The following is a 62,528-nucleotide window of genomic DNA, read 5'->3' on the forward strand; positions in this document are numbered from 1 at the left end:
GTCCATTTCCTTTAAATTTTCGAATTTTGTGGAGTACAGGTTTTCAAAGTATGACCTAATGATTCTCTGGATTTCCTCTGTGTCCATTTTTATGTGCCTCTTTTCATTTCTTATTTTGTTAAATTGCATGTTCACATCCTGCCATTTGGCAAGTTTGGATAAAGGTTTGTCTATCTTGTTGATTTTCTCAATGAACCAACTCTTTGTTACATTGATTCTTTGTATTGTTTTCGCAGTTTATACTTTAATGATTTCAGCCCTCAGTTTGATTATTTCCTGGCATCTACTCCTCCTGGGTGAGTTTGCTTCTTCATGCTCTAGAGCTTTCAGCTGTGTTGTTAAGTGTCGAGTTTAACTATTCTCCGGTTTCATCATGTGGGCACTTAGTGCTATGAACTTCCCTCTTAGCACTGATTTCAAAGTGTCCCATAAGTTTGGGTGTGTTGTGTCTTCATTCTAATTAAATTCTAGGAAGGCTTTACTTTTTTATTTCTTCTTTGACCCATAAGTGGTGCAATTGTGCATTATCCAATTTCTATGATTTTATTGGTTTTCTGCAATTTGTGTTGTTATTGAATTCTAATTTTAATGCATGGTGGTCTGATGAAGTGCATGGAGTCATTCCAACTTTTTTGTACCTGTTGATGATTGATATGTTGCCAAGTATGTGGTCGATTTTTGAGAAGGTTCCATGTGGCGCTGAGAAGAAGGTATATTCTTTTTTATTTGAATGGAATGTTCTATGGATGTCTGTTAATCCTAACTGTGTCAGAACTTCTAATAGTTCCTTTGCTTCTTTTTTAGGTTTCTATCTGGTAGTTGTGTCTAGTGGTGAGAGTGGGGTGTTGAAGTCTCCCACTATAATTGCGTGGGGCTTTATATGTGATTTGAGTTTTATTATTGTTTCTTTTATGAATGTGGATGCTTTATATTTTGGGCATAGATGTTCAGAAATGAAACTTCATCTTGGTGGATTTCTCCTTTGATGAGTATGAAATGACCTCATTCATCTCTTCTGATTGATTTTATTTCAAAGTCCAATTTGTTAGATACAAGGATTGCTACCCCAGTTGTTTCTTGGGTCCATTTGATTGGAAAATCTTTTCCCAACCTTTAACTCTGAGGTAACGTGTGTCTTTGTGGCTGAGATGTGTTTCTTGTATGCAGCAGAAGGATGGGTTCTGTCTTTGAATACATTCTGTTAGCCTGTGTCTTTTTTGGGGCGAGTTAAGACCATTAATATTGAGAGATATTAATGACCATTGATTGCTCATTTTTGTTTGTTTTGGAATGGTTGGTGGTGGTGGAATTATATGTGGATTTCCACCCCCTTTTTATGGCTTTCTTTTTTCTATTGCCCGTATTTTTCTGGTTGTAGTTAACTTCCTTGGGTTGGAGTTTTCCTTCCAGAACTTTCTGTACTCTGGGTTAGGGATATATATTGTTTGAATCTGGTTTTGTCATGGAATATCTTGCTTTATCCATGTGTAGTGATTGAAAGCTTTGCTGGGTATAATAGTCTGGGCAGGCATCCATGGTCTCTTAGTGTTGGTACAATATCTATACAGGACCTTATGGCTTTCAGAGTTTCCAAGGAGAAGTCAGGTGTGATTTTGATACGTTTGCTTTATATGTTACTTGACTTTTTCCTTAGCTGCTCTTAATATTCTTTCTTTATTCTTTATGTTTGTGGTCTTGATTATTATGTGGTGAGGGAACTTTATTTTTGCACACCACTCTATTTCATTTTCTGTAAGCTTCTTTTACCTTCATTGACAGGTCTTTCTTTAGGTTGGGAAAGTTTTCTTCTATGATTTTATTGAATATATTTTCTGCCCCTTTTAGCTGGTTTTCTTCACCTTCTTCTATACCTATTATTCTTAGGTTTGATCTTTTCATGGTGTCCCATATTTCCTGGATATTTTGTGTTAGGGATATGTTGGACATAAGCTTTTCTTTGGTTGATGAATCTATATCACCTAATGTATCTTCAACACCTGAGATTCTCTCTTCAATCTCTTGTATTCTGTTGGTTATGCTTGCATCTGTAGTACCTGACTGTTTTCCCAGCTTTTTTATTTCCAGCCTTCCTTCAGGCTGTTTTTTAATTGGCTCTATTTCAGTTTTCAATCCTTCCACTCTTTGAATTGTTTCTTGCAATTTTTGCTTTGTCTTTTCCTCCATTTGTTGCATTTTTTGTTTGTTTTTTCTTCTATTTCTTGCATTTTTGGTTTTTTTCTTCTATTTCTTGCATTTTTTGGTTTGTTTTTCTTCCATTTCTTGCGTTTATTCATTTGTTTCTTTCTTCCATTTCTTTAAGGGACTTTTCTATATCCTCTTTGAGGGCCTCTATCATTTTCATGAAGTTGTTTTTAAGGTCATTCTCTTCTGCTTCATTTGTATTTGAATGTTAGAATCTTGCTGGTATAGAGTCTCTAAAAAGTATGAGCCATGTAAAGATGTAAAGTATATAGAGTGTCTAGATCCTATATGGTGTCTTTATTAATTTTAATTTTTTGATTGATGATTAGCAAAACATGGATGCTGAGAGACATGGATGAGAAGAGGGACTGCTGAATTAAACCAGCCAATATAGTTTAGGAATACCTTAAGTTTAAAATGGGATTCAAAATATGTGTTGCATTGGGCAAAAGGTTATGACTTTGTTTCCACTGGAAATGTAAAGGTATAGATTCCTTCAATGTTAATTGAGATCAGTTTTGATTGGAGAGTTACCACAAAAAAATCCTAGCTACAAACATAAGAAATATAAATGTAGCTGGGCGGTGGTGGCGCACCCCTTTAATCCCAGCACTCGGGAGTCAGAGGCAGGTGGATCTCTGTGAGTTCGAGGCCAGGCTGGACCGACAGCCTCCAAAACAATACAGAGAAACCCTGTCTCCTAAAACCAAATATATATATATATAAATGTAAGAAATACAAAACTATAAAGCAAGTGACTTATATTTTACTTATTCAAGCATACTACAAATAATTATCTTTGGCTTGCTTATTTACAATGCACAATTCATACTTGTGTTAATGCAGATATGTTTATTACCTTTGAAAGCTTGTGTGTTTTCAGAGCAAGGGGATCAGATGCCAATTAAAGTGGGTGGCCCAGACTCTCAGAGTGTCTCTGTTACAGTTTCCCAGAACAGCTTCAAGTCTGCTGGCTGAGATAGTCCAGGCTTGTACACTACTCAACAGGACTTCAGATAAGCCCAACACTCTCCCATTACACTGACACTGCACAATAGCTAGACTCCCAGAACTTGATCTTTATCTCAATTTTCAGGCTCCCCTAAAGTTACTGTAACTCCCAGACAACAGGGACTAATTTTAAGAACATGACACCTGCATTCTCAAGAAGTGAGTTACATGATTATTAGCCATTCAATGGATGTTTCTCATCATTTAGGGAGTTGGTCACAAGTTTTTATTGGCCATGGTCAGGGAGGATATTAAACAATTAGGAAATTCGATTCAGGCATATCATATGACAATATACAATGAAGAATCACACAGGAAACTAAGTCGCTGCTTTCACATTGCATAGAATTTCTCACTTCAGTGTCATTCTTGTAAAGTATGAAGTTACTAATTTAAATAGGATTATTTATACATATATTGTGCTTCTGTTGATTGTTGTTCTTTTTACCTGATAAACAGACAAAACAATGTTATGTGTATAAAAGTGCACTCATCATGTACACTACTGTGTGTACTTCCAAAAGACACTGACTATACACTATTTATTTTATAGTGTTTATTTCTTTCCTTGACTCTGATATTAAAATTTAATCATAACATTTCTCACTTCCCTCTTCCCACCAAAATCATCTCAAATACCCCTCACAACTCTCCTTCAAATTTTGGTCTCACTTTTCATTAACTGTTACTGCACACACATAAGGATTTATACATATGCTCTGCTGTGCCAAACCTAAGTACAAATGGACTTTTGTGATCACCAACATTTCTTGCAAAGAGAGTTACACATGCCAGGGACAGAGATCACTTTACAATTGGAGAGAGTCCCAAAGAACCATAGACTTGTAAGACAGAAGCACAGATACTCCAATGTCATTTCATGAAGCTTAGTCTTACATTCCCAAGCATATTAATATATATATAAAAATCAGATATGAAGCAGGAAACAGAGGCAAGACAGCCAAGAGATCATGGATATAACACAATACCACTGGAAAAAATCAATGAAATGATTCCTTATAATATTCTGCTATACTCAGATCAGTGACTAGCCCCCATTGTCATCAGAAAGGCATTGTCCAGCAACAAATAGGAGCAAGTATAGAGACCCACAGCCAAACAATAGTGGAGTCAGGGGGACTCTGCAAAAGGGAGAGGGAGGGATGATCCAGGGAGGTCAAGATAACCAGCAGAACATGACTAAGCAACTAACAAGGCTTAGAGAGGCTCAAAGAGATTCAAATGACATCACAAACCCTGTATGGGACTGAGAGAGGTCCTCTGCATTGACATTATGGTTGCCTAGCTGGGTGTTCTTGTGGGACTTACAAGAATGGTATATATCTATGACTCCTTTTCCTGCACTTGAGACTGATTTCTTCTCTTGGATCTCTTCAGCAAAACTTGACATGAGGGTTTGAGCCCAGTGCTATTGCAATTAGTTATGCCATATTGAATTGATTGAAGGCATGCTTTAAATTTTTTATTTAAATTAGAAAAAAGATTGCTTCATATGTCAATCCCAGCTCCCTCACACTCCCCTCCTCCTCTGCCTGCCATCACCTCCCTCAACCCCCACCCAATCCCCACTCCACTCCCCATGGAGGTGAGGCTCTCCAAGATGTATCTCCAAAGTCTGTCATATCATCCTGGGCAGGGCCTAGCCCTTCACCCATGTGTCCAGGCTGAGAGAGCATCCCTCTATGTGGAATGGGCTCCCAAATTCCATTCGTATGCCAGGGATAAATACTGATTTGGTACCCATCGCCCCATAGATTGCCAAGGTCTCCTCTCTGACTCCCAAATTTAGGTGGTCTGGTTAAGTCCCATGCTGGCCTCTCAGCCATCAGTCTTGGGTCCATCAGCTCCCCCTTGACCAGATCAGCTGTTTCTGTGGGTTTCACCAGCCTGTTCTTGACCCTGAGCTCTAGTCTTACTTTACTCAGAAATGCTTGTTGTTTTTCCTCTTTTCGTGGCAAGTTTTGAGGACTTGGTTTAATACTTTCACACATTTCTATATTATCTGTTGTTCATTTTCACCCACATGTGCCTTCTTAGGTTGATGGTTATCTACCCTTGGACCCAGAGGTTCTTTGAACACTTTGGAGACCTGTCCTCTGCCAGTGCTGTCATGAATAATGCCCAGGTGAAGGCCCATGGCAAGAGATGATCCACTCCTTCTCTGATGGCCTGAAACACCTGGACAACCTGAAGGGCACCTTTTCCACCCTGAGTGAGCTCCACTGTGACAAGCTGCACGTGGATCCTGAGAACTTCAGGGTGAGTCTGATGGTTCTGCCCGTGGCTTCCTTCCCCTGGCTATTGTGCTCACCTCTCCTTCAGAAGGTAGGGGAAGAGATCCTAGGGAGAAGTTTAGTAAGATTGTGTCTGGTTGTGTCACGTGGAGTGCTGACAAGAGTTTGATTATTTTACCCTCCACCACTGGCAATCATTGTTTCCTCTCACTTTGTTCTTCCATGTTGTGATTTCCTCTTTCTCCAGCAAACTTTCATTTTTCAGTTGTGGTTTCAAAATGAATTTCTTCATTTCCATTTGCTCTTTTTGTTCATTTATTTTGTTTTCTTTCAAGTGTTTGTTGGTAACTTGTTTTGAGGACAAGGAAGATATGAGAGACCCCATGTTTCTTCTCACAGCTCTTAAGAGTAGCAAGGATAATTGACTTTCTGGCTAGGTCAATGGGGAAGAATATATTTTGCACATAAATTCTGCTTGAGACAGAAGAATTCTCATTAAAATTTGCCTTTAGGACCAAGCTGCCATTCAGCCTATATTTTAAGTTTATAGCCATAGCTTTCATTTGAAATGAGACTGCAGTGTCCACTGTTTTTGTTCTGTTATCATGTGATGCCTGTCCTATCTTCCAAAGCTCCTGGGCAATATGATCATGATTGAGATGGCCATCCCCTGGGCAAGGATATCATCCCCTGTGCACAGGCCACTTTTCAGAAGGTGGTAGCTGGTGTGGCCTCCGTCATGTCTCACATATACCACTAAAGCCCACTTCCTGCTCTTGTCTGTGCACAAAGGCTATTTTTCCCCTAGAGAAAACTCTCAATTGTGAGAAAAATGATCTGGGCCTTAGGGCTTTTGGCTTCTATCCAATAAAAGATAATTTGCTTGTATTACAATGCTGTCTTTTACTTGTGTCTCCTGGAAGGACTCACGTGAATCAGTTAAGGTAGGACAGAACCAGTCCCTGTGAACATGGGTGTCAGATAGGAGGCCTGGGCAGCCCATGGGGCCTCTGGCAGTGGAACAGTGTTTATCTCTAGTGCACGAATGGACTCTGGGAACCCATTACACATGAAGGTATACTCTCTCAGCCTAGATACATGGGGGAGGACCTAGGCCCTGCCCCAAATGACGAGATAGTCTTTGTTGATTCCACATGAAAGACCTCACCCTCCCTGGGGAGTGGATGGGGAATAGGGTGGGGAATTGGTGTGGAGCATGGGAGGATGGGAGGGAGAGGGAGCTGGGAATCATATGTAAAATAAGGTTGTTTCTATTTTAAATAAATGTTTATATAAAAGAAAATACAAAGTAACTGGGACATGCTGGTGCAAGGGTAAAAGTCATTGCCATTCTATTTCAAATAGAATCATTCAAAAATAAAATATAAAAAAGAAATGAGTGTTTCAAAAAGGTTATTCAGTTTGACTTTGAACTAGTAATCCGATATCTGATACTTCATGACAAGTGATGAGATGGTAAGCAGCTACTATGTGGGAAACCTTCCCTGATGCCCATTCCTTGTCATTCAGAAAACAAGTTAAGTTAGAGCTTGATTTAGAGTATAGATTTTTCACTCTGTTTTATAGTAAAAAATTTTCCTAGTTGTTCTCACAAATGTCTCCTATCTTTCCATTTAATGCCTGGCACTTCAGAGATTTCACTTTCATAATTTCTCCTGCCTGAAGTTATCACTGCTCTTACAGATTTTGTTCTTTCCATGCATTTCTATATGCATGTTTCATCCTCTCCTGACCTCTTTTATCTTAGACAACCCCACTGCGTTACAGAGATATGCTGGACATGGAGAGAGAGGCACTCTTGAGCCCTTACCTCTGCCTCTACCAGTAGCAATGATCATGAATGCCCACATCCTCACAGCTCTCACAGGTCAGGAGGTGTGAATATGGGGCAAATGCGGGACTAGGGAGAATAGGAGAAGGACCATTTTGTTCCTGGATAGTCATTGCTAACTCAAGGAGCTTTCATGAGCTCAAAGCAAACAGAATTATATTCTGTCCAAATGTGTTTGTCTTGAATATCCATGAAGGGGTTGGAGATTGGCATCTCTCAGAACTTGCTTCCAAGGAGGTTTTCTTTTTCCTGGTATGCAATTGTTCCTGTTACTACTGGTAATACCTCACATTTGTATTTCCCCCTTGATAACCTATTGGATATGATAAATACTGGAGACAAAATGTGAATTTCAAGTGTTCCTTATTCTACTACAAGTCTGGCAGTGTTGGTAGACTCATATATATGATACCTGATGAATAATTAGTGATCTATTATGAGATTACAAGATGAAGGCATCAACATGAAGTTAATTTTAACTGAGAAATTTGTTATCTACAAAAATACCTTGTCAACTTCAAAACTGCTAACTTAATATTCACACACACACACACTCACACACACATACACACACATACACACACACATACACACACACACACACACATTCACATATGCCCTAATATCTCTTTTGCCGCTTTGATAATAGCTATTCTAACATAATAAAGTGATAACTCTTGGTGATTTTTGATTTGCATTTCCCTGATGCTGAATTTCTTTTCATATTTTTCTTGGACTGTTTTTCATATACTCACAAATTTGCGTGACTTCTTTTGAAAAAATACCTGTTTTGTTCCTTTTTCAATGTCCTTTTTAGTGGATTATATGAGTTTCTTATATATTTGCATATTAATCTGTTATTGGAATTAGTTCACAGATATTTTCTCCCATTTTATAATTTGATTTTCATGTTTTTTTTCTTTTTATTATTTATTTTTAAGTTTAAATTTAGATTAGAAACAAGGTTGCTTCACAAGTCAGTTCCAGGTCCCTCTCCCATTCCCTCCCCTCTTCCCGTGCCCTCCCCCCACCCCCCCGTTATCCCCTCATTCCCCCAGGGAGGGTGAGGCCCTCCATGGGGGTGTCCATAGTCTGTCATTTCATCCAGGGCAGGGCCTAGACCCTTCCCCAAGAGTTCAGGGTGAGAATGCATCTCACATTGTTGGATGGGAGTCCAAAGTCCATGTGTATACTCGGGATGAATACTGATCTACTGCCCAAGGCTCAATAGATTACCTAGGCCTCCTCATTGACACAACCATTCAGGGGGTCCTGATCAGTCCCATGCTGGATTCCCAGGCATCAGCCTGGGATTCAAGAGTTAACCCTTATCAGGTCAGCTGTTTCTGGGGGTTAAACCAACCCAGTCTTAATCCCTTTGGTCATCAGTCATCCCTCTCTGTTACTGGCTTTCTTGAGTTCAGCTCAGTGCTTAGCCTTGGGAGTCTGCCTCTTCTTCCATCAGCCACTGAATGAAGTTTCTGTTTCCCAGACTCTCTGGCCATGGTATTGTAGGCTGGCACTCCCCAGATCTGTGTCTAAAATCCATATATGAGAGAGTACATGCCATGTTTCTCTTTTTGTGACTGCGTTACCTCACTCAGGATGGTTTCTTCTAGTGTCATCCATTTGCCTGCAAATCTCAGTATTCCTTGTTTTTTTTTCTGCTGACTAGTACTCCATTGTGTAAATGTACCACATTTTCTCTATCCACTCTTCGGTTGAGGGGCATCTAGGTTGCTTCCAAGTTCTGGCTATTACAAATAATGCTGCTATGAACATAGTGGAACAGACATCCTTGTTGTATGAATGGGCATCTTTTGGATATATGCCTAAGAGTGGAGTTGCTGGGCCTTGTGGTAGGTTTATTCCCATTTTTCTGAGGAATCTCCATACTGATTTGCAAAGTGGCTGAACAAGTTGGCACTCCCACGAGCAATGGAGGAGTGTTCCCCTTTTACCACATCCTCTCCAGCATAAATTGTCATTGGTGTTTTTGATTTTAGCCATTCTGACAGGAGTGAGATGGTATTTCAGAGTTGTTTTGATTTGCATTTCCCAGATGGCTAAGGATGTTGAGCACTTTCCAAGTGCCTCTCAGCCATTTTAGACTCTTCTATTGAAAATTCTCTATTTAGTTCTGCAGCCCACTTTTTAATTGGATCCTTTGGTGTTTTGGAGACTTGCTTCTTGAGTTCTTTGTAAATTTTTTCATTTCCATGTTTTTCTTGTCTGTGTTCATAGGCATGATGAGACATTTTAAGCTTTGATGAGTTTTACTATAAGTTAGTAGAATGCACACAGACTATCACAATCTAGTCAACTGTGTAAAAATATGACCCAGGGCTAGAAGAATGCCTTTAGTTTTGATCTAAGTGTCTTACATCTAGTCCCCAGTTAAGAAGTATCTCAAAAACAAAAACAAAAAGCCAGAACCAAACTTTTCATGTTCCTTTCCATGTGGAAGACCACTAGTTCCTCTCCTCATAGTGAACCATAATCCATATCAGGTCAATGAGGATAGGGACCAGCTGAATACTGGGTAAAAAATGCATTCCTGTTAAGAGAGTGAAGCTGCATTATAAAATGTGCATCTTCCCAGTCCCATATCTGCTAATATGAAAGCCATATTCACTTGTTCTGGAAGCAATCTCTTCTAGTTTCATATGGAACTGAAGATTTTCACAACCTACCCAGTAACTGACACAAGTGAACTTGTCACACAGACAAACAAGCCTTCCACACAGCAGTCGGGCTCACTGTCCACTTTTGTCAGGGTTTAGAATGCCACTAACCAATACAGGTTGATAAGAGGCAGTACATGTCACTTAAGTGATACACTTGTAGATTTAACCATTTATAAAAGGTATCATTTTTTGTTTAATGACAATTATTAATTCTTAGTGTTTGGGTGATTTAATCAGAAACTCCCCACACCAGGTTCTGAAACTGAACTTTTATTCAGCGTACTGAAGTAGGCACATTTCTCTTACTTCATATATTGTTAGGAAAATAAAAAGTGTACATACTGGGAGGAAAGAAAAAGACAGGATCCTTATGGTGCTTTTTTTTAGTGCACCAAGACTAATTCTGAGAACAAGTTCCTAATTCCTCTCTCTCTCTCTCTCTCTCTCTCTCTCTCTCTCTCTCTCTCTCTCTCTCTCTCTCTCTCTCAGGTATAAACACTTCAAAAAGCAAGAACCCAGGCATAATGTCCTTTGAATTGATGTGGCAACTTCACAGCTATCCTTCCTTATCAGCAAAGACAGCCCTCAATGTGGTGACGAGCTGATATGAAAGCCCTACTCACTGCTACTTCATGCTGACAGAACTTGACTCCTTACCCTAGAGGACTAGAGGTAATAACGGGAAAAAACTGAAACAGCACAGCCAACCACATAGAAACAGGAAGGGGAACCAACTGTTGATAGCTCAGGGGATCAAACAACTGGGCTACAAATGGAAATGAAGAACAAGTCTTATCATTTGATAATTTAAGGCCACAACTTTTATGCAAAAATTTATATAAAATATTTTAAATTAAGGAGAAGTTTATCACAGGATTTGGTATTTTCTCTCACATTTTACATCATGTTGTATTTATTATACACATCCTCATAACTTTCCTTCTTGTTTTTCCCACGTGTAAACATCACTAGGATTTTAATGCAATACATGAAAAGAAAAGGATCACTAAACATTGCTGAACACCAAATTAATAAACACTAATGGGGATCTATTTAGCTGGTGGTAAAAGGTTAAGGTCCTGATGTGGCAAAGATCACAGCATCCAGCTGATCTTTCACCCACATATTGACTTTATTTAAGAGAGAAAAGTGAAGATGAATAAAGAGCAGATAAATCATAGAAATATAGGAAATTCTCCTTTATTTGAAAGTCAAGTATAACTGGTTCCTTACATAGAAATAAATCCCACATTTTGGCAGCCACAAAACAGTACTAGTCATATCATTATTCAGATTAATATGGAACACAGACACTTGAATATCCACAGCACCTACATAGATTAATTAGAGCCAAAATTGCTCTAAAATTGTTTACCTTATATCTATATTTCTAGGTCTTGTTAGTATTTTCTGATGTTTTGTGTAGCATTAAAATGAATATACCTACTAAGTTCTTATAACTACATGAGAAAGAAGATTCACATGTGGATATCCTGGGGCTAGTATTGAACCTTTCATAATTACATGTGGATGTCCTGGGTCTGGTATTGAACCTTTCATAACTAATCTAGTCAAGGTGAGTTGACTGAGAACACACTGGGTTTCTGACTATTTCAAGAGAAATGTTTTTCTGGGCCTTGATGCTGTTAGTCACTAGGTTAATCAGAGTAGATCATGTGCACATTTAACTCTGATAGCATAATGGAGGGGTGAGCAATGCCTTGCAAACATGCAAACAACAAAAAGAACATACAGGATCATATAACAAGCCAAGATGTAAGTTGTACAGGTTTTGAGAGTTTTGAGCCGTCTTCCCAGTCATCTTCGGAGCTTGGAATGTATGTATGTATGCATGTATGTATGTATGTATGTATGTATGTATGTATAAAATGTTCTTGATCCTATCTTTCTTGTAATAGAGCACTTGTGGTTAAAGATAGGCCTGTATATCAAATGACCCAACTTTAAAAGTTCTGCCTGATGGGACCTGTGGGTATCCTTTTCACTTCATTTGCAGTCTCTGCTGCTTAACAGATATTTTGAAATTTTGTGAGGTCGTATTTGTCAAAGTTGGTCTTGAGGGGCCAGAGTGTTATTGGGAAAATCTTCATCTATGCCTGTCTCTTGGAGTGTTTACCTTTTCCTCTAGAGATTTCAGGGCTTCTGGGTTTTTACCAAGGTGTTTGATAAACTTGACATTGATTTTGTGTTGTGTGAAAGAGAAGGATCCAGTTTCAGTCTTGCACAGGTAGAAATCCATTTTCCTGAAACCATTTACCCAAGAGTCTGTCTTTTCTCCAGTGAGTGGTTTTGGCTTTTTTCTCCCTCAAAAATGAAATAATCTAGATTTTGGTGGAAGCTATTCAGATGGCTATAGCTAAATAGATGCATTATTCATATATTCTTTATCATGTTTCTATATAATATAAAATATTTTTAAATATATATTAACATAGAAAATAATAATTATAATATTTATCCTAGAATATAAAATACCTTTAAATTAAGATTAGCACATTCTTTATAGACATAAAATATGCAGTGAATAAAATAATAGAGAAAACATGAGTAACTTAAAAGAGCATTTACAAAATAATAGCCATAACAATGCACACTGGTATTTGCAAGTTCTTTTAGTTTGTGGTCAACTGTTCTGTGTTCTATCAGCATATTTGGAACCTCTAAGACCCCAGTTCTTTGGAACAAACTTGTAGGAGGTTCTTATCTATGTTTGCAGCCATGCCGCAACCCTAGCTGACCTGACCACATTTAAAGCAGATTTACTTCAAGTATCCTTCGAAAAACGAGGAAAAAAAGAAAACAGGAAAGTAATGGAACACTTCTGCCCCCTACCGGTATACGACGGGATCTTTAAAAGCTGGTAATGCAGTGTGTCCCAGTTAGCTTTAGTTGTTATTCTACAACAACCTAGAGTCATCTGACTCATTTGAAGGATCGCTGAGATGCGATTGGCCTGTGGTTATACTTCTGTGGTTATACTTCTGAATGATTATTAGCTGATGCAGGAGGGCCAGCCCACTGAGTGTGCATCCTTAGGCAGGTGGTCCTGGTCTTTGTAAGAAAACTGGGTAATAGGGATAGAGAATTGACTGGAGTTAGTTCCAAGCATCCACATTAGCCTCATAATAGCAGCTATCAGTAGCCTTTACTTCTAGTTCCGGGGAACCTGATGACTCTAGCCTCCATGTAACACACACCACATACACACACACAATTTACAAGAATAAAAATTAAACTCTAAATGACATTAAAATAATAAAAATATTCAAACGGCAAAAAATATTTTTATGCCATCTTGTTACAGTTTTGGAGCCTTTTAATCCTGACTAATCCTATCATGTGACCGAGGCAACAGAATGAAAAACAAAGAGCCTTAAGATTTGAGATTTGAAGGAACGTAAGATTAAAAAGTGCTTATTATAGTGGCTTCTAGAAACCATGCAGCAGTCTGCCCCACATGGTACTAAGAACCCTATTACTGTAGAGGCTAAAAAGGTTATGACTGTGCTAGTACGAGTCTCTGACATACAAGAAAAAAAAAACCCTGGACACGTGTGAGTTTTAGTGTCTGGGAATGGTAACCAGAGAAAATGCTTCTCAGACTCTGGAGGAGGAGGAGGAGGAGGAGGAGGAGGAGGAGGAGGAGGAGGAGGAGGAGGAGGAGGAGGAGGAGGAGGAGGAGGAGGAGGAGGAGGAGGAGGAGGAGGAGGAGGAGGAGGAGGAGGAGGAGGAGGAGGAGGAGGAGGAGGAGGAGGGAGACAGGAAAGCTCTCAGGGGAAGAGCCATTGATGGGCTATTCTCCTGTGGTAGGATACAACTTACTGCTCCTGGGCTAAACATCTAGGTCCCAAGAGAAACATAAAAGGAGGTATAAGTTAGTGGTCCAGATTTTTTGTGTGGGCTCTGGGAATCTGTTTGCTGTTGCCTTTTCTCCTAATCTGTTAATTATTGTCAAGCTCCTAACAGAAGCAAGTAAGTACACAGTTATGCTCAATATAAACTTGTAGCAGGGGACAGGAAACGGCAGAAGGTGCTCATTAGTTCTTGAACTTTCTGCAGTTCTGACCTATAGGGTACAGCATTTAACTCTAGTCAAGTTGATCTGTAACTGTTGTGTATTTCTATTTTATGCTGAGTAACTGAGTTATCAGACATAACTTTTCCCTTTTTAGATTGAATTTATACAATGGCCTCTTTTTTTGCTATCAAGGCAAATTAAATTTCATAATGGTAAATAAAGCTCTGTTACTTTAAAAGTTTAGTTAAACTAATCCTTACATATGCACAGATTAATGTGTGAATATTTTCTCCAAAATGTACCGAGCATTTTAATATCAGGTACTGGTCTGGATGCACTTTGAAAAGCTGAAGCTCAGAGATGTTAAATCTCAATGTGATGAAGGTTTCACACCAGTGACTGGGTAGGAATAACGGTCTTATTTAAAGTAATGCTCTCATCACTGGACATTATAAAAACAAGGGATGATTTTACACCACAGATTACTATAGCCAGCACAAGATAATGTATCTTGATTTGGGGGGTGTGCTACAAGTTCAGAAAGTTAAATTTTGTTGAAGTAGCAATTATTTTTCTGTCTTAATGGTGGTAATTTTATGAGTGCCCTCATACCATCTGTTGCAGCAGTAAAGATTTGTCTGGTTTATGTAGTTATTCTCCTAAATGCTAACTTGAAAATGCATTCACAATGGTGCTAAATTTTTAAGGAAATTTATCAGCAAGAGAATTAAACTTCAAAATAACAGTCTCTGTCACACAGCCAAGTACATCTCACCTGGTGGTGGTCAAGTCCAATGGTGTGCAGCATCAGCCAGAATACGCGATCAGTATTGTCATGGCACACCAGTACAAGGAGCACAGATCAATAGTTTGAGTAATTACAAATCTTAATATCACAGTGAAAGACAAATTAAACAGAAGATTATTAGTGGCTGACATTCAATACCAACAAAGAAAAACCTGAAGGGTCTGTCTGTTTCCCATCTGTCATCACCTTAGTTTCTTCCACGGAGACCGTTCTGTCCTGCACAGTCCCATTCACCAGTTGGTTTATGGGAGAGGAGCAGATTCATAGATATCTATCATTTTTAAAGAACTTCAAGACAATTTATGGTAAGGTCAATTTGGATGACTGTGCCTGATATATTTAACTATAACTAAATAAGAGGTGTCTAATATTTCAGTCAGTTAAAAGAGAGTATTTTATGCTAACATCAAGTGAAAAGTGGCAACAATACAGCACACTAGTGCACAATTAAGAGTTCTCAGTAGTAGTGGAATCAAGGTATAAAGGCCAGCTGCTCCTCTTTAATTGACTTTTTGGTTACACACACACACAATGTGTTTTATTGTAACACATTCATCTATCTATATATACCTTTATGCTTAGTTCTGAGTATCTGTATCATGATACATAGTTCCTTCTACATAATTGTACTTAGTGTCCTCACTATCCTGGCTTATCTTCTGCTCTGCCCACCCTTGTCAGGCTCTTTTCTCTTACCAAACATTTCCTCATACATTCGTTACATAGGTATTCCACAGCCTTCTCTAGCACCGTTTCTGTTCTTTTTTATATAACTTCATCCTGTCTCATAGTAATAACCTTAATTTGATTATACACACACACACACACACACACACACACACGTACGTATACTTCTATATATAAATTTAAATTGATGTTCCACATATAACAGGAATTTTGCAAAATTTGTCTTTGGTTGGGTCTGATTTATTTTTCTTAACATAATAATCTCCAATTGCATTCACTCCCCTGTGAATGCCATGGTTTCAGTATTCTGGCTGAGTTGCAGTGGAATCTCAAACGAGTTTTCATTCATATTTCCTTGATGGTAAGAATATTGAACACTTTTTCAAACACTTACTGCCTTTTTCCCTGTTGGTAACTGTCTATTCAGCCCAATAGCCCAATATTCAATGTATGATTTACTCGTTGCATATTAGTTTTTTAAATTCTTTATGTATACATGGTATTAGTTAACTATTGGATGTACAGCTGACAAGGTTTTTTCTCTGTTCCACAGATTGTGAGATAATCATTTTGCACGTCCATGTGTCCTTTAGGGAGTAAAACCTTGTGTTGGATAAAAGTGCTGGGAGAATATTACAAGTCTCATATCGATGTTTATATTGTGTTTTGTCTGTACATACACACAGTGTGATAATGTCTTGGCCCTTTCTGTTATCCCCTCATTCAGAACTTGTAATCAGCAAATCACGTTTCTTCTTTTTATTAAAGGATCATGCATTATTTACTGTGTGAGTGGATTTATCTGATTTATGTAGCTATCACCATTTGCTTCTGTGCTGTGCTTAATAATACAAAGGTATATTGTATGGTTTGCGATAGTGACTTAAGTAGACTGTAGTATAATACTTTTTCTAACTGTATAGTATTCTTGTGTATTTAAGAGTTCAGTAAAATTTGGGGTTGCAAATAGTTCAGATTTTTAAAATCTCATATAGATTTGAAAATTAGGTTAGTGGGCAGACAGATACATTTAATTCACTTTTTTTTTGGTTTTACAAGACAGGGTTTCTCTGTATTGTTTTGGAGGTTGTTGGTCCAGCCTGGCCTCGAACTCACAGAGATCCGCCTGCCTCTGCCTCCCGAGTGCTGGGATTAAAGGCGTGTGCCACCACCACCCGGCTAATTCACTTTTTTTATTCCAATGGATAACAAGTCTTAGCATCAATTTATTGATCACTCAATATAAAGAGAGCATATTATATTATAAGGCTTGCGATCTACCTTATCAAACTTTATTTCATGTGTAACAAATCTGTTTTATTATCTACTTTAGGGATATGGTAAGTGACGGACTTGATAGTGTGCATATCCTGTGTCTAGTTTTATTTTGATATACATTAGTAGATGATAACTAAAATCAGAACTCTCAGATTTTCTCTACCAGACTTTTGGATACAATGAGTTTTGGAAAAAAAGACTCAAAACTTCTGGAGCCTTTATTTTCTGTCCATGAGAATAATTGTGTGGAAACTATATGAGATTTTATAGAGACCATTCCAGTTAGTTGTCATAGGATTTAATAAGCTTATATATGCAGGATGCTAAAATACATATTAAACACTTATTAAATGATAGTCATTTCATTCAAGATACAAGAATTAATACCTTGATCAAAGGAATGCATGTTTAAGCTAATTAATCCTCCTTAATGCTTTTCACACAGATGTAAATATTGGGGAAGAATATGATCAGACCTCTTTCAGCCCTGACTGTACTCCTCAATTTTCAACCTTGTGTTTGTTAAAGAACCAGGGCTTGTATAGACAATTAAAATGGTCTCTGCTTTTCACAATCACACCAGTCCACAGGATGTGTGGTATGTTCTGATTGGAATCCCAGGACTGGAAGATTTGCATACCTGGATAGCCATCCCCATCTGTTCTATGTACATTGCGGCTGTCATAGGCAATGTCCTTCTGATTTTCCTAATAGTGACTGAACGCAGCCTCCATGAGCCCATGTATTTCTTCCTTTCCATGTTGGCCTTAGCAGATGTCCTGCTCTCCACAGCTACAGCCCCCAAGATGCTGGCGATCTTCTGGTTCCATTCCAGGGGTATATCCTTTGGTAGCTGTGTGTCCCAAATGTTCTTTATACATTTCATCTTTGTGGCAGAGTCTGCTATTCTTCTGGCCATGGCATTTGACCGCTATGTGGCCATCTGTTATCCACTGAGATATACCACCATCCTCACCTCCTCAGTCATTGGCAAGATTGGTACAGCAGCTGTGGTCAGGAGCTTTCTCATTTGTGGTCCATTCATCTTCTTGGTATACCGACTTCTGTACTGTGGGAGAAACATAATTCCTCATTCATACTGTGAGCACATGGGCATTGCCAGACTGGCATGTGACAATATCACTGTCAACATCATATACGGCCTGACAATGGCCCTCCTGTCTACAGGGCTAGATATAATACTCATCATTATTTCCTATACTATGATACTTCACACTGTTTTTCAGATCCCTTCTTGGGCTTCCAGATGTAAGGCCCTTAACACATGTGGTTCCCACATCTGTGTCATTCTTATGTTCTACACACCTGCATTCTTCTCATTTTTTGCCCATCGCTTTGGAGGCAAAACCATCCCTCGCCACATCCACATCCTTGTGGCCAACCTCTATGTGGTGGTGCCCCCGATGCTCAACCCAATCATTTATGGGGTGAAGACCAAGCAAATCCAAGACAGGGTGATTTTGCTTTTCTCCTCTGTGAGTACATGCTGTTAAAATGACATCCGATGCTGAAGGTTGATAAAACTCTGTTTTTAAATGTCTGCCTTGTGAGAAATAGGAGTAATGGAATTTATCTAGAAGCTCTTAGCTTTCAAAATGATGATATTCACAGGAGTTTTCAATACATTAGCTAATAAATCCAGAGATTGTGGGAAAATGTCTTAGTAACTTCTTAATAGCATGGATTTCAAATTATTTTATATATATATATAACTGTGAAAGAAATGGCATATAAAGCCATTGAATAACTTAAACTATTTTTATTGATTCTCTGTAGATTCTATGTAGATTGTATTTTGGTCATATTTCAAGGTGAGTCTCACTTTCTACTGAAATGTGAAGCATTTCTGTGCCCATCAGCCAATGCAGGAGCCAATAGTACAAAGCCTTTATATCATGGTTATTTTTGTCAATGATTATTTCTTATATTAAATTATTTTCTTTAAAATAATATATAAATATATATTTTTTAGATTCCCTGATGTTTCATGAGGTCTATTTTTAATTATTTTCTGACTTTGCAGCTCCAGCTGACCTTGAACTCATAGAGATTTGCCTGTCTCTACCTTGAAAGAATATGTGTGTATACGCATGTATATGTATATATTTATGATTATAGATAATTATAAAGCCACTTTTAAAGTACAGACTTATACAAAATACACATTAAACAAATTGTCGATAATTAGTTAAGTACATTTACCATGATAAAGTTACTCAATATCACCTGAGATTTATAAGATCTCACATATTCATTGGGGATTTCTATCTAAGACATTAAGGGAGCATTCTTGTGTGAATAGAAGCTCTGCAAGAGTACATCCTGGAAAATCCTATGCCTAATAATTAAAAAGAAAATCCAACAGAAGTTTGATTAAAATATTCACATAGAAACATACACTGAAAAGGCTCTAATCAGACAACATACATGTGTGTGAACTCTTTTTGATGTTATACAATAATTCAACTTGCTATATATCTTTCCATATTTTTTCTGTTAAAACCTATGAAAGTGTAAAAAAAAAGATTTGATATATACAAAAGAACAAAACAGTAGCATTTAGAGCAGAAAGGGGATGGAATAGAGGATCAGTGGGGGACAGGGGAGGGGGGGAGGGAAAGGGAACTCGGATTGACATGTAAAACAAGCTTGTTTCTAATTTAAATAAAAACAACAACAATAATAGAAATTCAAAATATGCTTCTTAACATTTTTGTAACTTGATCAGGGTTTGTTGCTATTTTGTTTACCTGCATATATACAGACACTTACTTATGCACACATATGCGCAAACATTCTCATATACTTACAGCAAACTCATATATACCAAATGCTTTAATAAGCTATGAACGGATTTTCATGTATTATTTGTCTTGTTAGAAGAAAGAAGACAAATAGCTCTAACCATAAAGCATGGTACTATGGGCCACACTGCTGACAAAAGCAACCTCTTCCTTCCTCAATGGCCATCTCCTACCCAAAGCTCCTCAGATAGAGTGGAGTTGCATGTGCCTCTCTCCAGTGCTTGTTGAAGTTTGACTGATTCTGTGTAGGACTTGTGCAGGCAGTCACAGCTGCCATGAGTTCACGAGTGCAAGGTCTTTCCCATGTCCAGAAAACACTATGTTTCAGAAATTCTATCCAACCTCTGGCTTCCTGTTCTTATTTCTCTTTTTCCAGTAATTAAAGGGAATGCTTTTTTTTTTTCCTTTTGGACAAGGTCTCACTGTATAATCCTGGTCTGCCTGAGATTCACCATATATATCAGGCTGGCCTCAAATTTGTAAAGATCCACCTGTCTCTGCATCCTCTGTGCTGGGATTATAATGTGTGTTACCACACTTTGCCCAAAGATGAAATTCTAACATTGCACTATTGAAAATAATATTGTTTAGGGATTTGTCTCATATAACATTTATTTTGGTAGGAAATTTCCCCTATCCAATCTGCTAATAAATACCTTTAAAGAATGATAAATTCCATAAGATAAACTCACATAATTAATGGACATGTATGAAAGTATCTCTGATTTTAATAAAGTGTATTAAATTAATTCATGTGTGAACACTGATTCATTGCTACATCCCATGTTAAATCCCACATTATCATAGAGCACTATTCTCTTAATGTGTCCTTTATTTTGGTTGTTAGTGTCTTGACGAGGATGGTTACATCTATATTAATAAGGATATTTTTCTATAACTAATCTTCTCGCAGTGTCTTTGTCTCTTTTGGTCTTGATTCTCTCTTCTCTTATTTTGTGTTTTTTGTTTGTTTATCGAGACAAGGTCTCATTCTGTGATCTATGCTTTATTGGTAATCTTTAACTTCCTAAGTGAGAAAATTACAGGTGTGAGACACCATACCCAGTTCTGAACTATCTGTCTAAATATCTATTTATCCATCCATACATTTTTTATTATTTATTTGTTTATTTGATAGGAGGCAGTATATCTTTATGTTACTGATTCAATTCTCCTCTCTTGTCTGTTCAGGTTTTGTGTTTCATTATTCAGTTTTAATAGGCCAAGTCTGTCAAGGAAATTATCCGTTTTTTTCAGGTTATTCAATAGCTGATTTATAATTTTATAAACTTATTATCTTCTGTGTGTGGTGGTTCAGTTGCAGTGTCTCCTTTTTCAAAAGTTCAGTGTGTGGATCATCTCTAAAGCAGAACTCAAGAGCTCAGGGTTGGTATCATATTGCCCACATAAGCAGAAAATGGGAATCATATTCCTTTCATCTCTTGAAACCATACTTCAAGGCCCCTTTCTACCACAAAGGATATTAAAATGAATGTCTAATGTATGCAGTGTATTTTGATCTATGTGTGTGGTATAATTTGGAGATACCTAAATATTGAACATGTGTATTACCTAATATGTTAATTTTGATACTAACTCAAATATATTTTTTAAAAGCAATTTAAAATGAGGTGAAGGAGGGAATAGAAGGAGAGGAGTGGGGGAACTGTGGTTGGCATGTAAAAATAAATGAATAAATTTTAAAAATTGCACAACATGCTATGCTTAGCTTTAGTGAACTTGAACTTATTAGATATGTCAAATGAAAATTTTTGTCTTTTGACATATATCTTCCAATTTCTTTGTCCAAACAATCTCTAGTCTTGGAAACCTCAACTTTTAAAGTCTCCTAATGGCCATGACATCAGTTCTGAGTGTACTGATATCATAAGTGCTATGGAATTTTGACAAAATTGCCTAGCACCAATTCAAAAATTTTGCGAGAACAGTGTAGTAAGAGCCGGCTTACATACAGAATGGCTTTGGGCCACCCAGGTTCAAGTGGAAGACTTATGGTTGCTAAAAGTTGATTGAAGTTATCAAATCAGACTCATTTATGAATCTGAAAATAAATCATTATTGACTGGACCAGAATCACATTTTAAAACTGTCCTGTTTCTTTCTCAGTGTAGTTGACACTGATTCATTTGTCCTCAAACTGTTGTGACTCCACCTAGGGCATGGCCTGACTTCACTTGTACACTTTCATGTACAGTAAGTACATTCATCAAGGAACAAAGAAATTCTTCTGGCTTGGGGACAGGTGAACATGTAACTGTCCTGTGTAATACAGGCAGTTGAGAGACTTCCATAGGGAATAAGGACTTCATCTCTCTGAAGATTGTTAAACATTTTAAGGATGATTCAGTACACTTGAAAATTCAAAGGAGTGTGACATAAGCAAGGTGCTTTTATTTTCATGCTTAAGTCATTATTTTGAAAATAAGTGTTTGCACATTGTCTAAGGAAGGACCTTGCCATGTCATTAGCTTTCAAAAGAAGGGTAATTTTGCTTGTGTGATCCAAAGGAATAGAGAAGTTGGAGAAAGAAAATTATTCTGATAAATAGCATCTTTTAGTTAATTAATTACCTCCCTTCTCAAGCATTTTCTGTTTTCCTTTTTCTTTTTCATGGCCAGAAATAAATCCAGGGCTTCCCAAATGATGGGTAACTTTTCACCATTGAGCTGCCTGGAGTCATAGTCTACTTCCTTTTTCACCTTTGTTGTAGAGTGACTATAAGATTCACCAGGGACTAGAAAAACTCAGTTCCATAGAGACATTCTATAGTATAAAAACCTCATCCTTCACTGATTGATCTATCACAAAGAACCTGCAGTATGATTGCCGTGTCTCAATAGACAGTTTCAGGTAAGTCTGGAGGCCTTGAAGTTCTGTACCATAAGTGGAAGAGTAGAAGAAAAAAGCAAGCCATAGCCTCTGTCTTCAGCCTGTGTCTCTCTCTTCATTATATATCCCAGTGTTAGCATAAATTAGAACTTTATTTCTATTCATTGTTAAATGGTAGTCTATTTTATAGAGATGCCTGTCTACCCTTGAGTTTAATAGGATAAATTTTTCTATAACCCTTCTTTTTGCATTTAGAGAAATTAGAAAATTTTAATAGTCAGGCCCTATATATTTTTTCTCATATCACATAAATGTGCTTCTTTCTTGAAGTTGATCAACTATTCATTATTAAAAGTTCTCACAGGATTGGTAGTATAGGTAAAATAAATGATTAGATTTAAGAAAATACCAAAACTTTACAAATTCATTTGGATGTAGCTCTAGAGAGTTTTTCAAGGAAGAGACTTACTTGAGATGCCAGCAGTAGAACTATAGGCCTGGACGGTGTTCTAAAACAATCTGAACTTCTTTTGAGAAGACTGGGAATTCTCCCACCTGGTGGATTGTTTGTGTCTAGTGTGGGCTCATGTGACATCATATAACGTCTTCATTCCGTAGCTTGCACGTGGACGTCCACGACAATGCACAGACAATGGATAATAAGCAAAAAGGGATTTTTGTGGGTCCAGTGTTCTGGAGAAGAAAAAAGTCACAAAGCAAATTTGATTTCATTAATAATGTAATGATAACTTAGAACATATTGGTTCTCCATGAAAAGGGAGATAAGATTTGGAGAGGAGTAGTTGAGATGAGAAGAAGGGTGCTATACTCTGAACCTATTTAGAATGTGTTTTGATAATAAATTAATTTCTCTTACATTCAATGCATTCAGTCTTAGTATGAAGCTGAAGTTGAAGAAGGAATACCCATACATATTTCTACTGAGCTCACCATGCTCATATTCAATGGCTCAGTCTTCATGCCTTCTGTGTTAACACTAGTTGGGATCCCTGGCCTGGAGTCAGTGCAGTGCTGGATTGGAATTCCATTCTGTGTCATGTACATCATTGCTTTGATTGGAAACTCCCTAATTTTAGTTATAATCAAAAGTGAAAAGAGCCTCCACATACCCATGTACATTTTCTTGGCCATTTTGGCAGTCACAGACATTGCCCTTAGCACATGCATTCTCCCAAAAATGTTGGGCATCTTCTGGTTTCATATGCCACAGATGTCCTTTGATGCCTGCTTGTTGCAAATGGAACTAATCCACTCATTCCAGGCAACAGAATCAGGCATCCTCCTGGCCATGGCTCTGGATCGCTATGTGGCTATCTGCAACCCCCTGAGACATGCTACCATCTTCTCTCCACAACTCACGACTTATCTTGGAGCTGGTGCATTAATCAGGGCTTTCATCCTTGTATCCCCATCCATATTGCTCATCAAATGTCGCCTTAAGTACTACCGAACTACCATTGTCTCCCACTCATACTGTGAACACATGGCTATTGTGAAATTGGCAGCTGAAGATATCAGAATCAACAAGGTTTGTGGCCTCCTTGTTGCCTTTGCCATCTTAGGGTTTGACATAGTCTTCATCACTTTCTCCTATGTGCGAATCTTCATCACTGTCTTCCAGCTGCCCCAGAAGGAGGCTCGATTGAAAGCCTTCAACACTTGCATTGCTCACATCTGTGTCTTCCTACAGTTCTACCTCTTGGGCTTCTTCTCTTTCTTCACACACAGGTTTGGGGCTCACATACCCAGCTATGTGCATATCCTCCTGTCAGATCTTTACTTGTTAGTCCCACCGTTTCTCAACCCCATTGTCTATGGTGTTAAAACTAAACAAATCCGTGACCAAGTCCTCAAGATGCTTAACTCCAAGAAACCTCTGTGAACATTAGTGACCCTTTGTGTTGAAATGTTGTGTGGTTTCTAAATAGCAACTTGAATAAGTCAAACTCTATGTCTTCTACAAATGGGAAAGTATGTGATAGCATGTGAATTTCAGATAGTTATGATCTATGGAAATATGTGTTAAGTACAATACAACCTTTTGACTCACATACAATGGGATAATTCACTGATGCTGTGACTTCAAACCATTATTATTTGTTTTGTAGATTATAATGTAATTATATGATTTACTCCCTTCTCTTCATCCCTTCAAGTCTGACTATATAACCTGTTTTGCTCAATTTCAAACTTGTGTCTTATCTTTTCAATGTTGTGTCTGTCAATTTAAACTTACTTATTCGTGGAATATGTTCATGCTCTAACAATAAACTGCAGACAACAGCACTTGCTTCAGGTAGACCCAAAGGACAACTTTGTATATCAGTACCCTTAAACTTCTAACCAAAGAAGCACTTGCAATTTGGGTTTTGTTCCATTTCCTAATGATATTGCCAATTTATAATATGACAAATTTAGAATCATTTATCTTTTCATGGATTTTTATATAAATGCTTACCAATGTAAATATAATACATAATAAATGCTGCAAACAGGTTTGTTTATTGATTTCCCAAAACTGTAAAAGATAAAATGACATTTAAATAGGAATAATGCAAAGGATTATATTGAATTGGCATGTCCTTAAAGACACTTTCAGGAAAGCAGAAACAAAGATATAAACTTAGGTAGTGGATATGTTGTTGGAACTACAGAAATTATTGAATTTCAATGAAATTTTAGTTTTATTAAAGTTTAAGAAAGAAGGAGTAAATGAATAAAGGGGCTGGCTGTATGTAAAAATTGCCTAATGTTAGCATTTGAGAACTGAGTGCAAGCTGCCTTCTGTGTGAGATGCTTAGGACATGATCTGACTCTATTTAGAACATGTGAAATTTTTTTCTGGTATTAGTCAATAGTATTTCATTGACAAGTATAGAATCAAATGATAAGTAAACCTTGAAACCATCCATTTAGAAAAAGTTTGCTCTACTCTTTTTAAGGAAATGCATATTTGAAAGAATAATGGGGAAACCAAGTTGTAGAGTAAGAACAACATAGAGAAAGTATATACAAAAAAACAGATGTAAGGCTGATTATCTCACAATTCAATAAAATAAAATAATGAGAGAGAAATAGGGAGCACCAGGAGACAGTTGTATGAGGGAAAAATATAAGCAACATCTTGTATGAACTTCTCAAAAAATAATTAAAGCATGAAAATAACTGGATTTCATAATATAATACCCTTTAAATAAAAGCAGTGGGAGTATATTAGGGGTTAAAGGAATAATCTGGTCCAGGTATAGAAGGTAAAGAAAGTGTGTGGTCTATTGAAAGCTAAGGATTTATGAAAATTACTTATGGAAAATCCTTAATTACTAAGCTAATGTCCTAATACAGCTTTAAAATTAACTTTTTTATTTTTTAATTTCATTTTACATTCCAATCACAGTTCTCCTTCCCAAACCTCTTCCCAGTTCCCATCACTTCCTTCTACTTCCCCTTGCCTCCCTCATCCCATGGGTAAGGGCTCCCATGAGGAGTTAACATAGTCTAGCAAAATAGGTAGGGGCAGGGGCAGGCGTCTCCAATGCATTAAGGCTGAGCATGGCATCACACCATAGGAGGTAGGCTCCAACAAACTAGTTCATGTACTATGTTTGTATAGGTGGTCCTATTGCCAGGGGCCACGTTATAGCCCAAGCTTTACAACTGTCTCCCATATACAAAGGGCCTAGTTCAGTCCCCTGGAGTCTCCAGAGTTGTAGGTCTGTAGTTCATGAGTTTCCATAAGCTTGGTTCATCTGTCTCTGTCTCTGTCCGCATCATGACCTTGACCTCCCTTGCTCATATATTCCCTCCTCCATCTCTTTGACTGGATTCCTGGAGCTTGGCCTGGTTCTTGGTTGTGGATCTCTGCATCTGGTTCCATCACTTGCTGGATGAGGGCTCTATGATGATTGTTGAGATATTAATTAATCTCATTACAGGGGTAGGACAGTTCGGGTAGTCTTTCCACTATTGCTACGAGTCTTAACTGGGGTCCTGCTTTTGGATTCTTGGGAGTTATCCTAGCACCAGGTTTCTCCCTAAGGCCATAATGACTCTGTTAAGATTGCAAAGAGTTCCGTATCTATCAGCATGCACAAAACTCAAATTCAAGTGGATCAAGGACCTCAATATAAATCCAGTAACATTGAAATCGATAGAAGAGAAAGTGGGAAGTAGCCTTGAATGCATTGACACAGGAGAGCACTTCCTAAATATAAAATCAGTTGCACAGACACTGAAAGCAACAATTAATAAATGGACCTCCTGAAACTGTTAAGCTCCTATAAGGCAAAGGACACTGTCACTAAGACAAAATGACAGCCTACAGAATGGGAAAAGATCTTCATCAACCCCACATCTGACAGAGGGCTGATCTCCAAAATATATAAAGGATTCAAGAAATTAGACATCTGTAGGGAGAGATCTTATATGCCCATAGCTGACCATGGCAGTTTAGGTGTGGTTACAGATATGTAGAACATACAGGGGAAAGAGCTAGGGTGAAGAACTGCTTTCTCTTTGGGTTCTGGCTGTGTCCTGGAGAGCAGTATGTGGACCTTTGGTTCTCAGCATTTTTGGCTTCTCATGTAAGTGACTTCTCCCTCAATAAAACAGCATATGACATCCCTTCTTGTGTATCTTAATATTTCCGCAATATCTGTTGTCAGGAATCAAGAAGTAAGTTTACCCATCCTACAGGCTTGTGGCCTATGGCCTCATGTGTCGGTGCCTCGTGAGTCCCTCATAAGTCACCAGGGGTTTCCAAACTCAGTCCCATTCTCCTGCTCAGCGTGGTTCTCTTCTGCCAAACAGGGTTCCATCTCCTTTGTTCTCTGACCACTGCCGGCTCCAGCCCTACACACTCCATTTCTGCCACTGCCACCACAGAGCGTCAGTGGAACAGTGAGGAAGGAGACAGATGAGCCTGCCCGGGAGTAGCTGCATACACTGCAGCCCCAAAACCACACTGTGTCCAGAAAGGGCTTGGGGTATCTCCTTTGTTCTCCAGCTGTGCCAAAGATCACCAGAGTTCCAGAGACTGTATCTCTGCAGCCCTCTCTCCCACACAGAAATCAACACTCCCACCGTGCTAGCACAACAAGCCCAGGTCCCCAGGGAGCTTGTGGAATGAGTGCCCCTGAACAGCCGCCACACAGGGGCTTCCCCTAGCTACAAGCTGCACCTCTCTCAGAGGTTGCTGAAACGAGTGTTTGGAAAGCCGTGCTGTGCGGCATTTGCTTTCCTTCCCACCAGTAAGGTTCCGCAGCACTCCATACCTGCAGGTTCCCGCAATCTGCCTGGGGCTCTTTTCCCTTCCTTTTAACAAAATCCTGCTCACTAAATTTCTGTAAAAGCTACTTAGGATTTTTCAGATTTCACTGGGAAAATGCAGAGCACTCGCTGCAGAGCTGTGTTTAGCGGTACACCTCTGCCACCTGATGGCCAAGCATGGTTACTGCAGGCAAAATCCTTTCCTAAACTCGAGATAATTGGAGGTAAGTTTTGCATTCCGGTAGTTTAAGTTGGTGATAGGATTACTTGCTCTATACCATGGAAGATAATCTTACGATGCAGAACATTAGGGATATCATTGCTTATTGCATGAATAACATCCTGGGAGAGGATTATAACATGTCCCAAACATATTTATATCTAATTCTGGAAGAATGTCCTTGATAATAGAGTTGAAAGTAGGGAAATTGTGCAAACTATTGAGAAATTAGAGACAAAAATTCAAAATCTTGAGGTCAACGGGGAAATGCCTAACAAAGTAGATAACTTAGAACTTAACACTACTGACCTAATCACCAAAATAGGATCCATTCAGGAGGACATTATCAGACTTGCAGAAACAACTCGTTGCTCGTTCCATGTCTGATGACTACATTAATAGAAATCAAAGACTGGAACATCAGATTGGTGAACTTACTGAAACAATTCATTCCATGTTTGAGGATAATGGCCAGCTATCAGCTAGAACACAGTTCTTAGAAGGCAACTAACATCCCATTCAAATAACATCTAAGGATGAGAATATTAAGTGCTTGGGATCACATATAAATGATGAATCGAAGAAACTGACAGACTCTATGAAGTCCTTAAAATTTTTTTTGACCCAGGAAGTTCAAGCAGTCAGAGAAATGATAGTTAATAAGCTACAAGTCTTATACAATTTCCAATCTGAAGTATGAGCAACAAGACAAGACAGAGGTTTACTTACACCTCTCAGATGCTGGGAAGATCTTTCTAAGGTTGTTATGCAATCTCCTATGGTCTTACCAGTATCTATGACAGAAAAACCAGCAGCGAAGAAGCATCCAAATGCTTTCGCTGCTTACCAATGGGAACCAATACAGATGAAGAACCTGAGGGGAATCAAACAAGCCATTGTTTCATATGGTATTCATTCACTTTATATCAGGGAGTTACTGAATTCTTGGATGAGCATGAATTGGGTGATCCCAAAGGATTGGAGTCAATTGATCTCAGTGGTACAAGAAAATTCATCTCAAATACAATGTAGAGCTTTATGGAGGTAAGAAGAAAAGGTCATTGAGCTTCAAGGCCTAAAGAAAGGTTATGAAGCTCTCCAAGATAAGATTCTTGGTGTGGGTGCTTATGCTGATCCAAAGGTTCAGGCTGCATATGATGAACATATCTTGTCTTTATGCTGTACAGCAGCTCTGAATGCTTTCAATAAGGTTCACGAACTAGTAGAGAAAATAGAGCCTTATACCAATGTAGTACAGGGTCCAAGAGAAAAGTTCACTGAATTTTTGGAAAGACTGTCCACAGCAGTAGAATTACAGGTAACTGGCTCAGATTCTAGGAGAATACTTATATAATCTCTAGCTTATAAAAATTCAAATCCACAATGCAAACAGGTGCTTTGGCCATTAAAAATCATATCAGCAACATTGGATGAATGGGTCTTGTATACAGCTAACCTTCAGTATAAAGATCAAGATACAGCTTAAGTGAGAGAGACAATTTCTAAAGGTTTGAAGAGGCACCAAGATGCCAAATGCCTTAACCATGAGGGTATAGAAACTTGAGTAGGAGAAGAAATCTCCAGAGGTTTAAAAAGACATCGAAATACCAGATGCTTTAACTGTGGTAGATTAGGACATCTAAGAAAAAATCATAGACAAAGCATTCCTAGAAATAATGTTCCTCCTAGGAATGATTCAAACAGAAGGCCTCAGCCTTCTGGATTATATAGGAGATGTGGCAAAGGCCAACACTGGACCAATGAATGTAGGCCGACTATAGACAAACAAGGTAACCCTTTACAATATGGAAACTTCTTGAGGGGCCTCTGGAAGGCCCCCATGTCAAAAGTGGTCCAGTCATTCCCAGTCATTGTGGAGGACAGTCTCTCCTAAGACAATTAGAAGATGCATTACCTATTGTAAAGAATAGTAGCACTCTGGATGATAGATTATCTACTGAGGATGAACCAGAGAACACAAAAAAGTATATTTTTGCAAACTTTTATACAGGATCACAGACCCAAACTAGCAGTTAGGAGAAATAATAAGATGACTATCGACACTGTAGACACACAGCTACAGAAAGACACTGGACAACAGAAAAAACTTCTGAACTATATCAGCTGGTGTATTTCAAGGATGTAATGACCTCAGTATGGAAACCAGGATATGTGTTATGTTGGGGAAGGGGTTTTGCCTTTGTTTCTGCAGGAAAAGAAATGCTTTGGATTCCACCAAAATTGATCATGATTCGATCTGAACAGGAGAAACCTCAGGAGGAGGAAAGATGACAGCTCATCCACAAAGTCAGATTCCACGACGTATATGGAGACCTCACAAAAAAGGGAAGTGGTTTTTTCTTGTCTTAACAGGAAAACCCATCTCTAAAAGGCAAGAAGACAAAGAATGTGTAGATACCTAAAGAAGAGAGGATAGCTAGCCAAAAGAACCATCAAATAGAAAAGAATTTGATATTTGGTATCAATGTCTAATTTTCTTAACTTACATCCCTATAAAATCTATTTCTCTTTACTTCCTAATATTCTTTTGGTCCCAATTCACTTAAACCAACACTGGCTTTGGACTTGGATTTGGATCTCCTCCTCTAAATCCAAGAATATTCTTAAAATAAAATTCAGAGTTTCTATATTATATCAAGGAGTCAATTGATGTAAGACAGAAGAAAACAAAATCTAGGGACTATCATCTGTTTATACTCAGTTCTTTCCTTTGAAAGTCTAATTTCCCTCACATTTACTATCTTCCTTATTGTTGCCTTTCCCAGTGTACATACATATGAATGAAATTTCTTTGTTGACATTAACGGTTTCCGCAGAGAACAAAGAACTTCCTAACAGCAATCTTCAAAAACTTCGAAAGAATATGGGCCCCACTTTATCAATTCTACCTGATCCGACTTGCTGCATCTGAACTGACAAGTACCACCCAAAAACCAGTTTGGGACTACATCGCTCTATACAACTCCAGACTAATTAATGGTGCACCTTCTACACTCTGGCCAGAGCCTCAGACAAGAACTTCAATCAAGATTAAAACTTCAGTCAAAAATTTCAATCAAGTATCTCCTGTCAAACAGAGACTGGGAACAAATGCTGTAGCTAGTTCATTTGAGACTTTCGCTATGTTAACATTTTCTTCCTACAGGATCCCATGAAGTTATCATCGTTCCATTTCAGCAGGAAGTAATTCTGAGAATACTATGCCGCCTTTCCCTACTGTTGATATTGCAGGATAAATTACACCTGTTAGAGTTAGTTTTCAATTATTTAGTGTTTGGATTTGAAGGAGGTGTCAGACTTGGACATCTCTTTCAGATAAGTTTAGGGTTTATATGTGATAGATATGCTTAGGATAGGATACAGGTAGATTATACTTTACTATATTCTATGCATATATGCTTTATGTATGTTTGAGACAATTCAGCTTTGTTTTAAGTCTAAATCTTTTCATTAGACTAAAAGAGTAATTGTAGGGAGAGATCTTATATACTCATAGCGCTGACCATGCCAGTTGGGCATCTTCACAGGTTCATAGAACGTACAGGGGACAAAAGAGCTGGGAACAAGGAGACACTCTCTCTTTGAGTTCCAGTTGCATCCTGGAGAACAGCGTGCAGACTTTTGGTTCTCGACTTTCTTGGCTTCTCATGTAAGTGACTTCTTCCTCAATAAAATAATACAGGACATCCCTATTTTGTGTAGCCTAATATTTCTGCAATAGACATCAAAATACAAAATAATCTAACTGAGAAATGAGGTATAGAACTAAACAGAGAATTCTCACCAAGAGAATCTCAAACAGCCAGAAGATATTAATAAGTCCTCATCCTTAATCATTAGGAAAATGCAAATCAAAGTGACTCTTGAGATACTATCTTTTTTTTTTTTTTGGTTTTACGAGACAGGGTTTCTCTGTATTGTTTTGGAGGCTGTCGGTCCAGCCTGGTCTCGAACTCACAGAGATCTGCCTGCCTCTGCCTCCCGAGTGCTGGGATTAAAGGCATGTGCCACCACCACCCAGCCTTGAGATACTATCTTACACCTACACCTGTTGGAATGGCTAAGATTAAAAAATACCAAGGACAGCTTATGTTGGAGAGGATGTGGAGTCAGGGCAACTCTCCTCCAATACTGATGTGAGTGAAAACTGTACAGCCACTTTGGAAATTAGTATGGTGGCTTTTAAGAAACTTGGGAATCAACATACCCAAAGACCCAGCTATACCGCTCTTGGGCATATACCCAAAGAACTCTAAATCATACCACAAGGACATTTGCTCAACAATGTGCATAACAGTATTATTCATTATAGCCAGAACCTGGAAACAATGTAGATGTCCCTCAGTGGAAGACTAGATAAGGAAAATGTGCTACATTTACACAATGGAATACTATTCAGCTGTAAAAAAAAAAAGATGATCTCATGAAAGTAGCAAGCAAATGGATGGAACCATCGTGAGTGAAGTAACCCAGACTCAGAAAGACAAACGTGGTATGTATTCACTCATAAGCAGATTTCAGATACAAAGAAAAGGATAACCTGACTACATTCCATAGCTCCAATGAAGCCAGGTAGCAAGGTGGACCCTAAGAGTGATATATGGATCACCCTGGAAAGAGAAATTAGATAAGTTCTATGGGGTAAACCGAGGGCAGGGGAAGGTAAAGGGGAGGGGAGGGAGGATGAGAACATAAGAGCATGGGATGGTCAAGGGGCATAAGGATGAGTTGGAAGAGCAAAACCAACTTTAAAAAAGATTTATTTATGTAATGTTCATAGTGCTCTTCCCACATGTATGCCTCAGGCCAGAAGAGGACACCAGATCTCATTACAGATGGTTGTAAGATGCGATGTGGTTGCAGGGAATTGAATTTGAATTTGGGACCTCTGGAAGAGCAGTCAGTGCTCTCGACCACTGAGCTATCTCTGTAGTCCCTAAAAGTAATTTTGAATTGATGTTTATTGCATATATGGACTGTGCCATTTCAAGATTATATTGGCTATTAAATGAAAATTAAAAAGGAAGGCATAGGTAACTATGACTTACTTGTCAGGCAGACACCAGATGCTTCCATATTTACTCATATTATTGGCATTGCCCTTGGTTACAATCCATTATTACAGGGTAAGACCCTCTTGCTGAAGGCAGCATTTACACTGGCTGCAGGACATATGGAAATCTATCTTAAACTTACTAGAATTTCTGCTGGCCAGCTTTTATCCTGTTGGAAGGTGAAATTCCAAGTGCTAGGGGTAGGAACAAAACAGTGGTTTTTACCCAGGTCCCAAACATAAATGCTGTAGTACCTACCTGCCAGACAAAATAAGCACACTCATTCCGTAGTTGCATAACTGTTCATGTGTAAATAATGGATTTCTGATTGGATTGAGGTCTCTCTATAGGAGAGCATTTCATGCTGCTACTTTAATCCTGGCCAAAAGCCCATGGTTTGGGAGGATATGAACCCTTAAAACCTGCTATTATTTTGCTAATTGGTCACACAAAGGCTCAGGGCAAGCAGGGCAAAAAGCAGGAAAGAATATAAGATCTTGAGAATGAGAAGGTGTCTTATGGAATACTGCCATCTGGACATGACACAGATAGATCATTACACTCCAGAACTCACAGAAGTATTAGTTTCTTGCATAAGATGTACTCAAGATAATTTCAGTCAAAATTCCTGCATAGATGTGGTAGATGGTTTCTGGCCCTAAGTCCTATATGAGTGAGCAGTTGAAGTTTGGTGGGGGTAGAGGTTAAGGATTCCTCTTGAAGATGTGACCACTGGTAACTTTCCCATGAGCCAGCGGGTTGCCTAACACCCATACTCATGGGAGATGAACTTTTCAGAGAAAAAGGGAAAATTAGGAAAGTTGGAGATGAGGCAGTGAGTTTGATGTAATTCATTGTATATTTGCCAGAAATTCTCAAAAATAAAGAAAATTGAAAACAAGCAGTATTCTATGTGCCTGAGGTCCAATACGAGCCTAACACAATTGAGAAGGCAATCAGTCTGGTCTTCCACAGTGTTCCCTCCTCTTTGCCTACATTTTCAACTTTTCTTGGTCTGATGTATCTGCAAACATCATGTCTAAATTTCCTTCAATAAAGAATAAGTGAGAAATAGTATGGTAAGTATAAGCACATAGAGAAGGCATTGTAGATGGGGAAGCCATCTAAATTTCACATTTTGGATAAACAGTTGTTCAAGTAAATGAATAAGCAACAGATGGAAGACTTCTTTCTCTCTGTTTCTCTATTATACCTATACAGAGAGATACACACATGAGACAATATCATTCAATAGGAAGGTGTAAACTTTAAGTTAGAAAAAAGAATCATGGATAGCTGAAAAAACTGAACACATTACAAGGTATTTTAAAAATAAAATCTAGTGGGGATGAAGGAATGGACCAACATCTAAGAGTTTATTACACAAAAGTGAGGACTGGGGATTATTCTCAGTTATCCATTTACATGCTTAATTTGCACATTGTTCTGTCTGTAGTTTTAAAATACCTTGTAATGATGAAATAGATTAATTTTGGGAACTAGAAGTCATTTGAAGCCTCATTCATGGACTTTAGAAGAAATTATATCTCCCTCTTCTCTATCACTCCATGTAGACATGTAGAATTAGTAAGAATTCATTAAAATGCTTTTACTTGTGTTTATATGTGATTATTTTGAAGAAAAGTGTGATTATAGTTTTTGATTTCATAATTTTCTCATTAACCTCACAAACCAAAGTTCTTTTGTTTCTGTGTGCCAAAAGTATATCAGAGTTTCGTAAAGAAAATAATTGATATAGGCCCTCTTTTAGGCAATTAATTGCCTCATACTTGACAATGGTCTTCCTTTTCTCTCCTTTTTACTTTTGCAGCTTCACAAATAATACATAGGTCTACACCAATGAGCCATGTGCCAGCTGTGTTCTTTTCACCCTTCAGATTCTACAGGGAGTAGGAAACTCATTTCCACAGAGACACATTATAGTATATAAAGTACCCGTCCTTCACTGACTGAACTTTCAAGAAGATTGTACTCCATGAGTTGTGCATATATCTCATTAGATGGCTCCAGGTAAATCTGTGTGGGCTTGAGACTCTGTACTGTGAGTGGGAGGCAGAGAATTATATCATGGAAATGTGCTGATCCCCTATGATGGTAGAAGGATAAAATGCAGTTGATTGTTTTTCAACTTTGGAAATATTTTCAGTGATGGAAATCTATGTACTTGGAATCTCCTCTAGATTGTTCTTTTTCATCTTGTTCAGTTACTCTTAACCTGAGGCCATCTCTTGCCTCATCCTTTTATGTTTTTTTTTTTTTGCACCAGTCAGCAGCTATCACTGACTTGTTTCCCAGTCCAGTCTCTACTACATTCACATTATTTCATAACATCCTGTGTGTAGTAAGCAAATGTCAAGGTGTTTTTTGATACCACCTTGTAGCTGTGTATACTGACATACACCTGTAGACTAGTATCTAGCACACAGAGACAGGAGGGTTAATGCAGTTTCTGGTCAGCCTAGTTTACATAGTAAGTTTTAAATAGTCACAGCTACAGAGCAAGACACTCACATTTTCCTCACTTCCCTCAACTTCAGATATCACAGAACATTGATGCTAATAACACAATCTAAACTGACTCCAGCCATCAGTTGGGAGTCAGTGAGCTCCCATTAACTGGGGTCAGCTGTTTCTGTGAGTTTCCCCATCATGGTGTTGACCCCTTTGCTCATATTATTACTCCTCCTTCTCTTTGTCTGTACTCCAGGAGCTCAGCCCAGTGTTTACTGGTGGATCTCTGAGGCTGCTTCCATCAGTTACTGGATGAGGGTTCTATGATGATAATTATGGTAGTCCTCAATCTGATTACAGGGAAAGGTCAGTTCATGTACCCTCTCCACTATGGCTTAGAGTTTTGTTTGGGGTCATCCTTGTGTATTTCCTAATATCTCCAAGACATTTATCATGAAGATGTATAGGATTTTTGTCTAAGGATTTTTCAGCATCTAATGAGATGATCATGTGATTTTTTTCTTTCAACTTGTTTACATTGATGGATTCTCATATGTTGAACCACTCCCATATCTCTGGAATGAAGGCTACTTGATCATGGTGAATGATTTTTCTGAGGTGTTCTTGGATTTGATTTGCCAGTATTTTATTGAGTACTTTTACATCTATGTTCATAAGGGAGATTGGTTTGTAATTCTCTTTCTTAGTTGTGTCTTTGTGTGATTTGAGTATCAGGATAACTAGCTTGGTAAAAAGAGTTTGACTATGTTCCTTCTGTTTCTGTTGTATGGAACAATTTGAGGAGTATTGGTATTAGCTCTTCTTTGAAATTCTGGTAGAAATCTGTGCTGAAACCATGGGGCCCTGGGCTTTCTTTGGTTGGTGTCTAGTCCAGCCAACTTGTCTAGTTTGTACCTGAGATGGGGAGTGTGGATTGAGGAAAGTAAGAGACAAGAAACAGAAGATAAAGTTGGGAAGGCACTTGGTTAATACCAGGATCACCCTTAAGTCTATTGCTCAAAATTCTTATGTACTCCAAACAAAAGGGATGAAAAGGCAAAAGACTTCTTTACCATGATATAAGGAACAACATACTTAATTACTTCCTTAATTTTCCAAATTTTTAGTAATCACACCTTAGAGAAACCTCTTAATTGTCTGGTGTTTCAGGATTAGGACATCCAGAAACCATACCTGAGATCAAACCTCTTGTTATCTGGCCTTGAAGATTAAGAAACCTAGTAACCTTAGATCAAGTATTCTGTTATCTTGATAAGAAACCCATACCTTAGGTCAAATATCCTTCAGTAGCTACGCCTTAGACCTTTAGGTTTGAGACTTTTAACCTTGAAGGAGCAAGGACAGTTTTGAACTCTCTGACCTTAAGTCAATATGGAGCAGAACTACCTCTATGGACCCTGATAAACTTTTGATGACTGTTTCTATTTCCTTAGGGGCTATAGGTCTACTTAATTGGTTTATCTGGTATTGATTTAATTTTGGTATGTGGTACTTATTCAGAAAATTATCCATTTCCCTTAAAATTTCCAATTTTGTGGAGTACAGGATTTTTAAGAATCACCTGATGATTCTCTGAAATTCCTCAGTGTCTATTGTTATATGTCCCTTTTTATTTCTTATTTTGGTAATTTAGATATTCCGTTTGTCTTTGGTTAGTTTGGATAAAGATTATTCTATCTTGTTGATTTTCTTGGAGAACCAACTCTGTCTCATTAATTTTTTTGTATTATTATCTTTGTTTCCATTTTGTTGATTTCAGCCTTCAATTTGATTATCTCCTGTCATCTACTCCTCCTGGGTGAGTTTGTTTCCTTTTGTTCTAGAGCTTTCAGTTGTTCTGTTAATTTTCTGGTGTGGGATTTCTCCAGCTTCTTTATGCAGGCATCTAGTGCTATGAACTTTCCTTTTAGCACTGCTTTCATTGTGTCCCTGAAGTTTGAAAATACTGCACAGTCATTTTCATTGATTTTTAAGAAGCCTTTAATTTCTTTATTTCTTCCTTGACCCAGTCAGTGGTGGTTTAGTTCATCATTGATCAATTTCCATGTGTTTATGGACTTTCTGAAATTAATGTTGCTGTTGAATTCTAACTTTAAACTGTGGTGACCTGATAGGGTACCAGGGATTATTCCAATTTTTTGTTAGCTGTTGAGATTTGCTTTGTTGCCTAGTAACAAAGCAATGTGGTCATTTTAGAGAAGGTTCCATGGGATACTGAGCAGGTATATTCCTTTGTGTTGAGTTGAATGTTCTATAGATATCTGTTAGACCCATTTGAGTCATAACATCTGTTAGTTCCTTTATTTCTCTGTTATGTTTCTGTCTGGCAGTGAGAGTGGGGTGTTGAAGTCTCCCACTATTAGTGTGTGGGGCTTGTGATTTAAGCTTTAGTAATATTTCTTTTACAAATGTGGGTGTCTTTGTATTTGGGGCATAGATATTCAGAATTGAGGCTCCATTTTGATGGATTTTTCCCATGATGAATGTCCTTCTTCATCTCTTCTGGTTACTTTTAGTTTGGTCTATTTTGTTACATATTAGGATAACTACACCAGCATGTTTCTTATGTCATTTTGATTGGAAAATCTTTTCCCATCCCTTTACTTTGTGGTAATGTCTGTTTTTGAAGTTGAGGTGTGATTACTGTATGTAACACAAGGATGGATTCTGTCTCTGTATCCATTCTGTTTGCCTGTGTCATTTTATAGGTGAATTGAATTCATTGATATTAAGGGATATTAATGACAAGTGATTGCTAGATTCTGTTATTATTGTTTTTGTTGTTGGTGGTATTTTTGTGTGTGTGTGTGTTTTTCCCTTCTTTGAGATCCTGGTGTGGGATTGTCTATTGCTTGTGTTTTTGTGAGTGTAGCTGACTTCCTTGGGTTGGAATTTTCCTTCTAGTAGTTTCTGTAGGATTCAATCTGTGGATAGATATTATTTAAATCTGGCTTTGTCGTGGAATATCTTGTTTTCTCTGTCTATAGTGATTGAAAGCTTTGCTGTATATAGTAGTCTGGGCTGTCATCCATGGTCTCTTAGTGTCTGCATAACACCTGTCCAGGACTTTCTGGCTTTCATTACTTCCATTGAGAAGTCTGGTACAATTCTGAAAGGTCTCTTTTTATATATTACTTGGCCTTTTTCATTTGTAACTCTTAGTATTCTTTCTTTATTCTGTATGTTTAGTGTTTAGGTTATTAAGTGATGAGGAGACTTTTTTCTTTTATTTTTTGTTCAGTCTATTTGGTATTCTGTAACCTTGCTTCTTTTACTGTAGGCATGTCCTTGTTTAGGTTGGGAAAACTTTCTTCTTTGGTTATGATCAATATATTTTCTGTGCCTTTGAGCTGGACTTCTCTTTCTTCAGTCCCTATTATTCTTAAGTTCTGTATTTTTATGGTGTCCCAGATTTCCTGGATCTTTTGTGTTTAGAATTTGTTGGTTTTAACATTTTCTTTGACCAGTGAAATCTATTTCCTCTGTTGTATCTTCAATGACAGAGAGTCTCTCTTTCATCTCTGGCATTCTATTTTTTATTATTGCATCTGTAGATCTTTATTGCTTACCCAGATTTTACATTTCCAGAATTCCCTCAGTTTATAATTTCTTTGCTGCCACTATTTCAGTTTTTAAGTCTTGAACCATTTTCTTTACCTGTTTGATTACTTTTTCTTGGTTTTCTTTGTAGGATTTGTTGATTTCTTCCAATTTGTTGATTTTCCTCCATTTTTTTCAATGCAAAAGCAAAGAATCTTTTATTAAAGTTATTTAACCAGATAAACCCATTAGCTGTGGCCCTTTACCCCGCCACCATAGTGGATGGCTGGAGAAAATACCCCGAGCAACCTCAAGGCAGGAATCTTAAAGAACAGCATAAGGGGAGTGTCTAGGGGTATGAAACAGTCTCAGGATTGGTGTGCTTCTAAGTTTGGATGACCTGCCCTGTGTTGATAGGCCCTCCCAGGGCAGTTGCTATGTCACTGTTGTGCACTTGTCCGTAAAGCACAGCCCTGCCAGCTAACTTCTGATTGGCTTATTGCCACAAGGAGGGAATCTGACATCCTAGTGACCAGGACAGGAGCCGCAAGGTCATGCAGGCACATGGTAGCCTGTCATGGCTGCTAAAACGGGGAGGCTGGTCACTACATTACCCCCTTCTCGAAGTACCAATGACAAGACTCAATCCTGAGTCCTGCTTGTTGGAGGCTCAAAGGAGTGTTAACAGGCCCTGCCATTAGCCAATGGATTTTTCTGAGGGAGTGACATTTGTATCTATTATCATACTGTTCCCTATGTAAGGGAGTTTTCTTTTGACTTAGCATCTCAACCAGGGAAAAGGGATTTATTTCACTTTCTCTTTAAGGGCCTCAATCATCTTCATGAAGCTATTTTTAAGATCGCTCATTTTTTCTGCTTCATCTGCATTGGAATGTTCAGGTCTTGGTGTTTTAGAACCACCAGTTTCTGGTGGTGGTGTATTGTTCTTTGTTTGGTTGAGTGTATTCTTACACTGTCTACCAATCTCTTCCTCCAATGTGTACAGTTGGAGCCTGTTCTTCTTGGGTTACCTCTTCCTCCACTTGGTGCAGTTGGGGGTCTGTGGCTCCATTGATCACTCTGCCAGATGCAGGCAGGGCCATTGTTCTGGTGATCACTCCTATATGTGCAGGGGTGGGGTCTGAGGCTTCAGTGTATATAGCAGTGTATCTCATACAGAGAATGGCACTGGATGTTGTCTGGGACTCAGGTGCTCTTTCCCAGAGGCTCTTCTTAAGATACTTTCTGGAAGCTGCTGTTGTCAATGCTTATGGGCTGCTTGGCTGCTGATGCTCTCCCTCTTATCTAGATTTTAATGAAAATGGACGGGATCCTTTGCTATTGTCTCCCCTTTCTTCACCATCCAGGGCTCTTTGTTCTGCTTCACAGGTGAGCAGGACTGACTGAACAATGTGAGACTTGCATCTGAGAACTTTTCATGGAACAGAAACAAAAGATGATAACACCTGGGAGGTTACAAGGTCTCCAGACTGCGTTTTCTGCCACTGCTTTGTTGACTGGTGACATTCCCAGGCAGCCCCATGTGGCAACTGCACTTCAGGGTAGTTTTCAGGTCCCAAATACTGGGCGCGGTCTTCATCAGCCAGTTGTGAACCATTGAGCTCCCCAAGTCCTACAGGGCATGGTGGAGTATCTGTAATTTTAGCCTCCAGATTGTCTTCTTGCTAAGCTGAGAAGGGGTAGATGGTGGGCACCATTTCCTTCCACAGAGACAATCTACATTTATTAGGGTAAAAAAGAAAGAAAAAGAAAAAAGGAGCAATAACTAATGTATTTGATGAATGGAAGGGAAGACACATTTATGTGACTTGTCTTTTTATTCATTTACACTTTAGTTCATTCTCACAGCATTTAATACTTAAAACCATCTCAGGAAACAGATTTGTGGATTGCTGGAAGAAAATAAACACACTTTCTAAGTTGTTTGCTACATTATATCCTCTGGAGTGGAAATATTTCTTGAAAGAGATATAAATACAGGTTTCAAAGAAAACATGAAACAAGACCCGCCCCTATGCCATTTGCACCTTTGGTTACATAGCAAAGCAAAGGCTTTCGGCTCAGAACCATGTCTTTAAGCCTCTGTTACTGTCCTAGCTGAGAGCAATCAAAGGAGGAGCATAAGGGCAGAGGGCTTCTATGGGAATAGTCTCCCAGGAAATAATGTAAAAACAATAACTTAAAAGTCTTGTCTATAGACATCAATTCCCTGCAGACATAGGATATATTAAAACTTTAGAAATTCCTCTTCACTAATTTCAGTGTTATTTAATCACTTAAGCACAAATTAATGGTAGAAGAATGAAAAGCAGAGGCTGAAGGTAGGGATTTGTTAAATGTAAATGATGTGCAAGGTACAGAAAATGGAAGGTAAAGGCCATCTATGGCCAAAACAGAAAAGATGGATGAATGAAAACAATGGATGGATTCTCAGAATATGGGCAGAAGTTTAAAATAAACAGTTGTGCTTGGGGAAATAATAAATGATCAAAACACTTTGCATAAGATCTGGTAAATCCTTTTAGAGAAGGAACAGATGATGAAAAGACCTGTTACAACATTTAATAAAGAACAGTCATAGAAGATCTTCCTGACAAACTTGCCTTGATAAACTGAGTGGCATTCGACCCTGGTGGATTATTTATGTTTAAAAGATTCAAATTCCTATACCATCTTCATTCTGTGTATTCCAGTTGCAAGGAGACTAGAGGTCATAGAGGACAAGTATTTAGCAAAAGACATTTTTGATAAAATGTTTTGGTCTTAGAGCAGAAATAGCAATTTATTGAATTTAACTTTCTCAGAGACAATGACTCAGGTAAGGAGAAACACAGAACCTTGTGATTAATTTTTAAATCCCTTTGGAGAGGGGAATGATTGCGATTAGAAAAAGAGGATGGTATGCTCCTAATCTTATTCATAAACTACATAGAATTTATTTTGCTAATGAATTCATAATCATTTCTTTTATGTCCAATCTTACTATAGAGCAGAAGTTGAAGCACTATACCAGTACAAAGTTCTACTGACAAATTCACCATGGCCATATCCAATGGCTCAGTCTTCATGCCTTCTGTGTTAACACTAGTTGGGATCCCTGGCCTGGAGTCAGTGCAGTGCTGGATTGGAATTCCATTCTGTGTCATGTACATCATTGCTTTGATTGGAAACTCCCTAATTTTAGTTATAATCAAAAGTGAAAAGAGCCTCCACATACCCATGTACATTTTCTTGGCCATTTTGGCAGTCACAGACATTGCCCTTAGCACATGCATTCTCCCAAAAATGTTGGGCATCTTCTGGTTTCATATGCCACAGATTTCCTTTGATGCCTGCTTGTTGCAAATGGAGCTTATCCACTCATTCCAGGCAACAGAATCAGGCATCCTCCTGGCCATGGCTCTGGATCGCTATGTGGCTATCTGCAACCCCCTGAGACATGCCACCATTTTCTCTCCACAACTCATGGCTTGCCTTGGATTTGGTGTTTTACTCAGATCTCTTATTCTCACATTCCCAATGATACTGCTCATCAAATGTCGCCTTAAGTACTACCGAACTACCATTGTCTCCCACTCATACTGTGAACACATGGCTATTGTGAAATTGGCAGCTGAAGATATCAGAATCAACAAGGTTTGTGGCCTCCTTGTTGCCTTTGCCATCTTAGGGTTTGACATAGTCTTCATCACCTTCTCCTATGTGCGAATCTTCATCACTGTCTTCCAGCTGCCCCAGAAGGAGGCTCGATTGAAAGCCTTCAACACTTGCATTGCTCACATCTGTGTCTTCCTACAGTTCTACCTCTTGGGCTTCTTCTCTTTCTTCACACACAGGTTTGGGGCTCACATACCCAGCTATGTGCATATCCTCCTGTCAGATCTTTACCTGTTAGTCCCACCGTTTCTCAACCCCATTGTCTATGGTGTTAAAACTAAACAAATCCGTGACCAAGTCCTCAAGATGCTTAACTCCAAGAAACCTCTGTGAACATTAGTGAATTCCTGTGTTCAAATGTTGTGTGGCTTCTAAATACAACTTGAATAAGTCAAGCTCTATGACTTCTACAAATGGGAAAGTGTGTGATAGCACGTGAATTCCGGGTACACAAAATTTAAAGAAGTGCGAGTTAAATAAAAATAATCATGTTTAACTCTGTTTTAATTTCAAATTACTTAATGTATTTTTCTGTCTGGGAATTACAAATATAGTCCTATATGTTCTTTTCTGACACTGTGTAGTCATAATTAAAAAATTCAGAGTTAGCGTTTTCTTCAGGAAAATTTCACAGCAGGTTCTATAAATCACAATTATGAACTTCTAGGCCAACACATGTCTATAATTTTGGCTATGTTTTGCTTACTGGTATTACCTTCTATTCTATATTTTGATAGATTTTGGAATGGTTAATATGTTTACATACTCTTTATAAATAAAAATATAGTGATATATAATAATTAATTCACACAAAATTATACAATGGATTTTAAAACCCATTAAAGATATTAAGAAACATGTATATGGAAATTCCAAAGAAAGAACAAGAAATTACCATATTCACAAAAAACTTTAGGAAAACTTGAAGCAGTGATATAAATGTAGGGATGGATATTGATTGAATCCTGATATGTTAGTTATTGTAGTGTAAATTTGAGCTTACTTGTACTTTATTAAAATTTAGAGGTTCAAGAGTGATTTAGTACAGAGGCAAAGCTGTAGTATTAAAAAATTTCTTACTGCCAGCATTGTTAGTAGTTTGTCCTACCCACCTTTAACTCAGAAAATCCTAGGACACACTGCCTGGCACTTATTAAAACACAAGTGATATTTGCATTTATGGAGGCAAATGTAATATTAAATCTGTACAGAAAATTATATACTCAGAAGTCTATTCCACTATCATTAAGGTAAAGAAAGCATTCAGATAAAAGGATAATTATATAATTCTATGGTTTATATGAGCCAAAACACTGGCTATGAGCAGGGGCTCTGCATCTGTCTTCATATTTTTCACATCCTCCTCTATATTTTCAACTTATCATTTTGATGTATAAATATAATGTCTAAATTGTCTTTAGCAAAAGAACAAGCCTTAGAACCAATAAGTTGTTGACAAGCATACACTAAAAAAGCATTGTAGATGGAGAAGTCATAATGATTCTTTATCTTGGGTAAATAATTGTTTGGATAAAGAAAAGAAGAAAACATCTATAAAAGTGAGGAAATTGGAGGGAGGGAAGAAAAGAGGGAGGGAGGGTAAGTGAGGGGTACAGAGAGAGAATCGTTGAATAGTTAGATTTAAATATTAATTTTGAAAAAAGAGTTTTTCAAAGAAACAAATATAAACAAGTTATTATGTTTTCAAAATAAAATTTAGTGGGTCTGAAAAAATGGAATAGTAGCTAAGCCCTTGCTGCTCAAACCCAGAATTTTGATCACCAGAAACTCATGCAAAGGCCAGGTGGTCCTGCCAGACTGCCTATATTCCCCACCTCAGGAATATGGCAACAGGACTTCTCCAGAGGAAGTTGGCTAAGAAAGATAAGACACATGGGCAATCTCAGGGTTTTGTTTATATACCTTTTCTTGATTAATATGAATCTTTACCTCAGACTCAGACTTCCACATGCCCTGCATACATCTGCATGATTGCCCACACACCTTTAAGAACTTGCAGATGCACACAGTTGTACACAACACACTAACAATATAAAAATTAGTAAATATGAAATATGTTTATTATGAAATAAGTAATACAGTGATAAAAATGACAGAAAATATTCTAGTTGTCCCTGTCATTGAAGGCTCTTCACCAGAGCACATCTCCCTGTCCCCAGAGACCTGGGGGCAGCCACAAACCATCCATATCTCCCACCATTGTAGCCTTATGCCACGCCCACTGGGAGAGGAAGATCAACTACCTAAGACACAGGCCCAATCTATACTGATTGGAGGAAGAGATGGGTACACGACAGTATAAGAATATATTCAACAACATAAAGAGTAATGTGATACTACCAGAGACTAGTGGTTCTACACCAGCAAGACCTTAACATCCCAACTCAGATGAAGCAGAAGCAAACAACCTTAAAAATAATTTTATGAAGATGATAGAGGATCTTAAAGAGAAAATGATTTATCTGTCAGAGAAAATGTTAAGTTCAATAAATCCTTAACACAAAATATCCAGGAAATATGGGACACTGTAATAAGATCAAACCTAAGAATAATAGGTATACAAGAAGTTGAAGAAGTCCAGGTCCAAGGCACAGAAAAATACATTTAATAAAATCATAAAAGAAAATTTTCCCAACCTAAAGAAGGACATACCTATGAAGTACAAGCTTACAGAACACCATTAGACTGGACAAAAAAAAGTCCCCTTGCCACATAATAATCAAAACACTAAACATACAGAATAAAGAAAGAATGTTAGCAGGTACAAAGGAAAAAGACCAAGTAATATATAAAGGCAGACCTATCAAAATTACACCTGACTTCTCAATGGAAACTCTGAAAGCCAGAAAGTCCTAAATAGATGTTCTACAGACACTGAGAGACCACAGATGCCACCCCAGACTACTATAACCAGCTTTCAATTACTATAGATAGAGAAAAAAAGGTATTCCATGACAAAACCAAATTTAAACACTACATATCCACAAATCAAGCCCTACAGAAAGTACCGGAAGGAAAACTCCAACCCAAGGAAGTTAGCCACACCCACAAAAACATAGGAAACAGATAACCCCTCATTACCAAAAGCCAGTAAAAGGGGAAACACAAACACAATAGCATCAACAAATCAAAAAATAATAGGTATAAACAATCAATGGTCATTAATATCACTTAATATCAATTGGAGAGTGCAGCCTACCCGCCAGCCTGGTTCCAGAGCCACATCAGTCCCAAATAAACATGCAGGAGGATATATTAATTATGAAGCTGATGGCCGTTTGCTTGTATCTTACTGGCTAGCTCTGACTTAAGTATTTAACTCATAATTGTTAATTTAAAGAAAAAGTGGTACATTTACACAATGGAATACTAATCAATGGGGAAAAATGCAACCTTGAAATTTGCAGGCAAATGGATGACACTAGAAGAAACCATCCTGAGTGAGGTAACCCAGTCACAAAAACACAAACATGGTATGTACTCACTCATGTATCTATTTTAGACTTGGAGCAGTGAATTGCTAGCCTACAATCCCACTATGAGAGAATCTGGGAAACAGAGAAGACCTTAAGAGAGATATGCATGGCACTCCAGAGAAAGAGAATGGGACAGGATCTCCTGAGAGGATTTGGAGCATGTGGGGAGGGGAGAGGGAGCAGGGAGAAACAGAGAGGGAGAAGAGGGGGAAAGAAGGACATGCAGGAGCAGGAAGGTTGAATCCAGGGAAGAATAGAGACCAGGATAAGAGATACCTTAATAGAGGGAGCCATTATAGGTGTGAGGAGAGATCTGGAAGTAGGGAGATTTCCAGAGATCTACAAGGATGACACCATCTGTCAATCTAAATAATTGTGTAGAGACTACCTTGAAAGCCCTTCCCCAGTAATGAAATTGACGAATACTTTATATGCTGTCCTAGTGCCTTCATCTAGTGGCTGATGGAAGCAGAGGCAGACACCAACTGCTAAACACTGAACTGAACTCCCGGAACCCAGTTGTGGAGAGGAAGGAGTGAAGACCAAAGGGGTCAAGACCAGGCTATTGAAACCGACAGAAACAGTTGACCTGAACAAGGGGGAGCTCATGGACTCCAGACTGATGGCTGAAAGGCCAGCATGGAACTTATCCAGACCCCCTAAATTTGAGTGTCAGTGAGGAGGCTTTGGGTAGTAGATCAGTATTTATCCCTGGCACCTAAATGGACTTTGGGAGCCCATTCCACATGGAGGGATGCTCTCTAATCCTGGACACAAGATGGAGGGCCTAGGCCCTGTCCCAAATGATATGACAGATTTTGGAGATTCCCTCATGGAGGGCCTCACCCTCCCTGGGAAGTAGAGTGGGTTTGGGTGGGTGGCAGGGGAGGAGGGGGAGAGAGAGGGAGCTGAGATTAACACATGAAACAAGCTTGCTTCTAATTTACACAAAATATTTTTTAAAGTATCATACAGAGACTGGCAAAATGTAATGTACTAATTAATAAATACATCAGTACACCTTCCCTTCAATATGTTTGCAGTAATATCAAGTTGACAAAAATAGAATTAACATTTAACTCTGGACCAATTGTACCCAATAGACATCTGAAAAATTATATCTAACAACTGCAGAACACATGTTCTTCTCAAAAACATGAAGGAGATTCTGAAGGATAGATCATATTGTAGATTCAAAACAAGTCACAGCTGATTTTTAAAGAATTCAATTATGTCACTCAGCTTTCCTGACCAGAATTCCATAAAATCCCAAATAAACAAGGGCAAAAGCAATGAGCAACCACTAGATTAAGGAAGAAAGTAAAAGATTTTATATTTTTCTTCACACCTTACATCAAAATTTATGGAGCTATATCACAAACAATTCTAAGAGGGGAGATTATAATCTCAATGTTTACCTGAAAACAAAAACTCTGTTAAAGAACCAACCTATCAAAGTATCTTAAGAAGTTAATTATAAACATAAATACATATTGTCTATATAGAAGTTTACTTGCTGTTGCTTGTTTTGAAGTGGCAACAGACAGACTACATCAGCGGTCAGAAAGAGTCCATGTGGAGAAGATTGCCTAGCCAAACAATTCCTTTTTTGTAGAGAAATGAAGACAGGGTGGGACAGATATGATATCAGGACAATAAATACCTCAGCTATATATTCTCCTGTGTTCTCTTTGTTTTCCATCATTGACTTTCTCAATCCAAACTCTAGAGATCAATATATTACATTATAGTCAGATTCACAGTAATGGATGTTGGAACTAAATCAATCATGCTGTTAACATTTGTGTCCACTCTTATTCAGTGTGGTCTATTTAGTGTCCTACTCTACCTCTTTAAGTAGACACTGCTATAGTCTCCCACTTAGTGAGACAGTCAAGGCTGAACTCATGAGCCAAGATCACCAGACAGTTTGGCAGAGATAAGACAAGTAACTGTTATTTCTTTTATTGAAATGTATTTGTGAATGAGTTATTCATTGAACAAAAGTTATTATTAATTGTTAGACTAAATGTACTTTATTTTCCTTGGTTGAAACCAGTGAAATATTAAGAAAACTACTGTTTTTGGAGAATCAGATTTCAGGAATGAAACTGGCTTTATTGCCTACTAAATGATTTTCAAGAAGACATCCCAAATAACTTTTCCCCAACTTAGACCACACTTGAAGCTTTTCATTGTTATCTTATGTTCTGGAAGCAAACCCATATCTCATTACATGCCGTATTACATCAGTTTTTCCAGACACAGAGATAAAAAATATTTAAAAATCTCTAGAGAATTCATTACTCACTACACTTGAATTGTGTGTTGGTGGAATTGCAGAAAGGAATTGGAAAGAAACACAAATGGAAATGTTGGCACTTTCAGGGTTGCAGCCTCTCTCCTGCATGTATCCTGATTCCTCTCTAAGGACTATAGGAAGCTTTATTAAGTCATCCTGTTTGCTTTCAGAGTTGGAACACTCACTCATGGTGAAAACAACTCTTCTACAAAGTACATGAGATCAGGGGAAATTAAAAGAGGTGTTTGAAAGAAAGCACAGAAGGGATGCTGCGAAGCAAAAGGAAGGAGGGCAAGCATCAGAAGAGTGAAGAGAATAGAAAAGACCCAGCGAGCTCTTGGTAAAAAGTTCTCAACTCAATTACATAACCCTTTGTGAGTCTCTCTCTCTTCTCTTCTCTTCTCTTCTCCTCTCTCTCTCTGTCTCTCTCTGTCTCTCTCTGTCTCTCTGTCTCTCTGTCTCTCTGTCTCTCTCTCTCTCTCTCTCTCTCTCTCTCATAGTCTTCTACCATGCAACTTAAACTAGAAAAAAATTCAAAAGCAGGCCTTACCTAAGATACCCCAGACTTCCAATTCAGGTAGCATCTTGTCCATGCACTTGTCTACATGAGGCAAAGGACTATTTTAGATATAACACAGGAAGAATTTCAGAATGAAGTTGAATTTTCAATAAACAACCTTAAAACTCATGTCCTAACCCAAATACCATTAACTTTTCAATATATTCTTATATATCAGAATCTCAAATCCACTGTGCAAGTATCTTAGACTTTCAAATCTATAAAGCAATCCTGTAAACTCCAACATCCATTTGTTAGGAAGATGCTGGAAGCCATGCCATGCTTATGTGGGTAAGTTTGAAATTGCAATGTCAGAAGCAATAGAAGTTAGACTGTCAAAATCAAACAAAGCTACAGTGTGAAGGGTTGTAAGTAGCAGTCACTAGCAAATGTAGAAATATGGGAACTTCAGATTGCTAATGTGGCTTCATGCACTCACAGTTTGCTGAATTTCCTAGGATTTTATTTGCCCACTACGTGGGGAAGCTTTTCCTTTCAGAATTGACACTGGGCTGAATACAATATATGTCATGTAGTCCACAGTATCAGAGGAGCTTCATGGTAGAGAAAAAGTTTAAAAGGTGATGCGTATCTTGATATGGATCATTCATATGTTGGGTCATCATCATGTGACAAAGAGATGAGATTGACCTATCTCATTTCTTTTTTTTTCTTTCTTTTCTTGGTGTGGTGTTATTTTTTCACTGTTAATTTCAGGTTAATATGAAAAGTGATGAGTTTTTTATCTGCAAGGTGATTCACTTTCTTCTCCAGTTAATTCCAACATCTGATATTATATGATTGTATTTTACTACCTTCTTCAGTCTCCCCCTTTCCTTAAGATCTCCTTTCCCTCTCAATATCAGAGGGAACTTTAATTGACTTGCCTTGGGGAAGCTAAAGAGAAGGTCTTGATGACAGCAAAGGACACAATTTACTTTAATGCTAACTGATAATAAAATGGAGATGATGAAGTAGAATGTAGACTGGCTTGAGAAGTGGTTGTATATAAGTGCTGATGTTTTGTTGTTGTTGCACTTATTCCCTGTTCTTCCCTAACACAGATCCTGCCCTTGTCAATGCCTCCCCCGTAACAGAATAACTGTAGAATCGGATTGTGCTCTAAACGTCAGTGCAATGGCAACCTCAAATTCCAGCAGCATCATGTCCTCTACATTCTACCTGACAGGCATCCCCGGCTATGAGGAATTTCACCACTGGATTTCAATCCCTTTCTTCCTCCTCTACACTGTTGGAATAATAGGCAACTGCATGATCCTGCACATTGTACGCACTGATCCCAGACTCCATGAGCCCATGTATTACTTCCTGGCTATGCTTTCACTCACTGACATGGCCATGTCCCTGCCCACAATGTTTTCACTTTTTAGGGTGTTGTGGTCCATTTCACAAGAGATCCAGTTCAATATCTGTGTGGGCCAAATGTTTCTGATTCATACCTTTTCCTTCACTGAATCATCTGTGCTCCTGGCCATGGCTCTTGACCGGTATGTGGCCATCTGTCACCCCCTGAGATATGCTACCATTCTCACCCCAAAACTTATTGCCAAGATTGGAATTGCAGCTCTGCTTAGGAGTTCTATTTTGATAATTCCACTTATGGCCCGTCTAGCATTCTTTCCCTTCTGCCATTCCCATGTTCTTTCTCATTCCTATTGTCTGCACCAAGACATAATCCGACTTGCCTGTGCTGACATCAGATTTAATATCATATATGGGCTAGTCCTCATTACTTTTCTGTGGGGCCTGGATTCCCTGGGCATTTTTGTATCTTACGTTTTTATCCTTCACTCAGTGTTAAAAATTGCATCCCGTGAGGGTAGATTTAAGGCACTCAACACATGTGCATCCCACATCTGTGCTGTGCTCATTCTGTATGTGCCCATGATAGGATTATCTATTGTCCATCGTTTTGCCAAACATTCCTCTCCCCTTATCCACATCTTCATGGCTCATATCTACTTATTGGTTCCACCAGTGCTTAACCCCATCATCTATAGTGTGAAGACCAAACAGATCCGCCAAGGAATCCTCCATCTGATTTGTTCTCCCAAAATCAGCTCTATCACAATGTAGGTGTGTCACCAAGACAAGAAAGGCATCAGCACTTGCCATGTGAATCCTCATAAATTGTCTGCTCCGGAGTGGTCAACAAAAGACTAGATAGATTAAAAAGCAGAAACAAGTCAACAAAGCACCACAAAGAGGCTGTGAAGGAGCATGCTGCTCTCCACTGTATCAGAAAGCCTGATTTCACATTTGCTTTATAAATCATCAGTTACAGATATGTTTCAGAGCAGTATATTGGTAATTGTTTCTGCTTATTCTCTCCCACTTCCATCTCAAATTCCATCCATGAATATAATGATATCATATTACTTTTGATATTATATAATATGTATCATGGAGTCTTAAGATACCTTATTTTTCTATAATTATTATGTGTGTGAATGTGCTTAAAGGTAGTGAATTGCTATCTTAGAGTCGACCAATATTCATGCTCCTTAGCATCAAAGTCAAATATTTATATACTCATCTCTTCCCTGAGGATGGAGAAGAAAGATGCAACCTCAAATTTTTGTAATTTAATCTTGTTTTGTTTTTTTCTTTTTTTGTCTAAGACCAAGCCTAAGCCTTGGTGCATTTAAATAAACTCTTTTACCAGTGAGTTATTCCTTCAGCCTAATAATTTTAATGTTAAAGAAAAAAAGAGTTATTTTTTGACCATTTTCTAATAGTTACATGATTATGTGAGACTGTTATAACTCATTGAATTAAATATCCTAATAATAATTTATATATTAATATAATTAATATCAAGATAATAACTACTAATGATAACATTTTTTAAATGGCAATAACTGAAATGTAAGATCTTAGATGTTGTGTTAGCAAGAAACAGATAACCTGGGCCTTTTAATATTCACCTAGACTTCTTTTCAATGTATAAAGCCATTATTCATTATAGTTTTGAAGTTATTTGGTCTGCAGTTAGTACATAGAGTCGGATAATAACACTTTCAAGATTAATGGGGCTTTCTTAGGTCATGTGTCTACACTAGCAACAATAGGTATACAATCAAGCAAACAACCAGATGGAAAGATAAGTTAAGACTCAAGTGTGTCTGTGTCCCCTATATAGTGATATATCTCAAAAATAGATAATGCATTCTCACACACATTTTTCTAACTATTAAATAGGAATTGTGGCAATTGAATTGTGATTGTTATGAGGACTTAAAGTTGTGTATAAAATAATTTTGAAATAAATTAGTCCTTGGAAAAAGAATGGCTCATTTGTATATTCATATATATATGTATATATATATATTTGTCAAGAGACCACATTGTAAAACATAAAATTCTGTTTAATAATTTAAAGTTAAAATGTTCAAATTATAAGCATCTGATGTCATTGTGAAAAAAATCCACAAACTATTGTTTGCACCTTAACTTTGGCTTGATTCTGTTTACCGTATTTATTCTTTTTTTTCCTCATTTGTTCAAATTTTTGTTTATTTACTCATTTTATATCTGAACTAAAGTTTCCTATCCCTCTTCTCCCATTTCCTTCCTCCCCTACTCTTCTTCTACCCCTCTCCCCATCCATTCCTCCTCTATTTTCAGAAAGGGACAGGTCCCCCATAGATAGCAACAAAGCATGGAAAATCAAGTTTCGATGAGACTAAGAACCTTCCCTTGTGTTAAGGCTGAACAAGGCAACCCAGTATGAGGAATAGGTTTGCAAGAGCAAGCCAAAGCATTAGGGACAGTCCCTGCTCCCATTGTTAGAAATCCCATAAGAAGACCAAGCAGCATAACTATCACACATATGAGGAGAGAAGGTTACCTTATATATTCTTACCTTGGGCCTATTTATTACCCTATCCTGAAACACACACATTTTGACAAATGGAATATAAAATAAAGCAAGAAATATGGGTATCAAATGTAATGATTTACTTTATAATATAATATGTCTTTAAAATAAATTTGACTTCATGAAAGTATTTTTTAAAATGTCTATGGATGTTTGTCTACAAGCACTGTTATGCACCACATGAATAACTTGTGCCCACTGAGGCCAGAAGAGGGTATAGGATCCCCTGGAGCTGGATTTACAGATAGTTTTAGCAACCATCACTATTCTGGGAATAAAACCTGGGTCCTCTGCTAGAACAGGAAGTACTCTTTTTGTTTTGTTTTGTTTTGTTTTACCAGTCAGGATTTCTCTGTGTAATAGTCCTAGCTATCTTGGAACTCATTTTGTAGACCAGGCTGACCTCAAACTCACAGAGATCCACCTGTCTTTGTGTCTTGAGTGCTGGGATTAAATGTGTTCTCCACTACCGTTGGTCCTGCAAAAGTCCTCTTAACTGATGAGCCATCTCTCCAGTTCCTTTAAGGATAACATTTACAAAGAATATGAGCATCACACATTCATCAATAACATCTTACAGTCATATAAGTGACAGCTTCAAAGGCAAAGTTATTGTTAAAATATGTATATTGGATACATTGAATACAGACAAACGGTATATATTGAAATTACTTCACAGTAGGATGGTACAAGGTCAAAATAATGGCAAATGGAAATCTTGTTTTCATTTTATTTTCAAATTAGTTTTTATTTAAATTATAAACAAGCCTGCTTCACATGTCAATCCCAGACCCCTCCCCCTCCTCTCTTCCCCTGACCCTTACTAAGACCCCCCATCCCCCTCCGCTCCTCAGGGAGGGTGAGGCCCGCCATGGGGGATCCCAAACGTCTGTCATATCATTGGGGTGAGGCCTAGGCCCTCCAAAATGTATCTAGGTTGATAGAGCATTGCTCCACGTGGAATGGGTTCCCAAAGTCCACTCGTACCCTGGGATAAATACTGACCTACTACCAGAGGTCCCATAGATGGCCAAGGCCTCCTCACTGACACCCACATTCAGGGGGTCTGGATCAGTCCCATGCTGGCCTCACAGCCATCAATCTAAGGTCTATGAGTTCCCCCTTGTTCAGGTCAGCTGTTTCTGTGGGTTTCACCAGCCAGGTCTTGACCACATTGGTCACTCCTCCTCCTCTGCAACTGGCTTCCAGGAGTTCAGTTCAGTGTTTAGCTGTGGGTATCTGCCTCTGCTTCCATCAGCCACTGGATGAGGCTTTAGGAAGGGCATTTAACATAGCATCTACACTATTGCTTAGATTGCCTGTTGGTGTCATCCTTGTAGGTCTCTGGAAATCTCCCTGAAATCTACAATGGCTCCCTCTATTATGGTTTTGGTTAGCATTTCCCTGATGGCTAAGGATGCTGAGAACTTTCTTAAATGTCTCTCAGCCATTTTAGACTCCTCTATTGATAATTCTCTATTTAGTTCTGTAGCCCAATTTTTAATTGGATTATTTGTTAGTTTGGAGACTTGCTTCTTGAGTTCTTTGTAAATTTTGGAGATCAGCCCTCTGTCAGATGTGAGGATAGTGAATATCTTTTCCCATTCTGTAGGCTGCCTTTTTGTCTTGTTGACTGCGTCCTTTGCCTTACAGAAGCTTCTCAGTTTCAGGAATTTAATAATTGTGAATCTCAGTGTCTGTGCTACTGGTGTTAAGTTCAGGAAGTGGTGTCCTGTGCCAATTTGTTCAAGGGTTCCTCCTACTTTCTCTTCTTACAGCTTAAGTGTGTTTATGTTGAGGTCTTTGATCCATTTGGACTTACATTTTGTGTATGGCATTAGACACGGATCTATCTGTAGTCTTCTACATGCCAGCATTCAGTTATGCCAGTACCATTTGTTGAAGAAGGTTTCTTTTTTCCATTATATAAGTTTAGTTTCTTTGTCAAAAATCAGGTGTTTGTAGGTGTGTGTGTGTTAATATCAGGGTTTTCAATTTGATTCTATTGGTCTACCTGTCTATTTTTGTGAAAATTCCAAGCTGTTTTCAGGACTATAGTTCTATAATAGAACTTGAAGTCAGGGAAGGTGATGCCTCCTAAAATTCATTTATTGTACGGGATTGTTTTAGTTATCCTGGGTCTTATGTTTTTCCATATAAAGTTGATTTCTGTTTTTCAAGCTCTGTGAAGAATTGTGCTGGTATATTGATGGGGATTGCATTGAATCTGTAGATTATTCTTTGCATGCTTGCCATTTTTACTATGTTGATCCTACCTATGCAAGAGCATGAGAGATCTTTCCAGTTTCTGGTGTCTTCTTTAATTTCTTTCTTTAAAGACTCAAAGTTCTTGCCTTACAGTTATTTCAGCTGTTTGGTTAGCATTACCCCAAGATATTTTATGTTGTTTGTGGCTATTATAAAGGGTGATGTTTCTCTGATTTCTTTCTCAATCCATTTTTTGTCTGTACATACTAGGGCTACTGATTTTTTTAGTTACTCTTGTATCATGCCACTTTGCTCAAGGTGTTTATCAGTTGTAGGAGTTCCCTGGTAGAGTTTTTCAGGTCACTTATGTAAACTATCATATCATCTGCAAAGTGAAAGCTTGACTTCTTCCTTTCCAATTTCTAGCCCCTTGATCTCCTTTTGTTGTCTTATTGCTCTATCAAGAACTTCAAGTACAATATTGAAGAGATATGGGGAGAGTGAACAGCCTTGTCTTGTTCCTGATTTTAGAGGAATTGCATTGAGTTTCTCTCCATTTTGTTTGACATTGGCTGTTGGTTTACTGTATATTATATTCAGGTAAGTTCCTATTATCCCCGATCTCTCCAGGACCTTTATCATGAAGGGGTGTTGGATTTCGTCAAAGGCTTTTTCAGCACCTAGTGAGATGATCACGTGGTTTTTCTTTTGCAGTTTGTTTATATGGTAGACTACACTGATAGATTTTCATATGTTGAACCATCCCTGCATCTCTGGGATGAAGCCTACTTGATCATGGTGGACAATTTCTCTGATGTGTTCTTGGATCGATTTGCCAGTATTTTTGTATCAGTGTTCATAAGGGAGATTGCTTTGTAGTTCTCTTTCTTAGTTGTGTCTTTGTGTGGCTTGGGTACCAAAGTAATTGTAGCCTCATAAAAAGAGTTTGGTAATGATCCCCTGCTTCTATTGTGTGGAAGATTTTGAGGAGTATTGGTATTAGTTCTTCTTTGAATTTATGGTAGAATTCTGCACTGAAACAATCTGGCCCTGGGCTTCTTTTGATTGGGAGACTTTTGATGACTGCCTCTATTTCATTAGGGGTTATAGGCCTACTTAAATTGAGTATCTTTTCTTGATTTAATTTTGTTAAGTGATATCTAACCAGAAAATTGTCCATTTCCTTTAAATTTTCAAATTTTGTGGAGTACAGGTTTACAAAGTATGACCTGATGATTCTTTGGATTTTCTCATTTTCTGTTGGTATGTCCCCCTTTTCATTTCAAATTTTGTTAAATAGCATTCTCTCTTTGCCTTTTGGTTAGTTTGGATAAAGGTTTGTTTATCTTATTGATTTTCTCAAAGAACCAACTCTTTGCTTCATTGATTTTTTGTGTTGTTTCCTTTGTTTATACTTTATTGATTTCAGCCCTCAATTTGATTATTTCCTGGTGTCTACTCCTCCTGGGTGAGTTTGTCAAACAGAAATCTTTAAACACTCAGAGTTTCATGATCTAGATGGAGTTATTATTTACTTTGTTCTACATTAGAACTGCATGTTTCTGATCCTTTACAGGATGTGGAATATTCTACTAATTTTCAGATGTATGTCTCTACTAAACTTATTTGTTAACTTTTACATAACATTCTGTATGTTATATCCTTAATTTGGATCTGACCTCAACGTAGCAACATGGAATTGATGCATTGTGAAATGAAAGCAGATAAACTCAATTTTCATATTAGCCTTGGGGAATGTAAAAGGGCAATTTTTTTTTTGCTTTCGTGTCCAAATGTTTGCACATAACTGAATTGTTTTCTTTACATGTATATAGACATGGAATTTTCTTGTTTTCCAAAGTCCAGTAACATAACTAACCATCAATATAACTCATCATAGACTAACATAGCTACCAAACTTTCCACCTAGGACTCAATCCCCCAAAGCCACAACTCTTTTGTATTCTGATCATTCCTAGGTAAATGGCTTTGTGTTGACCCTGTAGTGTGAAGCAATCCTATTAAAACTTTCTTGAAGTAGAGTTTATTTTAGTTGCTATGTGCAGCATTATATATGATAAGATATATAAGACAAGTGAGAAAGAAATATTTGCATATACAAAAATTACAATTGTGTGCTTTAATAGTAGGTATCATCATTATCTTCATCATACTTAAGAAACTAATTTAATCAAGTTGTTAATTATGTGTGGTAGAGCTCCCATATCTATAATTAGCATTATCAGATTCACTAAAAATCAGGAGAATTTTAAGAGCTGGTATTTGAAAAATGCCACTTACAATAACACCAAACTCTGACTAGGTGCTTACTTCCTGCTGTGTGTCCTACTGAATATTTTATCTCTAGAAACAATGTAAGTATTTGAAAAAAGTGGTTTAATGTAAAACATTGTTCTCTGCTATTCTACACATTGGTGAATTCTATTTTATTTCACTTAGTGGTCCTTTGGTGAAAGCAAATTTTGAAGTGATAATTTTATTTCCCTTCAGAACTTGCACGCGCGCGCACACACACACACACACACACACCATTCCTCTAAACAATAAAAATGCAGAGAGATAAATCTGAAACAAAAACCAGAAGACAAACTTCAAAATCTACTGACACACAGCAACCAACAAGGCTCTGCTTTTCTAATGTTCCAACATTCTTTCAGAGCAGTGACACTTGCTGATCAAGCTCTCAAATACATAAGCCTGTGGGTGACATATTGTGCTCAAACTATAATATATTTATAAAAAGCAAAATTAAATACAACTTCATAATTTGCAGAATTGAATACAGATAAATGAAGGTACCTTTTCAGAAACATATGCTAGTTTTCCCCAGCAAAAACCCTAATGTGTAAACAAAATTTAGCATGACATTGTAAAGATTATAGCATGAAATGAATATAAAAATTAACTAACCTATTCACATACAGAACTTTTAATTGTACCTTCAGAGAATTTTTTAGAAATAATATTATATTTTATAAAAAAATGATTTTTATTTGTAGGTATGTGAGTGCATGCTACATCTGTGCAGGTACTTGCAGAGACTGGAAGAAGGTATTGGATCCCCTAGTGCTGGAGGTATAGGTGGTTGTTACCCTCTTTATGTGGATATGCAGGCTCAAATTCTAGTCTCTGGAAGAGCAGTCTGGGCTTATAACATTTTGACAGTTTTCCATCCCCCAGACTGTATGTAAGAAAAAAAAAGGCCTAATGAAACAGGAGCTAAAACCTGATGTTCTGAGATTTGAATTTAAAGGCTGAATTGATACTTGGTCCATAAAATGATTACTTAATCTCATTACAGACTTATTCAGACAACTGGTTGATTGACACCTTAGCATCTCATTGACATGACACCACGGACTATCCCTTATACTCATGGTTTCAAAGAGAAGGACATAAATACACTCAATATAAGAGCTCTAGGGTGTTATAAGGTTAATATAGCTATGTCTAGGGGACATCACCACTGCCTGTGTTTGACTCTGTCCCAGACCTCCCTTACATTCTTACAGGCCTTGTCATAGAAAGAACAACTCAGGAGAACAATCACAGAGACACCAATACATACAGCCACACTTATTACATACATAATATTTCTGAGGTCTCTTGAAAACCTTGACTAGTCATCGACATCTTTATTCCCAGCCTCAACTGCAGATTTTATTTTTCTATTTCAAGTTCATACCTTCCTCCTGCAAGAGCTTTCTGTTCCACTTAAGTTGGCTTCATCATATCCATCCTTCATTAGTTGATTAGGCAACAGAAGAATTAAAATAAACTGTAAATTCTTCCAAAACAATACTCTTTCTGTACCAACATTAGACATATGATGTTGAATACATCAGGGTTCCTTTACAATTTGCAGCTGCCAAAGTATGATTATACAGGAATTAAAATGGGTGGATTTTATGTATTTCCCTACCCAAGTCCTCCTTAAAATTTCATATCTCAATAATATCACATGGGGCACAAAAACAAGTGAAGGAGATACAAAAGACATACGTGAAAAAAGTGTCTGTAGTACCATGTGATAGTTTACTAAGTCACTAAATAGTCCATTTAAATTCAAAAATGACATTTAGATATTCATATAGAATAGTTTTAAATGTGTCCATCTTTTAGTAAAAGTTCTTTTTCTTTAGTATCTGTGTGAGGGTTCTGCCTGCATGTATATCAGCATACTGCGTAGATCCCTGGGTCTAAAGAAGCCTGAAAAGAATGTCATCTCTCTGTTATGTGTGGTTGTAAACCTCCATGTGAGTGCTGTGAACTGAAACCAGGTCCATTTCAAGAGAAGCAAGCACTCTTAATTACTCAGCTATCTCCCCAGACCTGGGATGTATAGAACTAAAAGAAGCAGCCAAAGCCCAAGAGAAAACTCAGTCCTCTACCTGGAAGAAGTGGCACAAAAGTACAAATCCAGTCTTGGAGAATGGCGTTCACTAATTTACCTACAAGATTTGTGGGATTCTCAGGGTCACGAGGCAGGTACAGAGAGACATTGTGTTGTTCTGTGTTTTCTTCTGTCCCTCTTCTGGTTTTTCCTTTGATCTTCTGTCTCTAAGGGACCATCAGCTTTCCAAATCCAAGGGGCATCCTGGGAAGTGGATTACTATATTTCAAAGCAACCATAGCACCAACCTGACTTAAAGTCCAGTCTGAATGATAAAAAGTTATTTCTTCATATCATTTGCATCATAGATATTAAAGCAGTATTCAAGGTGAAGGAAAAGCCAAATAGGAAAGGAAGAACTGAATACATATAAATGGAAGCACATAGTTCAATAATTTGATTTTGTAGGGAACTGGAGTAGACTTACTACCATATTTTTCAAAGAAGGACTGTGTTAATTTGTTACAAGACTATTTCAGTTAAGTAGATTAGGACGGAAATGATTTAGAAAGAACAAATTCCATAAAGACGGTTGGAGTAAATGATGGTTGAGCAGTGACTGTGAATGAATGGGCCACTTATATAGAAGAAGAAACTTTAGAAACAAGATAAAATATCCATGAATTATTATTGGAATATAGAGGGTGCAAATATTTTCCCTGAGAATTTATTGACACTTTGTTGGAATTCTGTAAATCTTTTTTAGTGCACAAATCCCAGGAGTGAGACTAACAGCAAAGAAATAAAAAGGTAAGAACTCTATCAGCAATAGAGTTAGCAGCTGCTGAGGGAATCCTGGCACCCAATAAATCTAGAGATAAGTATCATTCTGAGAATATGGTGCTGCCACTGAAGAAAATGTAATGCAATGGCAGAGATATGACATTTACTGAATCCAGTTAGGGTTATCTTTATGTGTGCTGTTATAATACACTAATATAAAACACATTTTAGACTCAAAAGGGGTATAATCTTTCATATTTATATTTTATGTATATCATATGTACTAAATATATATTATATATTGGGCTAAAAACATGCTTTTGTCTTTTTTTTTTTTTTTTTTTTGGTTTTCCGAAACAGGGTTTCTCTGTATTGTCTTGGAAGCTGTCCTGGAACTCGCTTTGTAGACCAGGCTGGCCTCGAACTCACAGAGATCCACCTGTCTCTGCCTCCCGAGTGCTGGGATTAAAAGCGTGCGCCACCAATGCCCGGCCATGCTTTTGTCTTTTAATTGAATATACTTCTCCTAAACGAAGAGTTCCAGGTAAGGAATTTGATTCAATTATTGAGAAACAAACTCTGGGTACCAGAGCTTGGTTTGAAAGTAGTTCTTGTGTTTGTATTCTAATGAGAGAGAGAAAGAAAAGGTGTGGATTTGGGTGAGTGGGTGGGTAAGTGGGAAGGATCTGGGGGAAGTTAGGGAAGGGGAAACAGCAATCAGTATATATTGTATTAAGGCAATTTATTTTCAATAAAACAGATTATAGAAAAAAAGGAACTAGTTGAATAATCATGTGAACAGACATCTAGAGGCGAGGGCAGTTCCTGTAGCTGTCTATCTGGTGCCAATGTTAAAATAAATGAAAAAATGTTAGTCAAAAAGGACATAGGTTTTTAGACATTCTTTTTTAAAATGTATATCCCAGGATATCCTCGAACTCATGGTCTTCCTGCCTTTGCCTCCTTCAACAAATCCTACCAGGAAACATATTCTTATTGACACCAATAATTTCTGGAGTCACTTATTGAGTACTTGTAAGTGAAGAGGTAGTATGTTTTCTGTTTTGAACCTACCTTTTTGCAAGTCCTTTCAATTCTATTTAAACATTATTGTTGAAGCCAGGCCTGCTTGTGCACATGCATACTCCATCCATTTGGGAGGCTGAGGCAGAAGACTGATGAGCTGGAATCTAAGTTACTGCTTAAAAACAAGTGTGTGTTCTGCACAGTTGTAAATAACTTATGTACTGTAACATCATTTTCAGTTATATGTAAAGAAATAATTAACAACAATAACAAAAAGAAAATGACCCTCCTATAGAAAATGGCCATCTCTAGATTAAAAAAAAAACAAACCAAAACAAAACAAAAAAACCAAAAACCTGGGAGACAGAAATGACTCTCTTAGGAGGAGAAGGGATGTGACAAGAAGATCATATCTGTGGTCTGTAAAGAAACTTATCCTAGTGGAAATCACTTAAAAATAGATTTCATATATTGTCCTCATGTAGGTAAGTAACATTATCAGAAAAAATCACTTTATTGAAATGATAGATTTGCCAAGGATATGTTTGCTTGTTTATACACTAGCAAAGTTTACTTGCCTAATTTTATGATTTATTTCTAGGTGAGCTAATTTCCTTCTTACTGTCACAAAGCACCATGTACCTGTTTATCATGCTCTTCCAGCTTCCATTAGCCCCACACGTTTGATTCTCCTAGAGGCAAGGAGGAGAGCTGACAATGGCTTAATAGCTCTCCCAGAGGACTATGTCACATGAGGGATGACACATAGAAACTGTTTAGTAAAATCACAGTATAACATATTGTAACCTGAGAGCTCAAGGTTTGTATCTTGTTTTAATTTCTTTATTGCTCTAAGCTTCATCTGCTATATGGCAATTTTAAAAAATAAATTTTTCCTATAATGATTAAAAAATATTTTCTAAGTTTTTGATGTGTTTGAAAAATCCCTGGCAACTTCTTTTTAATTCCTCACAAAATACCTTAGGAAATAATATACTTAGGTCCTGAGCAGCAACTGATTAAACACAGAATGCACAGACCATGCTAGTTTTTTTCCACATGAAGCTATTATTTGGACATTCAGACATGAATAATTCCCATTGGCAATATTT

At 37.8% G+C, this 62,528-nt stretch overlaps 4 protein-coding genes and 1 pseudogene across 4 annotated transcripts; all 5 read left to right on the top strand.

Annotated features, from left to right (window-relative positions):
- The first annotated feature begins 5,275 nt into the window (after positions 1 to 5,275).
- LOC101833417 lies at positions 5,276 to 6,228 on the top strand (annotated as a pseudogene).
- An 11,145-nt stretch (positions 6,229 to 17,373) lies between these two features.
- Positions 17,374 to 18,333, top strand: LOC101837965 (olfactory receptor 52Z1-like). Its single transcript, XM_005074105.2, has one exon. It carries the CDS (start codon positions 17,374 to 17,376, stop codon positions 18,331 to 18,333), a length of 960 nt encoding a protein of 319 aa, XP_005074162.1.
- Positions 18,334 to 23,446: 5,113 nt separating this feature from the next.
- Positions 23,447 to 24,397, top strand: LOC121135180 (olfactory receptor 52A5-like). Its single transcript, XM_040733600.1, has one exon. The coding sequence runs from the start codon at positions 23,447 to 23,449 to the stop codon at positions 24,395 to 24,397; it is 951 nt and encodes a 316-aa protein (XP_040589534.1).
- Positions 24,398 to 42,168: 17,771 nt separating this feature from the next.
- Positions 42,169 to 43,119, top strand: LOC101837699 (olfactory receptor 52A5-like). Its single transcript, XM_005074104.2, has one exon. The coding sequence runs from the start codon at positions 42,169 to 42,171 to the stop codon at positions 43,117 to 43,119; it is 951 nt and encodes a 316-aa protein (XP_005074161.2).
- Positions 43,120 to 50,281: 7,162 nt separating this feature from the next.
- On the top strand, positions 50,282 to 51,241 carry LOC101837434 (olfactory receptor 51G2-like). Its single transcript, XM_005074103.2, has one exon. The coding sequence runs from the start codon at positions 50,282 to 50,284 to the stop codon at positions 51,239 to 51,241; it is 960 nt and encodes a 319-aa protein (XP_005074160.1).
- The last annotated feature ends 11,287 nt before the right edge of the window (positions 51,242 to 62,528 follow it).

This window comes from Mesocricetus auratus, unplaced genomic scaffold (assembly GCF_017639785.1).
Source record: "Mesocricetus auratus isolate SY011 unplaced genomic scaffold, BCM_Maur_2.0 Super-Scaffold_4256, whole genome shotgun sequence".
NCBI classification, from domain to species: Eukaryota; Metazoa; Chordata; class Mammalia; order Rodentia; family Cricetidae; genus Mesocricetus; species Mesocricetus auratus.

Excerpts from the sequence above, each read along its gene's own strand:
- LOC101837965 (XM_005074105.2), top strand. The coding sequence starts at position 17,374 with ATGGTCTCTGCTTTTCACAATCACACCAGTCCACAGGATGTGTGGTAT.
- LOC121135180 (XM_040733600.1), top strand. The coding sequence starts at position 23,447 with ATGCTCATATTCAATGGCTCAGTCTTCATGCCTTCTGTGTTAACACTA.
- LOC101837699 (XM_005074104.2), top strand. The coding sequence starts at position 42,169 with ATGGCCATATCCAATGGCTCAGTCTTCATGCCTTCTGTGTTAACACTA.
- LOC101837434 (XM_005074103.2), top strand. The coding sequence starts at position 50,282 with ATGGCAACCTCAAATTCCAGCAGCATCATGTCCTCTACATTCTACCTG.